General features: G+C 29.5%; 3 protein-coding genes across 5 annotated transcripts; 2 read left to right on the top strand and 1 right to left on the bottom strand.

Annotated features, from left to right (window-relative positions):
• Positions 1 to 9889: 9889 nt before the first annotated feature.
• On the bottom strand, positions 9890 to 12055 carry LOC136086986 (uncharacterized). Its single transcript, XM_065809488.1, has 5 exons — positions 11903 to 12055; positions 11705 to 11815; positions 11085 to 11400; positions 10453 to 11027; positions 9890 to 10276 (listed from the first exon to the last, which is right to left on the bottom strand). The coding sequence occupies exons 1-5, from the start codon at positions 12053 to 12055 to the stop codon at positions 9890 to 9892; spliced, it is 1542 nt and encodes a 513-aa protein (XP_065665560.1).
• Positions 12056 to 18325: 6270 nt separating this feature from the next.
• LOC100215933 (putative leucine-rich repeat-containing protein DDB_G0290503) lies at positions 18326 to 35834 on the top strand. Of its 2 annotated transcripts, none has more exons than XM_065810859.1 (12): positions 18326 to 18745; positions 19089 to 19259; positions 19424 to 19487; positions 20059 to 20129; positions 23713 to 23811; positions 27558 to 27774; positions 28208 to 28339; positions 28962 to 29415; positions 30375 to 30918; positions 31183 to 31321; positions 32166 to 32284; positions 35522 to 35834. In XM_065810859.1, the coding sequence occupies exons 1-12, from the start codon at positions 18584 to 18586 to the stop codon at positions 35657 to 35659; spliced, it is 2310 nt and encodes a 769-aa protein (XP_065666931.1). In that variant the 5' UTR covers positions 18326 to 18583; the 3' UTR covers positions 35660 to 35834. The 2 variants fall into 2 exon arrangements, with proteins under 2 accessions (XP_065666931.1, XP_065666930.1); XM_065810858.1 differs by having other exon boundaries at positions 18482 to 18745; positions 28208 to 28345.
• A 469-nt stretch (positions 35835 to 36303) lies between these two features.
• Positions 36304 to 55176, top strand: LOC101237604 (uncharacterized). Of its 2 annotated transcripts, none has more exons than XM_065810861.1 (6): positions 36304 to 36446; positions 36775 to 36826; positions 39993 to 40085; positions 47810 to 47894; positions 54458 to 54566; positions 54881 to 55176. In XM_065810861.1, the coding sequence occupies exons 1-6, from the start codon at positions 36365 to 36367 to the stop codon at positions 55012 to 55014; spliced, it is 555 nt and encodes a 184-aa protein (XP_065666933.1). In that variant the 5' UTR covers positions 36304 to 36364; the 3' UTR covers positions 55015 to 55176. The 2 variants fall into 2 exon arrangements, with proteins under 2 accessions (XP_065666933.1, XP_065666932.1); XM_065810860.1 differs by having other exon boundaries at positions 36703 to 36826.
• The last annotated feature ends 16913 nt before the right edge of the window (positions 55177 to 72089 follow it).

Here is a 72089-nt window from a genome sequence, read left to right as displayed (position 1 = left end):
GAACTAAAGTGCTATTTATTTTTTTAAAAAGTGCATTTGCAAAAGTTCTCTTTAATTTAGATTAAGGATGCCGTTATAAATAGATATAGATATTAAAAATAGGCACTTTTTTTTTAATTTCATTTAGGTGCCCCAAGATGTCCTTACGGTCCTGTCATAGAGCATCGCGAATTAGCATTTAATAAGTATTAGATATTTAAATTATTTAACATTGTGGTTTTTGAGAAATTTATTTGTAGAATAGAAATTTTGACGTTAATAATTGTTAAATTATTATTTAATTATTTATATGTATTTATATATAATTTATATTATATTGATTAATTTTGATTGTAACTTTTAAAATGAAATACTACTATTGAAAGTTTTTCTCAGGTTCATGCTTTGGTTTTGGTTTCAACACAACCTTGAATTTCAAATGTACCTACATTTAAGTCTTCCATTGCTATGCTAGAAAATTGGATAGATGTTTTTAAAGTCCCCTTGAAAAGCTGCCAGTTGAAATCATGGGTTTACTCCACAAAAATCCTTCTCTTTTGCCACAAAAAACACGAAAGTACAATGATCAGGGTCATTTGTGGTGATATACTTTCATACTTGTTTATAAAAAATATATAAAAATCCACAACTTTTTCATATATATATTATAACTATTATAATATAGTACAATTTGTCATAATAAAATATTATTTATTATCATAAATATTATATAATATATATTTAATTACTACTATAATGTAATATAGTTTGTTTTTATTTATTATAACTTTTGTTACTTCAATTATCATTTTATCAACATATGAGGAGTTCATCTGGAAAACACGTCAAAGTAATTTGAATTTAAGAAAACTAGTAAAAACTGAGCTACTCAGTTGTGCATCAACAGAAATTGTTATATTTTAGACTTAGCACGTTTTGCATATGGTCTATATGATTAAAATAGATTTTCTTAAATGTTTTGTAAGTGGCTAAAGTATTCAAAACTACTGAGCTTTTTTATGTTGTGTTTGATGTGTATTATATTATAGTTTTTAATCATTTCACAAGTACTTTCTTAATAGTCGAATTACATTTTTATAACAACATATAAGTTCTATTCATTTATTTTTGACTTTCGCGTAAACTCTGTAAAATGAGTTAAGTAACTGTCTATTTGCTGAATTAACGTAATTTTCCTTTAATTTGAACGGAAAAAATGAAATACGGAAACCGTCAATATTTACGGAGAGAGTGCTGTCACTTTGCTGCCGGACATTCTCTGTTGAATCAACGGCGAATTTTTTAACAGTGAAGGTTTGTTGATAAGAACGATGTTAACCCTATTTAATTTTGGCTATTCAATAAACCATAAGATTATTTTTTTATAAGATTCCTTCATAATAAAACTTCTATCGTTTGATAAATTATTCCTTTTTCTTTCTTTGGAAGCGTTAATCGGGACTACTTGTTTTAGTAGTCCCTGTCGTTAATATTTTTAATGTGTTTTATAAACATAATATAATTTTTTTTAACTACATATTATGTAAAGTGTGATAAAATACTTTCTACAACATATTAGTTTAACATAAAATGTAGAATTATGTATCAACTCTTCCATTATTCCACTGCAATTATGTATTAATTATTCCATTGTTCCACTGCGATTCCACTTTTTACTTTCTAAAAATTTTTAACAATCAGAAAGTCAAAATTTATAAAAGTAAAAATTTATAAAAGTTTTAAATTTTAAAGATGCTTTGATTTTAAGAAGATCAACAAAGTTATATTACGTGTTGAATATCTACTAAAACACAATCAGCGCAATGTTTTTGAATATGTTATTTGTTTTTTAATACTGAAATTTAAAATAATAAAAAGTAACTTACGCTTAAAAAACAATCTAACTATAGGTATACGTCATCATAATTGATATACATCATAGATAGATACACGTCAACATAAGAAAAAAAGACTCGACTTATATGACTCAAGATGTATTTAGGTTAGTTTTCACTCATCTTTTTTTCTACGGGAACGGGAAAGAAAAGGAAAAAAACAATCACATAAGCATGCGTAGTTTTGCTTCAGAACAATTAGAATTTATATTACACATGCTCACGTGATTATTTTTCCCTTCCCTCTCCTGTTCATGTAGAAAAAAGGATGAGTAGAAAGAGACCTTGTGGAAGATGTATTAGAAGTTATATATCTAGCAAAAATTCTATATCGGAGTCTCAGTGGACCTATCTAGGCATTTTGAACGGACCGTAATAGTTTTGCTCATCGGTTACTTAGTGGACCATTATAGGCACCCGCCAAAAGTGGCTAAAACCAATGGCTAGCCATTATTAATATGTTGGAAAGTTATCGGTTTGCCATTTATACATTCCTGGTTAAATGCTTTTCTATGGTGCTTTGTAATAATGGTCTTCTTGAAGTACCAAAATAGTTAAAATCTGGTTTAGTTAAAGTTGCTTTTTGACCAACACAACTTGGGTATTTTTTACAATAATGTTCAAATTTTATTTTAAATATTCTAGTTCTACTTATCAGATTTATGAATGTCAACAAAACGGGGATTACGACAGTTCTAGCCTAGACATGTAATTGCGAAAAGAATAAGCAACAAATTTATGCTATCACCAATGCTAAATCTAGAATATTGTGCAATGTATTTAAGTATCCTGTTTTATATGCCCAGGAAAAAAAGTTCTATAGAATTTTTATAAACTTTTGAAATATATGGCCTATAGAATTCTATAGAATTTCTATAGAATCTCTGTTAATTTCTATAGAAATTTTTATAGAACTTTTTTTCTACTTTTTTTCTATAGAAAAAATAGTTCTAAGGCAATTTCTATAGAGATTATTAGACATTCTATAGAAAAATCTTTAGAAATTTTAAAAAATTTCATAGACCATACGTTTTGAATGTTTATAGAAATTCTATAGAACCTTTTTTTCTGGCCCAGGACAAAAAGTTTTATAGAATTTCTATAAACTTTTGGAACATATGCTCTATAGAATTTTAATAGTATCTCTGTTAATTTCTATAGAAACTCCAATAGAACTTTTTTTTCTACTTTTTTTTCTATAGAAAAAATAGTTTTATAGTAATTTCTATATAAACTAATAGACATTCTATAGAAATTCTATAGAGATTCTATAGAATTTCAATAGGCCATATGATTCAAAAGTTTATAGAAATTCTATAGAACTTTTTTTCCTAGGGGGTTGCTCCCAAAAGTGTATTTCAAGAATACTATTTTAAAGACTAAAATATAAAATAATGATTCGATCAAAAATTCATCTGGCGTTTAAAAGTTATAACCATATAAACTACAACTAAAATTTATTTAAAAAAAGTAATTTTTAACTTTTTCGAAAAAGCTTTTTCAAAAAAGCTTTTTTTTGTAACAATGAATAACATCATGTTGTACTTCTAACAGCTGCAGCACAGTATAATCTATCAATATTTGGAAATTGACTGCTGCAGAGAAATCTGTTGCTGATTCACGGTTAGGCAAACACTTCTATATTGCCTCTCGTACATTATTGTATGTTGGATATAAATTGCAACTTTTTTTTTTTGCATTGGTTTTTAAGCATTGATATTCATTATCTAAAAAACGAGTTAACGCTTCTTCAGGTGTGGCTACTTCAGGTGTATCATTAGAATGACCTGGTTTAACATCTTTGTTACCAGTCAGTATTTTTGATATTTGAGCATATTTTTTTACACACATGTGTGCCACTAACATTCAACAGCTCACATGAAGTCAAAGCTAACAATGTTGAAATTTTTCTCTGTGTTATAGATGAATCTTCAAATGCTCATGTCTGCCAAGTTGTTTACTTTTTTTCTTCTCCGTTAATATGACAAACACTTCCTTTTTAATTATTTATTATTATTTTATATTTTATTTAGTTTTTTATTAATAATGCAAGTTTATATTTTATTATCAGTTTGTTATTACTAATGTCTACTTCAGATATATTCAAATTAACTAACTACTAGGGATGGACGAAAATGTAGAAACACCCACTGAGTTGTAGAAACATCCACTGGTGGTTTTGGCTTAACAGACAGTTTATTTATTTTATTTAAGTTTTAAGTTATTTAATTATCTAAGTTTTTCAGCTTTTTCTGTCTTTCTCTCCAAAAATCTTTTGAATGATTATGTTTATAATTATCACTTTTAATCTTTAATAGTTTTATAATTTTTTTTAATAATTTTGGAAAAAAAATTTATAGATTGTTGCTATAACTATTAATATTTTATCGAGATTTAATGAGAACAAAAGAGAACAAATCTTTTTTGGTCTTGCAGTAGTTTAGATTCATTCTTTAAAGCATCAAAGAAAGCAAAATTTCCTGAAACAACTAATTTTCTACTTCTTCTTTAAGATGAGTACCCCAGTTAGCACACATAGATTGGTTAAACGTTAGATCAATGTTGCTAGTTGCGTTGGCACAACGTTTGTCGTTAACGTTGTTTTTATAACTATTTTGGTTTCAAATGGGACGTTTCCATTAACACATAGAAACATTCTCTAAGACATTGCAACACATCCCAAGAAATTTCGTTCATCGGCAGAAAACTTTTTCTCATTCCAATAATGTACAAAACAAGTTTTTTCTCCAGGGGCATGGAGAGAAATTACGTATTTTAGGAGTGTGCCCAGACATTTTATTGTTTGAGGAAAGCAACTACAATGTGGCATACTCACACTATTATTATGTTTATACTGGTGTCAAATGAGGATTACTTGCAAACTTAGGTACTTTAAGCTAACTCGATCCCGTATCGACCACTTATTTTTCCTTTCGTAGAACTAAGTCTTCTAAGTTTATAAAATATTTTTTAATATAAGTTCTATCATAAACTAGTTCAAAATTTATTAGCAAATGTCAAATTTTACCAAAAATTCTCCATTTGTTTAAGATTTATAACGATATGAAATTTAAAATTCCTTTCAATTGACCTCTGAAATAACTTTGTATGGTTTTTAATTTTACAAGAGAAGTTTTTTTTTTATGAAATTTGACATCTATCAAATTTTGATTAAGTTTGATAAAATACACAAAAAAAAATCTTATTTAGGAACTATACCCTAGGGGAGGGGTATTAAAAGTCCAATTGGGTTGCTACAAGCACTTTAGGACCCAAAAAAACTTTTTTGGATAAAGCTTTCTATATTTTAGCAAACTGTTGCAACAGTTGCTTTCCAAACTATGCTGCTTTTGGTAAAGTATTCTACAGATAAAATTGGCAAACTGTGTTTTCAACCAACACCTGTCTATAATAAACATGTCTGTCAAACTCCTTGTTTTCAAGCAAAAAAATTTAAATGCAAAAGTAATAGTTTTATGAACACTTAAATCTTTGAAATTTTTGAACGAATACCCGTAACACTTGCTCAATTTATTAGGCATTTTATTATTTTCTAAATCTGGTTATAGGATGATCGATAGAGTAACTTCAAGGAACCTATGCCCTCCATCTATAGCTAATATAATATTGACATTTTTTATCTATATTTTTGAAATGAAGCATCATTGCTACAAGTTCTTACAATGTAATTGCAACACAACATAGATGTATCTTTTTCTACCAACTATAAATGCATAAAAAATCAAATGAATGATTCCAATTTTTTTTATTTTTTTAAATTGAAGGTAATAATTTACTTAACTCTTTATTTTCATTTGATGCCAATGAGATTGGGACTTTATCACCATTGAGTAGTTTTCCAATCAGCTAGTTGTTCTCTGTCAGTTTAGTTTTAAAATCAAATTTCTCACTTCTCAGCAATCTTGCAACTTCAATCATGTTGCAATTACTTAGATATCATAACAAAGTTATTTAAAAAAATATTTTTAGGTATATTAATATTTTTACCTGGTATAGTTTGTTCAATTTAACTAAAAAAAAGAAATGTTTTTTAACGTCAGTCTTTCCGAAAGAGACAAGGAGTTGCTTTGAACCAAATAACGTCGCTGTAACATAACATTGTATGACGTGCTCCGACGTCATACAACTGTTGTCGGAGCAACTTCAATTGCATGACGTCGGAACAACGCCAATTTAATGAAGTCAGAACGAAGACGGTTTAGTAATGTCTATATATATTATAGACATTACTAAACCGTCATATATATATATGATGATTTAAAAGGAGAAAAAGAATATCAATTTTTTTAAAAACTGAAGATTTGGATATTCAACAACTAAAAATAACTGAGAATGAATAAAAATAACCGGATTTAAAAACTCTAAATACAAATTTCTACAAGTAAAGACAACCAGTTTCTGCAAGTAAACATTTTCATCACTAACAAGTAAAAATAAAGATAAAAATGTAAACTATGTAAACTATATTATTGAAATATATTAAATAAAAACCTAATATATATATATATATATATATATATATATATATATATATATATATATATATATATATATATATATATATATATATATATATATATATATATATATATATATATATATATATATATATATATATATATATATATATATATATATATATATATATATATATAGAGGAGAGGGGGGCAAATTGATACAAAGCTAATAAAACAGCTCTTACACTAATTGCGCGAAAAAGATTTGGTACGGGAAATAGCTTTTTAGTTTCCTAACGTCCGATGTAAAAAGATTTCCGTTCATTTCAAAATTGATCAAGCTGAGAAGCATTTTGTAAATCGAGCAACTTTTGAAAAAAACTGACAACGTGTTTTGTAAGAGATTTTACAAAAAAGGTAAGTATATTTAGCTCATCAACCCTTCCATAAGTTTAAGAAAACATTGCTAAATGATTTTTTATATGTCATTTGTTTGTTCGTTGCTTCTGTTAAAGTTTAACTCGAATTTAATGTAACGTCTAAAGGGGCACGTTGATACAGACCACTTGGGGCAAACTAATACACTGTATCATCTTACCTATTTCGTAAAGCATTTGAATATGGCTGAAAATATTTTTGTTTATGTATTTGCATTAATGCAATTAAATTGTTTGGTGTAGACTAATATTTTTTTTTTTTCTCGCAGAGATAGTAAATCGGTAAATAGGCCTAATAAAACATTGTTAGGCCTACGGCCTAATTATTATTAATACCACTATTTAAAACTTTTGCAATTCAATCTTTTGGATTGCAATCCAACTAAGTTGTTCCATTCTTATATTTTACGTTTCTAAAAAAACGCGCCCAAAATATCAAAATCAACCAATGAAAATTATAGCAGAGTTTAAGTTGCCGTACCGCTGGTATCAATGTTTTCGTTTTGTTATTATATTGGTATTAAATATAAATTTAAATTACCAGAGAAAGTAAAAATTTTTAATTTTTTATAATTTCAAATGGTGCAAACGTATAAAATAAAAACTACTTTTTGGGCCTCAATGGAAGTCCTAAAATTTGCTGCTGAGGAAGTCAATTCAAAAAAGCAAAGTCTCAGAACTGTCGCCTTGACCCATGGCTTAAAAAAATGAAATTACTTCGTTTCTTTTTTAAAGCCTAGGAAGGAGTTTCCACATCTGGTTATTCCAAACACAAACTATTATTTACTGCTGCAGAGGAGCAAGTTCTTGTTAATTATCTGCTAGACGCAGCGAAAATGTTTTTTGGTCTTTTGCCAAAAGAAACAAGAAAGCTTGCATATCAGTATGCTAAGAGTCTACAAAAAATAATTCCTTGTTCTTGGCATGCCATTCAATCTGCAGGAGTAGACTGGTTTAAAGGGCTCATGAAAAGACATGAAAATATCCTGTCTATCAGAACGCCCCAGGCCACTTCTTTAAGTAGAATGACAAGTTTTAACAGGACAAATGTTGATTTGTTTTACAACAATTTAGAGAGCCTGTAAACTCGTTTCCATTTCAAACCACACAACATTTGGAATGAGGATGAGACTGGACTAACCACAGTTCAGAAACCATCAAAAATAGTAGCTATAAAAGGCGTCAAACAAGTAGGAGCTGTAACAAGTGCAGAGAGGGGTAAATTAGTAACCTTGTGCTGTGCAGTCAATGCCTTGGGACACCCATGTCCTCCAGTGTTCAAATTTCCTAGGGTCAGGTATAGTGAACGAATAGTAGATGGAGGTCCCCCTGGCTCTGTTAGAGCATGTCATATTTTTGGCTGGATAACAAGGGAGAATTTTTTTCTATTTTTGAAACATTTTGTGAAACATTGTAAACCAACAGTTGCACAACCTGTCTTGCTGCTGTTGGACAATCATGAATCTCATGTATCTCTTGAATCTATTCAATATGTTAAGGAAAATGGTATTCATATGCTTTCGTTCTCTCCACATTGTTCGCACAGACTGCAGCCTTTGGATCGTTCAGTGTTTTTTTCACTAAAGAGACATTATAATGTTCAGTGCGATGCATGGCTAAATAGCCATCCTGGACGGCCAATGCAGCCTCTTGACATTCCCGCTATATGTTGTAATGCATTCAAGCTTGCCATGTCATCTACTAACATACAGTCAGGCTTCGAATCTACAGGGATTTTTCCTTTCAATCGTTTTCGGATTGACGCTGTCCTGTTTCTGCATTCATCTGTTAGTGATAGGCCAAATCCTGCAGTTTCTGGAGGTGTCGATTCTGCTTTGAACGTGGAGGAAATTGATACTGCTGAAAAAATGGTCATCTTCAAGTAGACGTCGCTATGAACTTAGCTTCATTTGAATTTCGACCGTCGACGTCAGCTCTTTCAGAAACGTTAGCGATATGTAAGGAAAGTCCAATAGCTTCCACATCTGCTGGAACTATTTTTGTGCCAATAGTCAAGCTATAGCCTCGCCCTATGTGGTGCGGCCACTTCCTAAAGCCGGACCACGCAGCCTGAGTAAACGCGGGAGAAAACACGTATTTTGATCGATACACCAGAAAAACTGGCTATTGACCTGGAAGAACAAAAGAAAAAGAAAAAAGGAGAACCAAAGTCTAAATCGGTTGCAGCCATATCAAAAAATAAAACTGTAAAGACTTCATTTTCGAATTCAAATGTTTTCATTGATGATACTTTCTGTCTTGTGTGCGGCGATCAAGATCAAGGGAAACTTGGGTTCAGTGCGTAGACTGTAAATTGTAAGCCCATAAAGTATGTACAGATGGTACTTCTGCTTTTGTTTGTGAAAATTGTTTAGAGTGATTAAAAAAAAACGCATCTTTTTTTAGTTTGTTTACTTAATCTTTTGTATTTGTTTACTTAATCTTTTGTGTTTGATTACTTAATTAGTTTTTTAAAGCTTCGTTTTCAAGTCTTATTAAATGTATCAACTTGCCCGATGGTGTGTATCAACTTGCCCCAGCATGGGGCAGGTTGATACACAAATCTTTACCTTACTTTTTGTGCTGTATTTATTTTAATTATGTTCTATATATATATATATATATATATATATATATATATATATATATATATATATATATATATATATATATATATATATATATATATATATATATATATATATATATATATATATATATATATATATATATACAGGTCCGCCGCAATACTTAATGACGTCTGGGGTCAAAATTTAACTAGCGCCTTATCATATCGACCGAATCCAAAAAAGTTTGAGTACTGTCCAAATACTAATTTTTTTTTTACTAAATTTTGAGGGGTTGGGTCGAGGAAGCCTCTAATAATTTTTTAAATATATTAAAAAAGAAATGCACAAGTAGACATGTTACTGAACTTTATTTATATTGCAAGTTCCTGTAAGTTTTAAATGCAATAGATTTTTAATGCTTCAAGAGAAGTTGACTCTCCGGGCTTTATTCATAGCAATAATCGCAATGACCTTGTCGTAGCACAGACTTTTTGTAAGATCGTGTTCAATAGATATAACTAGAAGATTAGTTACCGGTCTCCACTCATTGTAGATCTTAATGTTGTTTTGACTAGACCAAGCTTACTGAAAGACTGCTCTCCTTCGGCGATAGAAACGGAAATCATGTTAAAAATACGTAACAAAATGCATATTGATCCAAAGAGAGACTCTAAACCTTTCTGATAAATTCCATTTAATTGCTTCATTGAGGTGAGATATTCCTTTGGACCGAAAAGATTGGCGCGCTTCAGAGTATCCAGATGACGGACCTCTAAAATAAGTTTGTCTTCATCTACATCGCTCACATAGATTTGCGCCAAAGTTTTACATTTCTCCTCTACGTTAGGTGGTTCAACTTCTTTTTCTTCGCTCGACCTACTATTTGATTCTGAGAGCCATAGAAACGAGAGACTGTTCTGATTGAAATGACACGTTTATTACTTGAAGTGCTTTGAACCAGAAGGTTGTCATGATAATAAACTCAAATGACTGAATCCATTTCTCCAAAGATTTTACGTCATTCAAAAGATCCAGTTAAATCAAGATCCCAAAGTTTTTGCTAAAAAAGAAGAATTTCTCTGGGTTGTTTAACCAACAGCTTTACAGCCTCAACGCGTGCACTCCATCGGGTTTGCGAGGTTTGATGAAGAGACAAACCAGTCGTCTCGGTCAAGATTTTCCATCGTATAGGGCTTCCACTAAAATGATTGTAGAGTAACTGAATCCGGCCAAAATAGTTCTTCATTTCTACAGAAGATTCAAGGGAGTGAACACCAGCTAGGTTAAGTTTATGAGCGCTGCATGGCATGTAGAAAACTTGAGAATTTCTCTGAAGAATGATCGCTTGTACTCCTTTGTACACACCAGACATGTTGGAACCATTGTTGTATCCTCGACTTCGGCAGTTCTTCAGATCGATGTCGTTTTGCTCCAAGACATCCAAAATTAGCTTGGCAATATCTGCATCTTTCTTTTTTTCGAGATTTTCGAACCTAAGAAAGCGCTTCTTAACTACCCATCTTTTATCAACATCATAGTAGGCAAAGCGGAGAACAAAGGCAATTTGCTCAGTATGAGAGATGTCTGGCGTTCCATCGACAAGAATGGAATAGTAAATTGCCACATGAGCCTCTTTAATAATGGCACCGCGGACATTTCTTCCACACTCTTTGATAATTTTATTTTGAGAACTCCAACATTAATAATGAGCAACAATTTGTTTACCTTCTTGTTGGCTGCGAGAAACTTCTTCTAGGTGTAACAGAAGGATCTTGTTGTGCTTTGCGAGTAGCTCTAGAGTTGCAAGAAAGTCAATCCCACACTGATTTTCCATGCTTTCCAGCGCTGTTTTCCACTTAATGTAATAGTCTCGATGGTGAGGATTGTTTTGGTGGCTTTTTACTTTGTCAGCTAGCTTTCTCCAGTTTCCATTGATGTCACCATTCCAACATAGAAGATGCGATTGATTACCAGCCCCGCAAGCTTGCTCACTTCCAAAAAGTGAGCACGAAAAGCAAAGAAATATTTTAGAAGTTTCACTCTAAACAAGCCAATCTATGTTTATTTTTTCCGAATTGCGAGTTATTTCGTGGAAAACTGATTTAGGAACCTTATTCTTATTCGAGTCTCTCGGAAAAGATGAAGGATTTTTAGGAGGCCTCTGAAGAACAACGAAATCACGTTCTACTTTAGATATATTTCAGCCCACAAAGCAGGATCGCTTGTAGTAATTGCCTCAACCATTTAATCTTTGTACTAATACTTTAATTATATATTTAAATAAGTATATTACTTACACAAGCTCGAAATGATTATTAAAAAAATCTTCGCAAAGCAAAATTTACCAATAAATTGTTTCCATTTTCAATTCTTGTTGCCGATATTGTGCTACTTGAAGGAAGCAGTGCTTCTTCTGAGCTCAAAAAATTTTCATAAGACTCATTTGCAAAGCCATCCTATAGAAAATGAAGTAAAAGAGTTAGCAATGGTATAATAGGAGAGATATATGAAAAAAAAGGTTATGTTTAGATTAATGAACGTACTGTTTCATAAGCTTGACGTGTCTGGGAAGAATTTGTAACAATTAATCTGGAAATTGCAGGCTTTTCCCCATCTCCTTTTTTTAATACCTCGTATACCACAATCTTCGAGTGTACGTTTGTTTTTTTGCTCATTTGCAGTCCTATTTGTTGCATTTTTTCTGTTTTGACAGCAAGAATTTTTTTTTCTTGAAACTGAACATGTTTTGTTTTTACAAAACAGAATAATTCAAGTATTAAAGCTATTTTTTTGTTACTTAGCGAATCTGAATGAAGTCTTGGAATCTCAGTTATGCAATGTACTTTAACTTTTGTTTATATATATATATATATATATATATATATATATATATATATATATATATATATATATATATATATATATATATATATATATATATATATATATATATACATATATATATATATATATATATATATATATATATATATTTATATATATATATATATATATATATATATATACATATATATATATATATATATATATATATATATATATATATATATATATATATATATATATATATATATATATATATATATATATATATATATATATAAATTATATATATATATTTATGTATATATACACAACCTTCGGAATTAGGGTCGGCATTAGGCAATGCCGACCTAACTGCCGACCTAAAAGTGTTTGAGGTCGGTAAAAAATCCCGACCTAATTTTTATGTGTTGTGGTAAGGGGCCATTCATAAAGGACGTCATGCAAATAAAAAGGTGGGGGGGGGTCCAGATTAAACGGACAAAAAAGGACAAGGGGAGGGGGTCAACATAAAAGGAAGTCACTTTATATAATTTTTTTTATGTAAACATGTGTTTTAATATATGAAAGAAATTCGTGCTGATATTTATTTAAATTTTATTTTTGTATATATAAATATATTGAATATATTACATTCAACGGGTGATGCAGAAGTTATCGGACAAAATAAAAACGTCAATAACTTATTTATAAATAAAAAAACAAACTACTATTATATTTTTTTTAAATAAAGCATTTATCATTTAATAAAAATATATTATTTTTTATATGAAAAAACACCACCATCTGCAATTGATCTCAATTTTGCTCTGACGCCTTTCATATGCGACTGTAAAAAGTTTAAATCAATTTCTTGTAGTTTTAGTTTAATGAGAACTTGCTAAATCTGGCCAAAATAAATAGTTAAAGTCTTCATGATACTTGTGATGAATGGAAGAAGTTGTTTTTCTAAACATTCATTAATATAGATTGATGAATTGATTGCTACAGCCTTGGAAGTGCGAAACAATGACTCGGACATACCACGGTCAGATATGGCTATCTACATTAATAATTTTTTTGAAAATTCCTCTTTTCCTATAAAACGAACAGTTTCTGGGCATGTCTTTTTGTTTTTATGTAGTATCCAGAATTTCCAGGCATGTTGTCCCCTGCAAAACAAAAGTATTTTTCGTCATCGATGACTAGAAGCGATTTTGTGTTATAGAGTTGGTTAACTAGTTTCCTGCTTCTTTTCTTTGCCTTTATTTGTTGTTCTATAGCGTATTTTGGAGTCTTTTTACGTTTTCTATATTTAATATTCATTTTTTTTAACTGACGACCAATTGTCGATTGATTTACACCGAATTTAATACCTATTTTTCTCTGACTGACCCCTTTTCAATTGTTGACAAGTCTCGTTAATTCGGCTTTCTTTTCTCTAGTCCAGGATGTCGAACGACCAGGGTGCTTTCTATCGATTGAACAGTTTCAAGTATATTTAGGTTATCATATATTGTACTTCAAGCAAACCCTTCCTTTTCAAAATGATTTACGATTTTTTAACCTCATTTTAAATAATTGTGTTTCAAATAATAAAGTTTATATTTTATAGAACGTTTATGCCTACGCATAAAACCACAAAAACTAATTATTATGCTCAAATAATGAAATTAGGATTTGTCCGATAACTTCCGCATCACCCGTTAATTATATATTGCTCAACCCTTGGTAGTTTCTCGGTCATATATATCATTAGTTGATTGCTACGGGTTTTCATGCTAATTCTTTTTGCGAAATTCGTCCCCAAGAACATAGTGTTGATATCATTTATGATTTTTAAATAGAGTTTTACAAATATTTGTCCGAAGGGAATTGCTTGTGTAGTAATTATTAATGATTTTCTAAAGCGAATATTCCAAATGATTGTCTAAAGGGAATTGGTTGTGCAGCAATCATTACATAAAGCATATTTTTTATTTATTTTTTCAATGCGTGGCAAAATTGTCAAAGATCATTGTTGTCTGTATATTAAAATATGGATAAAAATAGTTTTCTAAATTCGCTTTTAAAATCTTACAATAATGCTCATCCGTCTGAGAAAAAAGCCGATATTCAAAAAAAGTCCATAAAATATGGAATGAGATCAAGGAAAAGCAAGATTTTAGTGCGGCCATGGCGCAGTGGTTAGAGCGCTTGCTTTATAAGCAGGAGATCCAGGTTCAAAACGTGCTCTGGACATATTTTCGCGTCACGGTAAGGAAGGAGGCGTAAACTTCGTGGTTAAATAAATGCACTTCCGCGGTGCTCTGTGACAAGACCGTTAGGACTTCTTGGGGCACCTAAAAAAAAAATTAGATTTTGAGGTTCAATTAAAGACTTTAATCCAAAAGTATACCTCAATGGTCTTGAAACAAAAAGGTTCTTTAATGTCATTTTGGGCCCATCAAACAAACAAGCAATCTATCCCTTCCCATGCCAGTTCATCCTCTTTAGAGTTCCAGCTTTTTTCAGATCAATTTATTGAGCCAATAGATGTCGTTGATACCACGTCAGATGCCTCTCAAATTGTCAAATCAAAGTTCAAATTGAGACGAAGAAGGCCAAGACTCATGCTCAACACACAATCAAAGCAGAGATTGTTGTTTGAATCAAGAAATAGTTGCTATGAAGAGCAGAAAAAGAAGTGGCCTATAGACCAATGCCGAAGAAGAAACCATTAAAAAGAAAAAGGCCAATGTCCAGGAGCTCACGAGTATTTAAAAAAAGTTGATTGGCAATATAAAGTCAAAACAAAAATTAAGGGCTGAAACAAAAACTGTCATGAATCAGGTAATATTTATCGCATCATATAATAATAATTTACAACAATAATATTGTAGAAAACGAACATTAACTAATTCGTATAGTTCTTTCGGTACTGTAGGTGTTCGCTGACCATCCGAAAGTGAAAAAACTCTTAAAGTACGTGACGGAATTGGTCGCCCTACTATTGAGGTAGAACAATCTAAGATATCGCGTGTCATCATTCAACTTGCTGAACATGGATTTGCTGTCCACGAGAAAAGACAATCAGAAGCGTATAGGGTTTTTTAATTACTTTTAAAGAGCCTTAAATTGTTAGATGAGCTTGGTGCTGAGCTCTACAATCTTAGCAGAAGCACTTTATATACTAGTTTGCTGCCAAAACGGAGCGATCCAGTCAAGTTGATACGGGCTCAAAATGACCTCCATTCAAGTCACGTGGATGGCCCATTTTGTACAACAACTATAAAGAATGTGAAAGAAGTTTGCTCTTTTTTGGGCCCCAAAGATGTGTGCTTTTTAAGTCAAGACGATCAAGCTCGGATCTCTATTGGAATCACCGCTGCCAACAAACAAGCTCCTATATTGATGCATTTGGAATATCGAATTTCTCTTTCTGGTCATGATTGGGTTATCTCTGCAAAGCACAAACTCATCCCATCCGTCTACGCAGGTATTGCAATCAAACCAGATGGGCTTGGAAAATCTGACGCAGTTTCCTATTCCGGTCCCACTTTTGTTGCTATTCCATCTGGAAAGCATTCATCATCGACAGCGTATGCTCACGGATTGGACTTTGAGCGACTTTTGACTCTGCCACAAAAGTTTTGATTCTATCACAAAAGATTCTTTGACCAAGTTGGTCAAGACAGTGGTTGTCTTTAGTGTCGATGGTAGACCAGATGAAAATCCACGATACGCTAAAGTCATCAAAACTTCTTTTTCAAATTTTTTATTGCAATCTATCATTATAGTTATGTTTCTTCTAATTTAAATATTTATTTTGTTTACAGCAATTCATCATTTTCTTACATACGATTTGGATACCATATTCATCATGACGAATGCGCCAGAACGGAGTGCTTTCAATCGAGCCGAGAGAAGGATGGCTCCACTTAGTAAAGAGTAGGCGGGATTAATCCTACCTCATGATCATTATGGACCTCATCTAGACTCTAAAGGTGTTCAAATTCATTTTTAATATCAACTGTTTATCAAAATACAATATATATATATATACAAGGCTTAATTTGCTTAAGGAGTCAATTATCTGGATTGCGACTTATATTTAAAGAAGGACAGTGGATCTTCTTTTGGAGAAACAGAACTTTGAATTTGCTGGAAAGAGCTGTGCCTTGGTCTTTTCAGGTCTTATGATTGACCCGTTTACAAAGGTGGTCGAGTACATCGATCCAGACAAAAAGACGGAGCTCGATGTCTATCATCTATTATCAAAGGATCAGGACTGGTTTGCCTCTCATGTGCGCACCAGTCAATATTTCACGCAAATTGTCAAATGTGAAGATACAGGATGTTGTGCTTGAAAAGGAGCTCTTACTTCCATGTTATTCCTGGTCGATTTCTGCCTCCACCTATTCAAATCAGCCAGTCAGAAGATTTTATGACATACTTTTTAAGAAGGGGGTATAGGAAAAAAGAACAATCGGTGACAAAAGAGGAGGGAGGCAAGGGGTCGAAAAATGCCTAATAAATGGTGAAGCTCTTTATGAACGGACCCTAAGGTCTTTGTGTCAAATTTTTTTTGCCGACCTGATGCCGACCTCCAACAATTGGAGGTCGGCATCATTGGCAAGTGTATTGTTACAATAAACTTATATTATAAAATTAGGACTTTTTCTTTGAAACCCTGTGTATCTATTTTATTAAAATAAAAAAAATTATTGTCAAGTGTGCGCCCCTTCTGATCCTGCACCCCTTCTTTATATTACTTGCTTTTACTTTAGTTTTACTGGAAATTTGTTAAATTTTAATTGCTGTTTTTAATTGGTTTTTGTTAGAATAGTAAATAAAAGTTTTTAAATTGATTTTGTATTTTATTGAGAACAAGAGTTTTTGTAATTTTAAACTGATGATGACAAGTATATAGTCGAAACATGTATTTTACAAAATGAAAAAGTTTGTTTTCATTTTTTAAAATAATTATTCATTTTGTACTTAAGAGAGATTTTGGTAATATATAAATATATACTCTACCTTCATGACACGGTTATAAAGTGATGTAAGAGTCAGTCCTAGCTAGCTATTTTTTAGCTTGTTAGGACTGACTCTTACATCACTTATAAAGCAAAGAAAAGTTTCTTTTTTTTTAATGTTAATTCAACTACTCAAAGCCGAGAAAGCCACTACAAACAAGGAGGCTACTTATTTGTGATTATAAACCCTCTCTCAACTCTATAACCTTGGCAAACAAGGACGCTTCGCGGAGAAACAAGTTGATTGAATTTGTTAACGGGTTATTAACTGAATATAGTTCATAGAACATAGTTTTAGTAAATTTGGAGTAGTTTTTTTTTTTTTTCTTTTAGTTTTTTCATCATTATTTACTGGTCAAAAATCTTTGTCACTCCTGAAGTGATGCATTTGCCACAAAACTTTTTAACAAAATCAACATGTTCTTTTGCATGATAAAGCATATTTAGTGAATGCTTTAAATAAAAACTTCTGATATGCATTTATAATATTGTATATCGGTACGATTAATTAAATTTAAATGTAACGACCAAAATCATGTTTTTAGTTCATAATTACAACTTGAAAATAGTTTAGTACAACTTGAAAATAATTTAGAAAATATTTTTGCATCTTAAATTTATCATATACTTTTTAAGATATTTTGAATAATTCAAAGGTAATTCTGTCTATATATTGTACTTAGCTAATTGTTATTTTGGTCTCTAGTTTAATGATCACACCAATACGCCATGCTACAGGATTGACAATCAAATTCGCCATGCTACAGAATTGACTATCAATTCGCCATGCTAGAGGATTGACTATCAATTCGCCATGCTAGAGGATTGACTATCAAATACGCCATGCTACAGGATTGACTATCAAATAAGCAGAGGTTTATGAATACCTCTGTAAACATTTAAATTGTTTATAATTTGCTTCACATTATTTCATAGTGCAATTTTTCATGATCATTACATCTATTTTGATATAATATTGCCCGTCCCTCTAATATTAAATAAGTTCTTTTTTTTTTACATAACACATTTTTTTTACATATTTTTCTTACATTTTTTACATTACTATACATTTATTTTCATTTTTTTTTTTTGTTCAAATTTATTTTTACTGAAAATTTCAGTTTCATTTTTTTCAAGCCAAAATAGATAAAAAAAAAAAAATTGATGACAAAACAAATGTAATTAAAAAAATATGAAAACATCAATAAATTTATTGTTTCAAATTCTTGAAGTTTTACTCTTTTAAAAAAAATTCTCCTATTCTTTGTCAACATTATTCTCGGAACTTTTTAGCGATCAGAAACTGTTGCAACGAGGTATTTTGTTATTGGATCGTTTTGCAGAAAAACAATCCGTTTTACAAAAAAAAAATAAGCTAAAAAAATGGCACGTAATATGAAAAAGTATACGTTTTTCAGGTGTGGAATACTATGGCTTTCTATGTTGATCTCAAATTTAAAATCCCAATCATTCCTAGATATGGAGGAAATTTCAAGGATGAAATATGGAGTAATAATATCAAATAATCCCGTATTGTTTAATGAGGTGTATTATTTATTTGTTATATATTGTTTAACAAGTTGTTATATATTGTAAATGCTTGTGATTCTATTTTGAGATACAATCGCAAGCATTAGAAATAAGTTAAAAAATTAAGATTTTATATCTTATTTATAATATTTTGAGGGTTTTTTATTATATATTATTGTCGAATGAATGTTTCAATTTAATAGTTTTACCATTTTAAAAGAAAATAAATTAAAAGATAAAAAGTAATTTAGATATACAAATCTATTTTTAACTATTTTTTTTAAATCTGATAAACTATTTGATTTTTAAAACTGAGTTTTTTTATTACTAACTTAAAAATAATAACTCAAATATTTAGAAAATTGGTGAAAATGAGTTGATTATATCCTCTAAACATGGGCAGCAATACGTATGCACTTTACCAGAAATTCAGGTTGATTTAAATGTGGAGCAAAAGAATTCAAACTTTCACTACAGTTTGGTGACAAAGATTTTAGATGAAGCTTTTAATAGATCTTGTCTTACTTATGTATGTTGATATGTATGTTTGTGTTGTTATCCTAGCAAATTTAGAATAGTTTGAAAGCGATATGAATAAAATATGTTAAACCTTAATAAGCCACTTACCTTATATAACTTATGTATAACCTGTATAAGTTAATATATAAGTCGTAAGAATAAATTTTTTTTTAGCACAAAGGGTGGTGGTCATATAATGTGTGCCATAAAGACAAGATAGAACAGTTTCATGTTGAAAGTAAGTCTCATTCTTCAATTTTTTTATGTGCTTACAAATTTACTTTTGACCTGATTTTTTAAAACAGTTTATAGCTCCAAAACTATGTCTTGAAATTTTTTTTGTAATTTTCTTTAATAATTTTTTTCAACAATTTCTTTTTTGTTTAAATATTCAAACAAAATCATACTATTTCTCTGATTAAACAAAAGTTTAGTCTAGAAGTTTGGCGTAACAAGTTGCATAACTTTTTTTGGTGCGCACTGTCAATTAATTTTTAGCTTCTGTGTCTGGTTTTCTCATAGCTTACGAAAATAAGTTTAAAATTAGTTTTAATTAACTTCTGCACCCTCTATATGATTATTTTTCAGATTTTCTGCTTTAGTCAATTTCGAAATACATCACTTTTCTTAAAATCCTGTTCAAATTGAATGGTCTAATCCTATTTTTTACTATAAGTTTTTTCCTCAACAAAGTTCTCTATAAGCTGCATTAACTTCTGATATAAATATAAAATATAATATTTTATCATAAATATTTTATTATAAATAGGAAATTAAAAGTATTGATCAAGTTTATGTTTTTTTTATAGATGATGCAAAAATAAGTTCTGTAACATTGCTTGGTTTTTATGAGTCTGAAGATTATTCAAATGTTTCAGTGGTAAGTATTGTTATGTTTTTTACTAGAATTATGGCAGTTTTAAACAGCTTTATAAATTGTAAAATATTTTTTGATTGATATATAATTTCTTATAGCTGAATGTTTGTAATTTCAATTTGAAAAAGTTCTTTGATTGATTTTACTTGGTGTCTACCAAATCTTGGAAAACAGGAAAAACGGAAAAATCAGGAAGTTCAGATAACTGCAAAAAAAAATTAAAAAAAAAAAAAAATTAAAAAATAAATAAATTAGGGAGCAATCAGGGGAACAGGGTCCTTTTTTTTTCTTTATTTTTGTGTCATTTTTTATGTCACAATAAAAATAGAAACTTGTTATAATTAATTTCATAGGTTTTATGTGATATTTATTTATTTATTTATTATAGTTACAATTAAAATAAATAATAACAAAAAGACAAGAGTTTTTTTTATAGTTTACTTAATAGTCTTCAAAGAAATTGACAAGTTGTATTGGTTACCAGTTAAAAAAAGCTTTCAAAGTATCAGCAGCCACTCCTGTAAAACCACTCCCGAAAGTAAATGTAAATTTCTGAAGCCACTAATAAAAGTTGAAGTAAATATCAGGCAAACAGAATAAAAAGTATATCAACATACAGCCATAAGACATAATGGATAAAAAAGCAAACAATAAAACCACTCAAAAGCCAAAGAAATATATATGACCATATGAAAGCTCATAACTTAAACACAATATATCTAGTTATCTCTAAGGAAATGATGAAGAAAATGATGATTCTGTAAAAAAGCACATAGTTGAAAAAAGATAGAAATTGCAGATCAAAGTAGCACTTCTTGTTAAAGTTGCTAAAGATTTATTCTGGAAAGGAATAAAAAGAAGAAAGAAGAGCTTCAAAAGCTGAGTTGATACAACTGGTTTGTTGTTTAAGAAAAGTAAAGAGCTTAAAAATTTTATAGATTATTGTTTGATGTTTTGATTTTGCTATCTTTTAATTGTTGTTCAACAATCTTTCAGTATTTAAAAATTTGTTGAAATTTTTTATCGACTTGAAAGATGTCTTTAATGTCTATTTTATTTATTTATACATTGCTCATGTTCATAATTTAGTTTTTTTTTTTATTATTTAATATCATGGTTACAGTTAATATAATAAATGTAACAACAGGGCTTTATTTTTAATTGCACATGATTTGTTCATGTACTACACTCTAATCCTCACTAAGGTTAGAATGGCTCATAAAAACAAAAATGAATAACAGATTTTGGATCAGGAAAAGTCAGGAAAGTCCACCTTTATGGGAAGATACCCTGGTTGATAAATTTAATAATTGGTATTTATAAATTTATAAATTGGTATTATATTTAACTTTAACACAGAATCAAATAAAGAAAAAACATTAGAAATGATTTGGTTTAATTAAGTTTGACAATTTATACTTAAATATCATCTAATTTATTAAAAATATATTAAACTAATATTTTGTTCTATTCAGACAGATCAATTGTTTATTTATTTGACATCTACTGTTTATATATTGTTCAGAGTAAACTATAGTATACTCTGACCAATATAGCTTTTTTTTTTATTTCGTCTTTTTTTTTTGTATAACTTTAAAATACAAACCTCAAATTACTTAAAAATCAACATAGTACTACCAAAAATATGATAAGTTTCAATTTCTTTCTAATGAATAGTACTATTTTTTTAACAAATAGTACTGTTCGCTTAACAAATAGTACTATAATAAATAGTAAAATATATTTGCTATATTTTACTATTTATAATATATGTAAAATATTTTTTGAATAGTACTATTATAAATAGTAAAATATATTTGCTATTTGCTTAATAAAAAAAGTGTTTGCTGGCGCATAGTTTAGACAATACTATGATCTTACTGAAAACATTTCATACTTTTAATAAAAAAAGTTTAACTTATTATCCTATTTCTTACGTTAAGAATGAGACTTCATTTGAAATTTTCTTCATAAATGCCTTTGAGCTAATGTTTTTCATCTCTGCTAAAAATAGCCCTTTCTATGAAATCCAGGAGATTCAGGCAGACACAAGTTTTCATTCCTTTATGTTGATTCAATTCTGTTTTACTCTACACTACAGCATTTTCCCTGTTGTTCAAATTGTAATAATTCTGTTGTTAAAGTTATTTTTCATCTAAACTTTTCTACTTGCGGTTCAAGCATTTTGTGGTCACTTGTGTTCCAAGTAAGTCATTTTTTAGTCTTGCAAAAGTTCCAAACAAGTTTAACATACATATTTCTTTATTGATTAATAACAACATTCTTACTGAGTTTTCTACTCTGTCTTCTTGGATTCTCTTTCACTATTCTCTTTCACTACTATGTCTTCTTGGATTCTCTTTCACTATTGACTTTTTAAGGAAACCATATATTTAATCCATTTCAAGGTTAGCATCTATGTTTTCTCTCTATCACCACTATTTTCTTACTTCTGATTCTATTTTTTTAGGTTCATTATTCTCTTGGTCTCTTTTCTCTCTTAATCTAGGTCTAAAAAATGCAGTGTAAATGAAGTTGGCTCCTTTCTAACTGCCATGCTTGAACCTCTTGCATTGATGCAAAGTTTCATCTCTGTAGTAAGGTCTTTATTTTTGCTGTAATTTTTTATCTACAATTATTACCATGGTTATTGATTAAGTGAGGTATTATCTCTTGTTTCACCTTTTGAAAATCAAAGTCATATTTATTTACTATAGCCGTCAATAAAACCTTTTTCTTTAATAAAAAATGTGTTATCTTTTAATTAAAAATTTATTTAGCTTTTCCCCTTAAACATCAGTGTTATTAAGTCATACAAGTTACAGTCTTCTGTTAATACCTTGTTTTGCTTTTTAATTCTTATATCTAATTGCTTATAACTTCTGAATTAAATAATGGCATCTGTTGTTGTAAAATAGTCACTTCCTTGTTGATAAATTTGTTAAAATGTAAAACATTGACTTATATTTGTTTTATTTTTATTTCTAAATAATTTTATGTAATTAGAGAGATTTCAAGTTATTTTAGTTTTTTAAAAATTTCAATAAAATGTTCATCTCCATAAGGTTGATGGGGCTGTTGAAGACCTTAACTAGGCTGCTTATTTAAAATTTATAATTTCAAAACATAAACCTATATTTTTAAAACATGAAATTAAATGGCAGCTACATGTAGCTGGATAGAGATTTAAGTTAAGTGCAGCACTACCAGGTATGTAGTGGTAAAACTCTTTACCACTTGCTTAGGAAGTGATAACTGTACTATTACTGTTTATAAAATAATACCAACAATATTATGTTAAGTTTTATTTTCATTCTTTACAATATTCTTATTTTGGTTGTAATTCTTTGTTAAAAAGTTAGAAAATAACTTAAAACTTGTTTTTAATGTTTTTTATGATATGGATAAACCACTATTGGATCACTTTAAAAGTTGTTTTTTAACTTTTAGTACTTTTGAAGGCTTAAATCAAAAACAAGCTAAAATATAGATTTGCTTAGCTGTAAAACAAATATAATATTTGATATAAGTAATATTTTATATAAATTGCACCACGCTTTTATACTTTAAAAATAAAACTTTTTAGAGTGAATCAGAAATGTTAAATGGACCAGTGCATAATCAAAAGTATACAAATGGAGCAATTTGTGATCTTACATCAAAACCACGAAGTAGTGTAGTGAAGGTTTTAGTTTGTTTTTTAGCTTATAGTTTTTATGTATGTATATTATATATATTCTAACTGCCCAAACCCTTAAAATATGGGTCTTGGTATGTCTATTTGACACCAACCATTTCTATACTGATTCCTTAGTTATCTCAAAGTTTTTTAGTAAACTGTAGAAAAATAATTGATTTAAAAATTGCTTTAAGAGCAAACAAATTAAGATACACACTTTTCCTGGATATGCTATGCAATAAAGTTGCGCTTATATAGCTTCAAAAGTTTTGATTAATTACAATTGGTATAAAAGATTTATAAAATGGTTTGTTGTTCAATTATACCTATAACTTCCATAGCGTGGGTTCAAATCCATCTTTAAGCAAAAAACATTTTTCAATCTTGGCGCTATTTTAAATACAAAGCAAAACAGTTTAAGCAAAAAAGACTTAAAATTTTTAGAAATTTTTTTAAAAGATTTCTGTTATACACGATCGTCTAATTTACCACTGGCTAACTCAACTCATGCTAAACATGTATACACTTACAGAAGTTAGTACGTAGCGCTATAAAAATGGAATTTTATCATTTGTGTAATTTTAAATGACATTTTGGTATTACATATCTGTATATACAATTCTTATACTTATAAAAAAGTGCTGAGACACTTGCTTTTACCTTGGGTTTAAGTATAAATACAAGTTTAGATAAGCAGCGTGACATAATACTGAAATAGTCTGCATTGATGCATCATGTTTTATGCAATGCTTTGATAATGTCATATAGAATAGGGAGCTGCAGGGCTTCAGCACATACATTGACTGAGGTTTTGGGCAGGTATTATCTAGATATTAAAGGATTTTTGTTACAATAAAATGTGTAATTACACACAAGTTTAACAAAGTGTGTAAATAAACAGCAGAATTCATAATCAAAAAACAGTTGTTTGAATTTATTTAAAGCAACTATAATTTGAGTTTAAATGTTTGTAAACATGTGAGTTTTATCCATCCTATTGTGTTTGGTTTTTGTTTAATATAACAGGGTTTACATTCTGCACATTAAAGTTTATACACAACAATTGATTTATAATATATAGGAAAGAAAAAATCTTTTCCCAAATAGTTATTGCTATACTTACCAAATTATATTACCTATGTTCAAATCAGTGTAATAAATGTATAATAGGATTTGTAAATCAATTCTAAAAAAAAAATATGAAGTCATAAATTTGTTTAGACAAATCCAAAATATATATAGTGATACCTCTGAAGAAATCACTTCCTGGTTGAATGACTGTCTATTCACGTATTTTCTGAATAGATATTGATATTCTACTTTAAATATAAGGGAAATTGAGTTAAAATGGGGTACTTAAGGAATTAGACTTTCTAGAGTAACAAAAAATTATAAAAATCAATACGAATTTACTTGAAAATAAAATAATATAAGATTGGCAACATTGTAACAAAGCAAGAACATCATATAAAGTTATTTAACTTATTGAACATTAAAGAAAAAGGTAAAATAGGATTTGGCATGGCGAAAAATGAACGCGGAATTTTGTGTAACAATAAAATTCACTATTTATGAAAAACTCACGTAAAAGTTGGGATTTTTTTTTTTTTCCTCAATCCCAAAACAGGAACATTGAGTTATCTATGGCACTCGCTGTAACAAAAGTATTTTTTTTTCAATTAAATTTATATTGATTTTTATAATTTTTTTTTTTTAAATTTTTTTATTATTCTGATTCACTCCCAACAAGGCTGCAATTAACCACTATAAAGTTGGGAGTTACTAAAAAAAAAGAATAGAGTTATAGAGCAAGGAAACAGTTGACAGAAGAAATGAAAAGTAAACAGATACAGTAAAAGAATGAGACTTTGCTGAATATTAAGTCAAGCAAGATTAAGTTTTAGTTGATGGAACTAGAGATGATAGCTCCTTTGAGCAGCAACCATGATAGTTTTGTAGAAAAGAGAAAGAGATGCAACTTTACCATGATGGGAAAGAGGCTCAAGCTTAGCAGATAGAGCGGATCCAACTATGTTTACAATGCATTTTTGGACCTTGTTGAGAAGAGAAAGAGCATCATTAGGAGATTCAGCCCAAATACAGTATTCCATTCAGGAATAAATAATAGATTTGTAGAGGTAGAGAATGGAATCAGGAGAAAGAAAATGGCGAGCATGATAAAGAGAAGCAACCTTAGCAGATGCTAATTTAGCAGTTGATTGTATGTGTGGTTTCTATGAAAGGTCAGTAGTAAATGATAATCCATAAATAAGAGGACTCAGTGAGAGGGTTGCCATTCATTAATAGAGGAATGCTCACAGTATTGTGGTAGTTGTTTGCAGTAAATAACTGAGTTTTGTTGGAGTTGAAATTCTGTTACAGAAGTGAGATCAGATTCAAGATCGGCTGCCTGTTCTAAGCGATTGAAAAGAGAAGACTTTTTGTCAAGACAGGAGTATAAAGTTGAGTCATCAGCAAAAAGAACTACTTTAGATGTAAGGTTGTCGGAAAATCATTAATGTAGATGAGGAACAAAACAGGACCAAGGATACAACCTTAAGGTACCCCAGAAGTTACTGGAATTCAATAAAAGTGTTGGCCTTTGAGGATGACTTTAATAAAGCGGTTAGAAAGAAACAATTTGATAATCTCAAAAACTTTCCCAGAAATAATCTCAAAAACTTTCACCATATGAAATGAGCTTTTGGAGAAGACCAGCATGCCAAACTTTGTCAAAAGCCTTAGATATTATTCTAGAATGGCTTTTTATCTTAAGTATCCCATTTTACCTCAGTGTCCCCTATTTTCAGGACTCAAGGATTAGAGCGCCTCTCAACAAAGGCATGCTGTGTCTTCATTTGTTGATTTTTTTTTTCTTCGAAGATTTACGCTATTTGGCTTTTTTGGGCTTAAGATATATATATTTTTTCTCTTTATCCTCCAGTTATGCCTTTTTGTAAAATGACGATGTTAAAATGCTGTTTTGACTCGACACGCACTTCAACACACTTTTTATTGGTGTCTGTTTTGGGACTGGCATCAAATCATTTGGAGAAACAGTAAAACACCCTGACCCAATATCTACACCAGGTACATTTTTATAATGGCTTGTCGAAGGCTTGTTTAGAGCCAGCTGCTCAAATTCAGAAATTGAAGGCTTTTTTTAATTTTTTTTATTGGCAAGTGTTTTTTTTCCCTAAAAAATGCCTTTATTTGGCAATCTTTCCATCAATGTGTCATTACAACATGCATTGCCATGGGGGGTACTGTTGCCTAAATTATTTTCCTAGAAGAGCCCCTAACTATAGTATTATAGGTCTGTTTGTCCTTGTCCATTTATTGATTTTTTTTGAAGGTTTATGCCATTATTTATATGCAAGCTTAAGTTCTAAGCTTTAATTTTAAGTACCAGTTTCTTAAGTTGTAAGTTAAAAAAAATTAGATTAAGGTGATGTGGAAATTTGTATTTACTTTTTAACAATAATTACACTTGTGTTAACCTCATTAATGCATGATGTCAAGGTTAGGTACATCAAAGATAATCCTAGATGTCAAAGTTCTATAAAGTCTTCAATATCTGAAAGCTCCAATAAAATTCACAATTGAAAATTAAGTTGTTATTGTAGTTAAAGTCAAATTATTATTGTATTTAAATAATGAATTGTAATTTGTATTATACCATTTTTTTAATTGTAAATATTCTTTTTTATAGCATTGTAATCTCTGTTATAACCTTGTTTATTACATCATAGTACATATGTGGTGAAAATAATGCAGTTTTGCAAGTTGATGAACCTGAATCATGTCAATATGTTGTTACAATTAGTAGCATAAAACTTTGTTCTCATCCATTATTCAAAAAGCAAGAAGAAAATGAACATTTCAACATGGTATGCTCACCCAGTCTTTCTCAGGACGCATACAGTAAATATTTGAAGTTGAAGAAAAATAAACAAGCTAACAGTAAAGGTAGAGGTTTTTTTCTTTTGGTAACTCATTTGCAGGGATGCGGAGTCCCAAAAGGACTCCGGCTTTATATCTCCGTTTTTTTAAGGTCTGTAGTGTCTAGAAGCTCTTTAATGACTTGGAACTTATTGTTTTTAAGCCCAGAGTCCTGGATTCCCAGAGTCCTTGCTGCCATTATACCTAAAGACTCCAGGTTAAAAAAATAGTTGTTCCTCTTACCTAAAAGTCTTATTTTTTTCCCTATTAGTAGCCCATAAACTTTTTTATATTTTTAGAGCTCGTTGATACCAAAAACTAGGAAAAAGTAATTTTTTTGTGACTTTAAAATCCGGAGTCCTTCTTGGGACTCCACATCCCTGCTCATTTGTATTTGTTTTAATTTTGATGTAGAAATTTAAAAAAGAAGTCTTAAAAATGTTTATTTTTTAAAACTCAGAGTTAAAAGGCAAAAATAAAGAAAAGGAGGCTGCAGCAAATAAGAAACCAGATATCAAAAATATTTTTCAAGACCTTAAAGATACTGCTACTGGTTTGGGCATGTTGTTTGGAAGTTTCTTCGGAGAGTTAGGTGAAAGTATGCTATTATTTGTTTATTGGGCTTTAACAGGATAACATAAATTAACAAGAAAATTATGTTTACATAGTGTTTGGTTTTTATGAAATAATATTAGATATGAAATAATATTAGTTAAGTTAACTAAATAGTATATTTAAACTAAGTTATTAATATACTGCAGGGGATTTAAATGCAAATAATATTTTATGATAAACTGTTTGTATACTCAATTAGTATTTAATTATAATTAAAATAGTTATTCACTATATGAATAGATCTTCTAAAAAGTAATTAGAAACCATTAAAGGGTAGATATATTTCTATAGTACCCTATATAAAGAATGCTAGGGGTTTGATATAAACTTGGGGTGTTTTGAAAAAAAATTTGATCTGATATTATAAATATGCATTATAAGTACTCGCTTTTATCATTTTTAGCACCTTATTTAGGCTTAATATTATATACACATACATGTATATTTAATATGCTATATATATAATGGTATGTATATTTAGAATTGCTTACCTAACCATATTTCACTTAACTAGAATGGTAAAACTTTATTTAATTAGAAAATTTTAAATTAGAAATTCATTGACAAAATTCAACATTGTAATACTTTTTTGTTTATAGGTATGCAAAAAATAGCAGCTCCAATTAAAAGTGAAGCTGAAGAAAAACAAATTATAAGCTCTAAGAATGTTTCTCCCATAGTAACAGAAGATATTCCACCGTCTGAAGGGAAACAAGATCATAGTAAAAGGGAAAAAATTTCAGCAGAAATTTTTGAAGATAATCAAAAGACTGAATTAAATAAGTTACCTCTTGAAGGAAATACCAAAAGCAGTAAGATTTCACCATTAGAAACTGATGTAGCAGATAAATTTTATTCTCAAAAAGGTCAGCTTTCTATAGAATATAGTCAATTAAAAGAAAGTGCTAAAGATGAAATTCAAATGTCCAAAAAAATGCTAGAAAAAATGCAGAAAAAGGTTGATGAGTCTGAAACACCTGCAGAAAAAATAGAATGGGAAAAGCTTGTTAAACTATTGAAAGAAGACATTAAAAAATTTGAGGACCAAATGAGGTTTGATGTTTTAATATAATTAGTTTACGAATTTATATGAGAATGTTCCTATTGTTTATTTTTTAAAATATCTTCAAAAGTGAATAATAGAAACTAAATACGTTTTTTTTAAATCATTTTTCTATACTACTTATGTGCTTTTGTGTAAAAAATATACCTGTATTTAATGAACAAAATAAATTAGGGTTTCCATTGCCTGGCAGAATAAAGTTACTTGGGTAATGGTTAATTTTTTATTTTACCTGGGTATTACCTGGATAATTTTATCAATTACTTTTTGTCAATATTAGCAACCAAGATAAAGGTGTGAATTTAGGCATTTCAGATTAAAAAATAACAAGTTTTTAACAGAATAAAATAAAAAAGTTTCATAACTTTTTTTAAACTTTATTTCTCTATTAAGTTTTTTTTGTAGAACTGAATTTTGTTTTAAAATTTGTAAAAATGTTTATAAAATTTTACAAAAAATACATAAATACTTGATCACGAATACTTTAGTGAGTTTTTTGTAAGTGACTGCGTTTATGATAATAACAAACCCTTATGTTCTTACTTTATTAATTGACTAGTTACTATTTAAAAAATTTAAAATTGCCTAAAATTATCTGGGTAATTTTTCAAAATTACCCAGGTAACAGTTAAGAAGAAATTTGCAAATTCCTGGGTAATGGGTAAGGTAATACCTGGGTAAGAAACACTAAAACAAATAAACTTAATAAGTGCAGAAGCATATTTTAAAAACAGTCTAGAATAGGATGCTTTTTTTATTTACAAATTTATTCCACCACTTGTAATAAAAGCAAAAGCTATACAGACTCTGAATTGTTTTTTTTTTATTTTTAAAAATTTTGTTTTATAATTAATCAATGAGTAATGACTTATTGTCATATATTTTGCAATTATATTATACAGTTCATGAATATAATTTTTTCAATATATTCTTTATCACATAAATTTAGTGTGTTGGATCAACAAATGACTGAAATAGAAAAAGTAGAGAATGAAGCAGAGAGAAATTTGCATATTGTTAATGATGAAATAACAAGTGAAAGAAAATTGAAAAAAATTGCAAGTGCATTAAAATCCACAAACAAATTTGAAAAGTCGTTGATTGACCATACCACAGAAAAATTGTCTAACTCAAAGCTAAAAAATGCTGAGGCAAGTGAGAGCAGTTTATCTGCTTCACTTAAGCAATTAGATAAAATTTACAAGATCTTTCAGAAAGGCATACGTGATATACAAATGAAAGATAATGATGCTAAACCAAAAGACTCTCAAGATGAAATTATTAAAAAAAACAGTGTTAATCAAAATTCCAAAAGTTCCAAGTTAAGCAAGCATGTTAGTTCTATTAATGACAAAGATCAGAATGGCATGAGTATTCCTAATGAGGAAATTAATGACAAAAAAAATACTGATGACAAAATGACAAAACATTCAAAAACATTGGAAAATGACAAGGAATCAAATGAAAATGATGAAAATATGTTGGAGGTTAAGGTAAATGTTTTTTTTTAGTATAACAGCTGAGTTCTGACAACACATTCTTTTATTGAGGATACAACATGTTCAGAGAATCTGACACTGCATTCTTTCGTTGTGTATATAACAGATTCAGAAAAAACTCTTTACTATTTCCTCATTTGATTTTTTCTGACAATGAGGTTTTGTAATAACAGAACAGTCCCAGAGGGGGGAGCAGTTAAATAAGGAATAGTTTCCTTTAAACATATAAATGTTTTTGTATTAACATGTTTGTTTTAGTTTGGCGTCCAGTCTTTTGATGATTTAGCAAATGAAATTGATATGGATGATGGTGATGAAAATCTTGTTGACAAAAATGCAAAAGATATTGAAGTAGCAGTAAAAAAACAGTTGCAAGAAGCTGGATTTAAAATGAATGGTATTATTAGCTATTGTTGAAACTTTTATTTCTTTTTAAACTGAAATATTTTTTGAGCAAAATGTTAAAGTATGATAAGTTTTCCATTATTTTAGATTTTTCTCCTTTATTTTTTCTATTTTATTTTTATATACTTTTTCATATAATGTCTTTTTATTTATCTTTGTTATGTATATCTATTATTATCCTGGTCATGGCGTTAAACTGATCTTATAAAGGGACAGATGAGGCTGTTTAGCCATAGAGAAAGAAAAGCCTTAGTTTCCTACAAAAAGGCTTTATTTTAAAATACCCAATTTAATTGTACATAAGGGAAGCAGGAGCTCATAAACCTTGCATGGTATTCTTCCAAGCAATATAACAAAGAAAAAAAAAGCTTAGTCTTTTAAATAACAACAATGACAAAAAATATTAACAATCATATACTCATTATCACTAAGCTTAGTTCTTTAATTTTTATCAGTCAATAATTTTTATAATCCTAATCGAATCTTAGTTCTTTAATCTACCATTATCAGAAATATTGTATCTACATCAACTTTATTGTTGGTGTATTTTTTGAAACAGGATATTATTTTTTTGTTCTGCAAAATACCGTTCTGAAAGTTCATATACTACTAAAATCCTTATAAAGTTATAAAACTTTAAGAAAGAAGATAATAATATAAATAAAAAGTTATAAAACTTAAAGAAAGAAAAGTATAATGAAAGATACAGTTAAAGAAGAAACTAATCAAACTACAAAACCACAAAAAAATAGTTTGTGTGCAATCTTTTTTTTAAGGATTTTTTTTTATATGGGGTATATTATTAAGATGATTATTAGTAACATTTTTCTTTTTAGATAATATCAAAATAAAAATTATAACTTCTAAAGAAAAATTTGATAAATATAATGCAAATTCAAAACTTTTATCTACAAGTGGTTCATTCGATTTTAAAGATTTACTTATGGGTTTATTGGTAAGATTTTTATTTAAAAACTGCTTGTTATTTTGTTAAAAATATCTTCATTACAAATGACTAATAAATGTGTGTGTATATATATATATATATATATATATATATATATATATATATATATATATATATATATATATATATATATATATATATATATATATATATATAAATATATATATATATATAATTACATATTTATACATATAAACACACACATATCAGGCGAATGCATGGGAGAGGGGGTAATGTGAGTACCCCCAATAGACAATATATATATATATATATATATATATATATATATATATATATATATATATATATATATATATATATATATATATATATATATATATATATGTATATATATTGAAAAACTATACATATTGTTACCTTTTAAAGTAATAAAAAACAAAAGTTTATAATATAAATAACTTTGAAAACACTTCTGTAGCCATTGTGCTAACTATTTATCAGTGGTTCAGATACTTCTAAATAATATTTCTGTATATATATATACAGTATTGGACAAAACATTTGCAACCAACATCGAACAATGCTAAAAAGTGTTTCTAATTTTACATGTCTTAAAAACGAAACGAACTATACTACCACAGCAAACAGTTCAGGAGTCTGGAGTCATAGCATGCCATGACATGAGCAATCAGCTGACAGGTGACAGCACACAGGCAGAGTTTCGTTGACAAGTGCCATTTTGCAGCGGACAAAACAACTGCAGTTTTTTTAGTTTGTTTCATTTTCTTAAGTCTGGTCCGTGTCAACAGCATGGAAGTTTTTTAAAAATTAAAAGAAGTATCCAGAAGTTTCCAGAAGCATGCAGAAGCTTCCAGAAGTTTCCAGAAGAAGCATCTGGAAGCATTCAGTAGCATCCAGAAATATCCAGAAACATTCAGAAGCATCCAGACGCATCCAGAAGCATCCAGAAGCATCAAAAAGAAGCATCTAGAATCTTCCAGAACAGGTTCACACAAGTTCATTTTACTATATAAGAGACATGTAAATCAACATGTAATTCAGTCAGTATATGGAAGTCAATCAGTCAGTATTATCAAGACAGTTTATCGAAGTGAGTTTTATCAAAGTGTCTTATCGAAGAACATCAATACAAGAAATGAAATACAACAAGTGTTTCATTACATCAATACAGTCCACATCCAACCAAGATGTTGTGTTCCACAGAGCATTATTGTATCATCACAAGGTAAATGTAACACGGTAAGCCTTGAGAAGCGTGATTATTTATTTTTATTATTTTTATGACTTCAAGTGCAAAAATAACTCCCAATAGTCTTGGATTGGAACTAAGAAAAAAAATTATTGGCGATTACGTAAGTGGAATGTCACAAAAAAGTATTTGTGATAAATATCGCGTGAAAAAACGGACCGTATCAAGACTATGTTCCAAATATCGTTCTACGGGGAAGTTGGCAGCAGATAACAAAGATGGAAGACTGCGTTCCACCACTTCTAAAGAGGATTCTATGATCGTCAGATCCGTCAAGAAGGATCCCTGAATATCATCAGTCGAGATACAAAAGCAATTAGAGCTGCCTGTATCAGACCGAACAATCAGACGACGTGCTGTTGAAGCCGAATTGTTTTCTTGACACCCTGCAAAGAAACCGCTGATTTCACTAAAAATCCAGAAGAAAAGACTCCTGTTTGCTACATCTTATATTGACTGGAATGTGCAGAAATGGCGAACTGTCCTGTTCAGTGATGAATCGAAGTTCAACATCATTGGGAGCGATGGCATTTGCCGTGTACATCGACCGGCCAGAAAACGCCTCGATTTACGTTACTGCCATAAGACCGTGAAGCATGGTTGAGGCAATGTAATGGTCTGGGGGTGTTTTTCTGCTAACGGTCTCGGTCCAATACATCGAAACGATGGAATAATGGACCGTTTCATGTATAAAAATATCCTGAAAGATGTTATTTTACCTCATGCTGAATGGAATAAAATCGGTTTTTCAGCAATAAAATCGGTTTTTCAGCAAGACAACGATCCGAAACACACTGCAAAAGTAGTCAAGCAGTGGTTTCAAGACAACTACCTATCGGTGACGGATTGGCCGCCTCAATCTCCGGATCTCAACCTTATCGAGAACCTGTTGGAGATCGTCAACTGCAGAATTAATCGTGAAGGTGTTCGTAATAAGGATCACCTGATCGAATCTATGCCTCGAAGATCGACAACAAAGTATTCGCCACGAAATATTGATAGCGAAATACAGCTTGGTCAACATTTTGTCGAGTTGCACTTGTTTTGTCCAGAAGTAAATCAACTTTTTTTAATACTTTTGATTAATTTATTAATTTTTGTGTACAAATAATGAACTTTGTGATGAATAAAACTTGAAGAACTTTGTCTCTAAACAGTTACATAGTTATTTCTCTAAATTGAAAAAATGCAGCACTTTTATATAAAGAAACTAAATTAGCATTATTTTGTTGCACTCGTTTTGTTCGATACTGTATATATATATATATATATATATATATATATATATATATATATATATATATATATATATATATATATATATATATATATGTATATATATATATATATATATATATATATATATATATATATATATATATATATATATATATATATATATATATATATATATATATATATATGTATATATATATATATATTTGTTATTATTAATATTATTGTTGGGTCAAATCATTATATTTCAACCAATGGCCTGTGGCTCACCATCTCTGATTTTCCTAATTTTTACATATTGTTATGTGCATCATGTAGATAGGTTATATTTGAAATTTCAGACTTCCAAGTACAATGGTTCGGAAATTATAGCCTTACAAACATGACACAGTGGCCCTTCTCAATTTACTCATGGTCGAAACAGACTACTTTAAAGCTGTATAACTTTTTTCTCACTTTCAACAAGTGTCTCATTTTTTCTAGAACTATTTTCTGGATAATTCTCTCTTTAAAATAGTGGTTTTTATTAACTTGTGTTAAATTAGAAAAAAATTATGACCTCCTTAACTTACTATTATTATTACTATTATCATTATTATTGCTGTTTTTCTAGTTACCATTATTCCTATTATTGCTATTATTATTATTGTTGTTATTATTGTTATTGTTAACAAACTAATAAAGGCAAAATGATATTTTTAATTATTTGTTTTTTTTTAGCACTTACATTCCGTAGTAAATAATTTTATCTTTCACAGGGAAATAGTAAAGAAAAAGAAACAGAAGAAAATCGATACAATGCTCTTCAGAGTAACTATGATACAGTTTATGATGAAAATGAAGCTGAAGAAGAAAACAAACTTGAAGAGGGAGATTGGAATGATGAAGTTGTTTAAAAAAAATTTTCAAACATTTATTAACATTTGTTTTTAAACTTGCTGAATTTTTTTATATTTATGTAACAAGCAAGTATAGTTGATTTTTACATATATATGTAGCAAACAAGGATAATTGCTTCATCACATAAAGGTAGCAAGCAAACAAGAATAATCATTCATATTTATGTAGCAAGCAAGAGATATTGAAAAAATTTGTGAATAGAATTATATAAAAAAATTTATTTATTAGTTTAAAAAAAAAAGAAAAAAAGAGTTTTTTTTGTCTTCATTGTCTTTAACAATTTGTTTATTTGTTCTTGCATATTGAATTTCTTTTTAATTTGTGTGGAAAGTGCAAATTGAGTATAGTTTAGAGAGTTGTAACCAATACACTGTTTTACTGCTAATTTTCAATATCCAGTTATGTTAGTTAGCATTTACATAAAAGCACATAACGTGTCATTTAGGAAGAAAAAACTTCATTTTTTCAGTTAGATTTTTTATAATAAAATATTCTTTGAAACAGTTTGATGGTTAGAATTTTCTGAAATACCAGTAAACTAAATGTTTATCAATATTTGAAATAAAAACTAGACATTAGTATTCAAAAAAAGTTTACATAATTCTTTTTCTGTAAATTGCTGTTTTGTTTAACTCTTATAGTTTGTATTAATAGACTAACTTAACTAGTTATATTAATTTTATAATCAATTTTTCAAAAGCATGACTACACCAGTAATTATAAATAAGTCACTGGAAAAAAGTGTGATAGATATCATGTTAAGAAAGTTGTTCAAAGTAAGAGGTATGATAAAAGCTTTTTAAAGTTTAAGGTATGTAACATTTTAGAAGTAAGAGGTATGTAGCATTTAGACTTCAAAATAAGTATGTAGTAGATATGCAGAGTTTTTAAAAAGGATATGTTTTAGGGAGGTATGTTTTATGCGGATGTGTTTTAGCCAGATTGTGTTGTTATATAGTTACAGTTAAGTTTTTTGTGTTTTTTTTTATTATTTTATTTATTTAAGTTTTTTAAAATTTCTACCTTATTTTAAACATAGTTGCAGAGGGAACAGTTAAGAATTCTGTTATTTTCCCCAAAAACTCTGTAGCTTTTTTAATTCAATCTATAGAAGAACTGTACCCAAGCTTAAAGAACTCTTTCGATGTATCTGTTATTGAAAGGTAATTTTTTAAATGTTTACTTTTATGTGTTTATATATTTATTTATGGTCTTTGAAGTAACTTTTCATCCAAAGAATCTTACTTCATGCAAAATTTTACAAACCTATTTGCTCTTTGTAAGACTAATAGGTTGTTTCATCTATGGATCCTAGTGTTGATGGCGTGAATACTTTAATAGTCTTGTAATCATCTAAGCCTAAACTTAGGTATAAGTTCAGCTAATTGTAATGTTTATCATTGCTTCAGTCTGTCACCTTTTTCTTTGTATTTTTTTGATATTTTTTCTTTATTCTACTGTTTATATTGTTGTGTTTAATATGTTTAATGCTTATATACCAAATGGTTTACATTAAATAATAAATTCATTTAATAGTTTTTTAAACAACTCAAATCAGTTACTTTTGCTTTTAAATTGTGCTCAGTTTCTCCTAATTTTCCTTTAGATGATATAGACTATTATGATCATACTAAAACTTTTATTTTTAATCCCAGAAAAACAGGTTAATCCATTATGAGACATCAAAACACTCAGGCATCTGTCATTTAAGTTGTTACTCACTTAAACTCTTAAATCCTGTCACAGTATTTGGCCTGGCTTTAGTACCTCTGACCAAGCTGGCTTTAATATCATAAATTTTTGTTCTTAATCTTTTACCCAGATAAGAAACTTTGTGATTCATTTTTCAGACAATATACGGGGTGCGGTGAAAATTCTGTCCCACTTCTAAAAAATCATTGAATGTGTGTATTTCTCAGAGAATTTCATTTGTTTTTACTTTATCTTACTGGTTTTAATTGCTATTTACAAAATTTCTTACAATTTAAACTTTATCTTACAATTTTAATTACTATGTATTTCAAAAATAAAATTTTCTATTTTTAGGAAAATGGACGCGAGAAAGAGACGGATCACAATCATTGAATTGTTGAAAGCTGGAAAAATCAGTCTGCAAATTGTTTCTATGACAGGTTATCTGAAGCGAATGGCTAACAGGGCCATAAAACAATACAAAGAGTTAGGAAATGAGATGGACCGCCCTTGGAGGGGCTGCCGGCCAACTGTAGTCACTCCACTCAACATCAACAAGGTCCGTTGCAAGATCCGCCAAAACCCTTTGCGCTTGATGAGAAAGATGGCCGGAGACTTGGGAATTGATGAAAAAAGTGTGTGAACAATTGTCCAAAAAAGCTTGGGTTGCGTAGTTATCGAATCGATTGGGCCCACTTCTTGAGTCATCAATCAAAAGCAAACAGAAAGCTACATGCCAACAAGATGTTGCATCCGATTGCTGGTGGTCGATTGAAGTGTAATTCATGGATGAGAAGATTTTTATGATTCAACCTATCCACAACTCCCAGAATCTTTGTCAACTTCTCAAGCGTGGTTTGAAGAGCACTTTCGCAGCTAAATTGATGGTCAAAAGGCATTTCCCTAAGTCAGTGATGGTATGAGCAGATGTATGTGCTACCGGAAAGACCCCGCTCATATTCATTGATCAAAACGTGAAAGTTAATGCCCAAGTTTATCAACAAAGCATTCTGAGAGATGTGGTGGAGCTGTGAGGCTCAAATTACTTTGGTCAGGCTGGATTTACACTACAACAGGACTGGGCCCCAGCCCATGGAGCCGCGTCAACAATCACTCTCTGTAATCAACTCTTTTTGGGATTCTGGGGCAAGGATGTTTGACCAAGTAATTCACCAGACTTGAACCCCCTCGACTTCTCAATCTGATCAATCTTGGAACACAAGATATCAGGTAAAAGATACACAACAGTGGATGCCTTGAAGTCGGTTCTGAAGAAAGCTTGGGATGAAGTTACTGTCCAAGAGCTTGAGACCATCATTGAGAGCTTCTGAAAGCATTTGAAGAAGTGCATCGATGCTGATGGTGGAAACTTTGAACATTTATTATAATTTTTTGGTTCTTTCAACTTGAATAAAAATGTTGTTACATTTTAATCTTTCTTGCAATAGATTTTACTATCAATTGGTTACCTTAAAAAGTGGGACAAAACTTTCTCCGGCACCCTGTATATCACTTATCTGATATTGCTTTTTGCTGATTTGTGTTTTGTTTCTGTCAGTTTTTTCTTGTTCTTCTTTATGTGGTTTAGACTATGAATCGTTTTATTATAATTGCAGTATTAAAGTTGGTCTTGATAGGCAACATACTCTTTCATTTCTAGTAACCTTTCGAGTACTGCTAAGTTCTATTTTTGGTCCTGTGTTGTTGTTAATTATCCTCCTGATAAACTTTCTACTAGAGTGGCTCTATTTACTTTGATAGTTGTGTTAAAGTCAGCATTTGACAATGAACCATCACTTTTTGATTCCTCAGAATAGCTGATCTTAATTATGATTTCTCCTCTGTGTCAGCCTTAAAGTTGCAGTGATGAGTTATAGTTTACTGCTAATATTTTTTTAAATGTTGCTTTCTATCTTGATGAGTGGTAGTTGTCTGAGTCTGAGACTCAATTGACTGAGTCCTATGTTCTATCATAATAAGAATGCATCTCTTTTGGATTGGATTTTTTCACTGTGTCTGTTCCTTCAATGTCAAAAAATTGTATTTATCTAGTTTTTTCCTTGAATATTAATGTTTTTCTTTCTTGTCTTCGTGTTTTCTAGACTCATACAGTTTACAGTTTTATAATTGTTTTCTTCCTCATAAACTCTCTTTTTCGCTTTTTTGTAACTCTTAATTTTAATAGTGTTCGCTTTCAGCTTTGTTGAATTTAAATTTATTTAAAAAAAAAGATTTATCATCAATGTTCCCCCTCATGCTTGTAGCAAATGTTTTATTTAAAAAAGTTTTATCATCAATGTTTCCCCTCATGCTTGCAGCAAATGTTTTAAAAAGTTTTATTATCAATGCTCCCCCTCATGCTTGCAGCAAATGTTTTAGGAATTGCAGTGAATTGTATTAATAATAAAATATTTTTTGGTTTCGTTTTTAGTAGTTGGTTGTTTTAAAAACTAAGTATGATAATTAGTGGGCACAAGACGTGTTTGATATGTTTAAAACATATTACAACATGTTAATACGTATTTTAGACACCTAAAGCACAAATTGTGCTCACTAGGTATGAGATTACCAATTTAAATATTGTTTTTAGATATGATACATATTTAGGCTTTGTAAATCTTTGATTTAAACTTTTAGAGTGCAAAAGTTTATGAGATTGCATCGCAATGCTTATATATTTCTTATATCAGATGTTGGCTTCCAGAATATTCTTCTTGAGATACAAAAAATGTGAGTTGAAAAAAAGTTTATATAAGACACCTCTAAGAACTCAAAAGAAAAAAAGAATAAAAATTTAATTTTTTTTTTTTAATTAATTTATATAATTTTATTTTTATTTAATCAACAAAAAAAATCAAAAAGTACATATTTTATGTAGTTTTTAATTTTTGAAATTTTTATAAAATTTCATTAATATGCTAATATAATGATCATTACTATGCTAATATAAATAATGTCTACCTATCTATTAAATAAAATATTAGTTGCTAAATTATCTTTTTTAGGCATATTGGTTTTGTATTACATTTCTGTGCCATATTGAGCCTGCTATTAAACATTGGTTATATCATTTAGTAGAAGTTCTTTTGCATTAGCTTTTTTAGATACTATTCAGTTTAATTAGTATTTGACACAAGCTTTAAGGATAATGTTACTAATAATAAACTCATATATTCAAAAAAGTAAATATGCTATGAGTGCAACTGACTACTCAAATATTGATCGGTATTTAAAAATAGTATTTTAAATAATAATAAATGATTAGTTTTTATAAATATTATTATTAATTGGTTACAAAAAAATATGTAAACATTACAAACATCAAATTATTTAAAAAGTTAAATACCACAAGGTAACATCAAAGTTCATTCATGCAGTGATTCAAAATTTTATGAAAATCTTTTCAGACATGAAAAATAAAATGCAATTATATAGAAAATTATTGTAAATGACAGTTTTTAATCATTTCTATTCAAAGTCCTTTCAATTAATTCAAAATTCTTTTAAAGTTGATACCTTTGAAAAGACAATAATGAAGTATGCTAAGTCAAAAATATTTTGCAACATTTAAAATTAAATGATTTATTTTTGTGTTCAAGCTAAAAACAGATATATTTGGGTCAAAGCTATATATCTAAAATTAAGTAAATATTAACAGACATGTTGAGTTTTCATTTTTAATCTTGATAAAATAGTTAGCATACCTGATTAAACTTTGATAATCTAAATAATGTTTTAATGTTTGCTTATGACTTTGTCATAGTATTATGCATCAAGTTATGAAAAAAAAAAAAAAATGTCATTAAGTAAGATATGTATTATATTTTTATAGTTTTTAATGTATCAAAAATTATAAAGGTTTTTTGTTTTACTTTCATTTATCTTCTCTTATCTCTGAAAACTATATATGAACATGTCTAAAAACTATATATCTTTGGGGATAATGTGAAACCGCATAACTAGGATTGGCTACTATAATTGGATTTTAATATAATTTTATAATTTTAACACCAAATATCTATTGTTGACATTACAAAAAACATGAATAATACTCTTTAGACATTTAATTCTTACCCAATTTAATATGAACAAAATTTGTAACCTAATGTATAGGGTTATAGATAATATATAGGTCATTTCAAGAAAGAAAATTCAATTAAAAATTAGAGACTAAAAAACACAGACCAACCAGAAGATGTTTATATTACTCAACTAAAAAACACAGACCAACCAAAAGATGTTTATATTACTCAACTAAAAAACACAGACCAACCAAAAGATGTTTATATTACTCAACTAAAAAACACAGACCAACCAAAAGATGTTTATATTACTCAACTAAAAAACACAAACCAAAAGATGTTTATATTACTCAACTAAAAAACACAGACCAACCAAAAGATGTTTATATTACTCAACTAAAAAATACAGACCAACCAAAAGATGTTTATATTACTCAACTAAAAAATACAGACCAACCAAAAGATTTTATATTACTCAACTTGATGGCAAATAACTAGAACATTTTGTGTAGAATAATTTTTAAAAATATTATGGTTATATGTAAGTAATGGAAAAAAACATTCTGATTTTATTGCGTTTTTTTTTATGGCAGTGAGAGCTTGTGGACAGATTATAGTTGTATTGATATGAATATCTTACAGAATACATTAGAACTTAGTAAAACACACTTATAACAGACACTATAAAGATAAGAAAAACTATAAGCATATGCTTATCTAAACACGCTATAGTTAAATCTGTATATATATATCAGCCCTCGGAATTAGGAAAAATGAGATTGGCTATAAATTGCCTTACACTAACTGTTAGAGGTCGGCAAAAAAAAATTTGACATAAAGGGGTTACCATAAAACATAGAAAGAAGGTTGGCAATTTTTTACCGACCTCAAACACTTCAAGAGCAGCAGTTAAATCGGCATTGCCGGAAGCCGACCCTAATTCTGAGGGCTATATATATATATATATAACCCTCAGAATTAGGGTCAGCTTCCGGGCTATCTGAGGCTATATATATATATATATATATATATATATATATATATATATATATATATATATATATATATATATATATATATATATATATATATATATACATATATATATATACATATATACATATATATATATATACATATATATATACATATATATATATATATATATATATATACATATATATATATATATATATATATACATATATATATATACATATATATATATATATATATATATATATATATATATATATATATATATATATATATATATATATATATATATATATATATATATATATATATATATATATATATATATATATACCGTCAAAGGGGGTTACTTTGGCCAAAAAACTTGCACCTTAACACTTTAGTAATGTTATATTTAATATGAATTGTAGTAAGTTTGTAAAAACATTTTTAAACTATTAAATAAAAGATTCCCTATCCATCCATACCACTTTTTTAAATATTTAAAAATAATATATTTATTTGTGGTTATTTTAAAAATTTGGCCAAATTTACCCAAGGGTTTGGGTTACTTTGACCACTTGTTGTTTTCTCATATAAAATGCATTGTAAAAATATTCTAGTACAAAGATTGAGTAACTATGAGTACCCATTGAGTAACTATGGCCCAAAGGAAAGTAATAGACAAATTTAAAATTTCAAAATCTTATTTATTTATAAAGCATTAAAAGCAAAACACGACATTGAACTTAATTGAAAAATTGGTTACACATGTAAAACTGAAACCTGTCAAGTAAATTCTAAACTAAAAGATTTTAGTTGCAAACTAAAACACTTAAAAAGGAAAAAAAACATCCAGTTCAGGAACTTTAAAATGTCCTCTTTTGTTCAATAGTTTTGGAGGCTCAATTTTGGAAATGACATCCTTCCAACTGTAAATTAACTTGTCTTTCTTCTGGGGCCAAATCCAGCACTTGCTTTTCTTCTCCATGCAATCAATTGTTGGCCCTTCTTCATTTACATCAGGCATCTTGTCAATGAGTCCTACATATTAGTTTTTTTGTCATACAACACCACTACAAAATCGCCTTCCTTCAAACACTTCTTTTCGTCCAAGCTCATTGTAGGAAAATCCTGTCTTTCAAGTCCAGTATTATCTTCACTTTCTGAAAAGTTCAAATTATCTGACATGTCGTGGAGTGACATAATTGAGTCATCATCACTAATGCTATCAGGACATTGATAGCGCATTCAATTTCTTTCGCTTCCTCTTCTCTTTTGTGTTACTTTTACACTCATCTCTTTTGTTAGAAATGTGTTCAATAAAGGTTTCACTGACAATGCTGGAGTCCACTTCTTTCTGTGGAAGTCTTTTAAGAACATTTTCTTTGCAGAGTGGATAAATACCAGTTTTTCTAAATCCCGAAACAATATTGTTTCCTTTTTCTGCATAAAGTCCATCAATCAGCTCTTTTAGCAGTCTAGGGAATATATCTTTTGGAATATTTGCCAGATTTCTTCCATGTTCTGATTCTTTCCAAGTGGCCAAAGTTACCCCATTTAGGCTGGAATAGGTTATGCCATAACATTCTTAGCAATAAACAAAAAAAATTGATTACATATTATTGTAATAATTTAGATAATGTCTAACAACTATATATATAAGTAATTAGAGTACTTACTTGCTTTGTAAATTCGTATTTAGTTAGGTGTACATGGAAAAGTTTGGAAGGTAAATATTGATGTAACCATAACAACAAAACTTTTACTGCCAGTAGTGCCAACCTAAAAAAAGCTGAAAAATTAAATGCCCACATAATAATTAAAGTTAAAGTGTAATCTATGATTTGCATGTATGAAAGTGGGAAAAAATATATATTTAATGGAGTTATAAGCTAAATAATCTTTTTACCGAAGTGTGGCCAAAGTTACTCACACTGGCCAAAGTAACCCCCTTTGATGGTATATATATATATACATGTATATATATATATATATATATATATATATATATATATATATATATATATATATATATATATATATATATATATATATATATATATATATATATATATATATATATATATATGAATATATATATATATGTACATATATATTTGTCAATCAAGGTGTTCCCATAGATGCTCAATAGAATTAAGGTCAGGATTTTGCGAAGGTCATTCCATTAATCAAATTTTTTTGGTTTTGAAAAAGTCTTTCACAAGGATCGAAGTGTGCTTTAGGTTATTGTCCTGCTGAAATACCCATCCTCGAGGCATTTTGTCTTTAGCATGTGGTAGCATAACATCCTTAATGATATCTTTGTACATATTTTTGTCCATTATGACATCAATCAAATGGATAGAACCGACACAAACTCTATTGAAGCAACCCCAGACCATAGCGTTTCCACCTCCGTGCTTTACTGTTGGTAGCTGGTATTTAGGATTGTTTCTATGGCCTTTTGGTCGACGAACATATCTAATACCATCAGATCCAAATAAGATAAACTTAGATTCATTACTAAAAAGTACTTTCAACCATTGTTCTCTTGACCAATCGAAAGTTCATTAGCAAATCTCAAGTGTGCTTTTTGATTCTTTATAGAAATAGGAGGTTTCTTTGCGGGACGTCTTCCAAATAGATTTTTAGGCCTCAAACAACGCTTGGTTGTGTCAACACTATATTTTACATTATAAAATTCTTTTATTTCAGCATTAAACAAGTATTTTTGTGTGGATCATTTTTTGCGGCACGAATTTAAATTTTATCTTGTCTTTCAGATGTAATTCGAGGCCTTCCTAACTTTAGAGAGATTCTATTGTTATTCTTTTCCTTATATCATTTATGTATATCCGCTACTGCTGATTTTCCTTAATCAAACTGATCCGGTATGTCTCTTGTAGTTCTGCCTTGTTCAATGGCACACAATACCGCTTCTTTTATACCTGATTTGGAAAATTTTGAAAATGACCTATTACATTTAATTAAAATAATAAAGTTTTGCCCTATAAAAAACGAATTTCAAACAGAATTAAAGTTAGATGTTAAAAAAATTAAATCAAACCCTAATATTTTGGTTTTTGTTGATAGAACAAATAACATTTACTAACTCACAACAGAAAACTATGAAAAAATTTTACGCAACGATATTATAAGTTCTTATGAGAAAGTGCCTAAAAATTTGGAAAACGCAATTAATTTAGAAGCGCAAAGTATTGCTAAAAAAATAAAACTTGGTAACAGAATCGAATCAACTGTCCCTGCTTAAGCCTTCGTAACACTAAAAGACCATAAACCAAACTTTCAAAACAAACTTCCTTGTAGGTTATTGGTTCCCTCAAAAAGTGAGATTGGACATGTAAGCAAAATTAAATTGGACAAAATTAATAATATTCTTAGAAATAAATTAAATTTGCAACAATGGAAAAATACCACTGATGTTATAAATTGGTTCTCCATAATCGAAAATAAAAATGACTGTACATTTATTCAATTTGATATTAATGATTTTTACCCTTCAATAACTGCAGGTATTTTAGATAAAACAATTGAATTTATGAAAAGCCACACAGTTGTTCCTGAAGAAACAATCCGTATAATAAAACATTTTAGAAAAACCTTACTTTATTTTAATAAGGAAACTTGGAAACAGAAAAACATACATGACTGCTTTTATGTAACAACGGGCAGTTATGACAGAGCAGAGACTTGTATGGACTATACATTATAGATTTATTAAGTAAAATAATTAAAATAAAAAATGATTTAGGCCTTCATTGCGACGATGGTTTAATAGTAATGTGTCAAAAATCTGGTCCACAGCCTGATAAAATTAGAAAAGATATAATAATTTTTAAAAATTTTGGCTTTTAAATCAAAATAAACATAAATTTAAAAGTTGTGAACTTTCTTGATGTCACATTTAACCTCTTTGAATTCATATGAGCCTTTCAAAAAACCGAATGATGAATTATTGTATATTAATATTAACTCAAATCATCCACCCCAAATTCTAAAACAAATCTCGATTTCAATTAATAACAGGCTAAACCAAAACTCTTCTAATAAAAATGTATTCAATTCCTCTAAACGAATATTTGAAGATGCCCTTAAAAAAAGGTTTTGAACTAAAATTTGACCCTGAAAAAAAGAATAAAAAAAAGCGAAATAGAACTAGATATTTAATTTGGTTCAACCATATAGCAAAAAATGTTTCCACTAGCATAGGAAAAGTGCTTTTAAAATTGGTCGATAAGCATTTCCCGCCCTCTAATAAATTATATAAAATTTTTAAATAAAATTTTAATAATACAATTTTTTAGTTAGTTACAGTTGCACAAAAGTTTTTAGTTAGTTACAGTTGCACAAAGTTAGTTACAGTTGCACAAAAAATATGGAAAGAATTATAAAAGGTCACAATAATGCTTTGTTAAACAAAAAAGAAATCCTAAATAAAAAAACTACAGAAAATTGTAATTGTAAACAAAAAACAATTGTCCAATGAGTGAAAGTTGTTTATCCAAAAATGTGGTATATAAATGTGTTGTTTCCTCTAAGAATGTACCTGATAAACAATATATTGGCATAATAGAGGGTGAATGGAAAAAACGTTTTGCCAATCATACGCAATCTTTTAAAAATAAAAAGTATTCAAATGACACCATGCTGTCAAAATATATATGGGAATTGAAAGATAAAAATATTGATGATTTTATACTGAATTGGTCCATCCTTAAAATAGCGCCTGCATATAACAATATTTCAAAAAAATGTGTACTATGCCTACAAGAAAAATTTGAAATAATTACACATGCAAATCAAGAATGTTTATTAAAAAAAAAATTGGAATTAATTTCTATATGCAGACACAAAAATAAGTTTCTCCTAAAAAACAATAAAAATAAATGAGCTCAAATAATAGTTACATTAAGTCTCCCTTTTAAAAAATATTTTTCTGAAAAAGCATAACTAATCATTTCCGAAGAATTCTTTTTATAGTAATGTCAGCAAATTCCACAAATGTGTGAAAATTTACAATAGTTAAGACATTAGTGACTTCCTGTAATTTAATATTTGGTATAAATTGAAGTTTTATTAATTTGATCATTCATTTCTGATGAGTCTTAATTGATGAAACACAGTTAAATAAGAAAAATTTTCGTTTAGTGATTTCCTACTAATTTATATATATATATGTATATATATATATATATATATATATATATATATATATATATATATATATATATATATATATATAAACTTATATATATATATAAATATATATATATAAACTTATATATATATATATATATATATATATATATATATATATATATATATATATATATATATATATATATATATATATATATATATATATATGTATATATATATATATATGTATATATATATGTATGAGTGTGTATTTATGGAAATTTTTTTTTTCAGGTTTTTAAATGAAGATGTAACATTTTTACCCTGTACAGGAGTTGTTCAGTGCTTTAATATGATCAATGAGATTATACTTTCCAAGGTCAGTATTTGCAGTAGAAGAATTTAAAATAGAGTAAATGATTTGCCATTATTGATTTTTTAATCTGCAAAATATTTCTAATTAATAGATTTTTTACTCTATTAAACATAAGTATGTTTAATAGAGTTAAAAACTGTACATAAGTATGTTTAATAGAGTTAAAAACTGTACATAAGTATGTTTAATAGAGTTAAAAACTGTACATAAGTATGTTTAATAGAGTTAAAAACTGTACATAAGTATGTTTAATAGAGTTAAAAACTGTACATAAGTATGTTTAATAGAGTTAAAAACTGTACATAAGTATGTCTAAATGGTTTGCATCTTTTTCTTTTTATACACATTTCTGAATGATGTTTTTTGTATATATGTACACAAAAAATAATTTAAACTGATTTTAATAATACTTTGAAAGAATGGTTCTGAATTCAATTTAAAATTCATGGAAAAACTTCACAAATTGACATAGATTCCAAAGATATTATTAGTTTTATCATAGTTTATTGCCTACTTCTATAATGTATACTTATATTCTTCAATAATATATCATTTCATTACTTCTTTTGTGGCTGGGCTTCCCTTTTTTTAACTTGATTGATCCATGTTTATGTCAAGTCATTGAATTAATAATAACTATAGTACCAAAACATATAAAGCATAAAAAACAACTTTTATCAATTTTTTTAATCTTTCAACAATATTTGTGGTTTCAATGCAGTTTTTATTCACATAAATTTCACTTCTTACATAAAATGTCAAAATTGGCATCAAAAAAGTTTTTTTGCATTTTAAATAACATCAATAATGTAATAATTGTAAATTATTGCATTATTGATGTTATTTAAAAAAATATTAAAACATATAACATCTTTTGAAGTTAAAAAAGCCTAAACTTGCGTTTGACTCAAACTCAAATAAATTGTCAAATTAGTTTGAAAAATCAAACAAACAAAAATTGTCTGCAATAAATGTAGTTTTGAAAAATGAAATTAGTCAGAAATATTATACTTAATAATTTACAGTTGTAGGCAAAAAAATAGAAGTCTTTAGCAAAATAATTATTTATAATGAATAAAATCTTGTTTAATCTTAAATATAAATTAATGATTTTTTACATAAGTGGTTGTCCATAAATTATGTCACACAATTTTTGACAATTTTTGACCCCTCACCCCACCTACCCCTTCCTTGTCACAACACAACAAAACCACTAATCCTTTCCTCCTCTTGAGCGTGACATAATTTATGAAAAACCCCTTATTGTGATACAAATGTTAAATAGGAAAATTATAATATTGATTGGTAGCATTGGGAGTTATAACATTGGTAGCAATGTTAAAGTTCAAGTGTGGGAATCCCTGAATTTTATATTTTAATCTGTTTTTAAAAAAAACAGTTGCTTGCTGTTCTTTTTTCTTTCTTTTTTTTGCATAAGCTATTTGTTTATTGGACTTTATTGACATTTATCAAAGGTAAAAATATTATTAGTGTTAATTTAATGAAATATCCTTATAAAATAAGAAATTTGTTTAATTTTAACAAAAATAATGGCCATGGGGAGCATTGTAGTAAAGAAAAGAGAAAACTAATGGTAAAATTAAAATAGCATGCTGCTAAACATGTTATTTTTATTTTAAACACACAAAAAAAAAATTTAGGGTTTTTCCTATTACAGCGCAAGGCGTATCTATAAGATTGATTGAATTATGGGCCAACATATTTATCAGGAAATTTTACAAAACAATATGTTGCCCCAGAAGAAGATAAAAACATAGCAGTTTTAAGGTAAAAAATTGGTTTGTGGACAAGGGGATTGTAGTTATGTCTACGCAGTCACCAGATCTTAATTCCATCCCAAAAAACTTTGGGCCGATGTCAAAGAAAGCAGTTTCTAAAGAAGTACCAAGAAATCAGTATGAATTATGGAAGATTGTTCAGGATGCTTGGAAAAACATTTCTTTACAATATTGTCAAGAACTTCATGCCAAATTTTTTTTTATGTAATTTGATAATACATGTAAATAATAAAACCTTAATTAAGTTCTTTGATAAAATATTTTATGGTACCAAGTATCTGAATTTTTTTTGTAATATTTTTCTTGTTTAAAATGATTTTTTTGCAATTTTTGTATGTTTTTAACAATATAGAGTAAATAATTATTAGAAGAGTTAATTAAATAATTATCTTTCAGTATTTTAACATAGATTATAAATATATATTATAAATAATAAAACAACAAACGATAGAAAATTTAACTATGTATTATATTATTTTTAAAATTATATTAAGTATGTATAATGTACAGAATGTTTCATAAAATCTTTTTGGTTCAAAGCTTTTTTAATTTTTTACCATGATCAGGATGACAAATATCTCTTTTGTTACATACACCCATTTTTTTAAATTTAGCATGAATTAAAAAAAAAATTTCTGATTCACACCCAACAAGGCTGCAAACAACCACTATTAAGTTAGGAGTTACTAGAAAATAAAGGATATAGTTGAAGAGCAAGAAAACAGTTGACAAAAAACTTAAAAAGTTGTAGGTTGAATGAGTCAGGAAAATATAAAGATAAGAGAGAGTTTTAAAGGGTTGAAGTGCGGGGGAAATAACAAGAAAAATAAAAGTTGATAGAGCATGCAGTAACAGATACAGTAAAAGAATGAGTCAAGAAAATGAGTTTTGGTTGAAGGAGCTAGAGATGATAGCTCTTTTAGTTGAAGGAGTTAGAGATGATAACAACTATGATAGTATTTTTAGAAAAGAGAATGCAACTTTATGAAAATGGGAAAGAGGCTCAAGCTTGGCAGGTAAAGCAGGTCCAGCTGTGTTTACAATACGTTTTTGGACCTTGTCTAGAAGAGAATCATCAGAAGAACCAGCTCAAATATGACAACAGTATTCCATAGAAGAACAAATAAAAGATTTTTAGAGAATGGAATGGAAGTAGAGTAAGAAAATAGTGAACACAGTAAAGAGAAGCAACCTTAGCAGATGCTAATTTAGCAACTGATTGTATATATGGTTTCCATGAAAAGTAAGTAGTAAACAATAGTCCAAGAAGGTATAAAAAAGAGGACTCTGTGAGAGGGTTGCGATTCATCAATATAGAAATGTCGACAGCATTGCGATAGTTGTTTGCAGTAAATAACTAAGTTTTGTTGGAGTTGAAATTCACAAGTCACTGTGAACTCTAATCTGTTACAAAAGTGAGATTAGATTCAAAATCAGCTGCCTGTTCTAAGGGATCAAAAAGAGAAGACTTTTTATCATTTTTATCAATAAGATAAAGTTGAGTCATCAGCAAATAGAGCCACATTAGATGTAAGGTTGTCAGGAAGATTATTAATATAGACAAGAAACAAAATAAGACTAAGGATAGAACCTTGAGTTAACCCAGAAACTACTGGAAATGAAGAAGAGTGTTGGTCTTTGAGAATGACTTAAAAGCAGTTAAAAAGAAATGATTTGATAATCATAAAAACTTTCCCAGATACACCATAAAAAGTAATCTATTGGAGAAGGCCAACATGCCACAGTTTGTTAAGAGCTTTAGATATGTCTAGAGCAATAGCCCTAGCCTTGCTGCCACCATCTGCAGATAATGTCTCTACCGCTACACCACTACCGCATTATACGCGGTAGTATAGTAGAATAGAGTGCTTGATTGATAAGCAAAAGGTTTCAAGTTAGATTCCTACCGTGTCCCTCGTAATACCCTGCTCAACTTGTTTCTCCACGCAGCGGCCTTGTTTGTTAAGAGTCATATTTTAGAGTTATCGACTTAAGAGAGTTGTAACCACAATTAAGTAGCCTCCTTGTCTGTAGTGGCCTTCTTGGTCTTGGGGAGGTGAATTAACATTAAAAAAAAAAAAGTCTAATGGACGATATAATCTTTCAGTCACAGTAGTTAGCAAGTCAGCCGTAGAGCAAGAGAATCAAAAACTGTATTGGTTGTCTGACAGTAAGTTATTTGATCCAAGATGGTATGTTAGAAATGTGTTGATCAAAGACTCAAAAACCTTGCTAATAACAGATAGAAGACTGATCAGGCGATAGTTGGAGGAAACTCTCCATAATTTTTATAAATTGGAACCACAAATGCCATTTTCCAGCAGGCAGGAAAACAAAATTCAGTCAAGTACTTATTAAATAGTTTAGAAAGATTTAAAGAGAGTTCTCGAGAGCACTTTTGTAAGACAGACAGGAATTTTTTCTGGACAACAAGAGTTTAATTGAGATATGATTTAGCAACGAAAGAGTTTTTTTTGAAAAAAAGGGATTACAATTAGATATAGCAGCTGCACAAGAAGATGAAAATCATGGAGTAGAATGAGATTAGACTTGACATGGAACACAAAATTGGTTTTCAAGACAAACTAAGTATTAAAATGAGCAAGGCATTAGAGTCAACTTATATATATTTACTTTTAATATTTACGCTAACCAGTCACAAATTTAACTATCTGAGAAGGAGGTTGAGAAATGCAGAAGTTATGGGCTTTTGTGCCAACAGAGTCAATGGTGTTTGAGCCAAGCCATTTAGCCTGATGAGCATTAAAGCCATGAATAATAAAATTTTTGGCAGAGGGGTAAAGAGAAAGGGCATAGTCAATTTGATTAGAAATTACATCTAAAAGAGTGCAGTCTCAAAAAGGAGAACGATAAAAAACAAAAAGAAAGATAATAAAATGTAGAGGATGATGCCAAGCAGAAGCAAGTAAAAGATTAGTCAAAGGATTGAAACCTGATTTCTTGACAAATAAATGAATTGATGTGAAAGTATACCCCCAAGCCAAGCATGCGAATCAAAGAATAGTACTCATCAATATTAAGATTTGAAGAAGAAACAATATTAAGATTTGAAGAAGGAACAGCCAAATTTATATTAGTCTCACAAAAGCAAGCAAGTCTGGTGAATTTTGAAAGAGGTAAGATTCAACTGATGGAAGGTTACATTAAAGACCATGAATATCTGTAAAAGATATACTGAAACAGTTAGGTAAAAGGGATGGTTTTTTATGTTTAATAGTTTGGGTTACTTTGAGTATGGTTTAAGTCTAAGTTTAAAGAAAACTTGACTCATTCATAGATTGGCATCCCAAGTTTTAGTCTTAGTCGTTTTAATCCTTAATTCTTATTGTAGGGGCCCTTATTAAAGGGCTAAGATATTATTCCTTTAAAGTCTTAGTCCTTTTAGTTAATCCAATGTTGTATTGAAGGGCTCCTTATGTAGCCCCAACAATGCACACCAGAAGCATTAACAGGGACACTATCCATACATAACATGGGGTTGTCAATACTCTGATAATTTACGGCTGTTGATGTTACTGTTGATGGAATCAGCCTCTTAGAGCCGGCCTTAAAACCATTAAACTGAGTTTTAGAGCTGTACTCTCATTAGGTGATAACAGAAAGAGTTGCGTAGCCACTATCAAGGAGGCACAATCAAAAATCTATGAGTAGAGTCAAGCTCCTTTAAGCAGCAACCATGCATCATCCTAAGTTGGAAACAGTGTAACTCAAGTTTACATCTACCCCAGCTTAAGAGATGAAGAAGGGGTTTGAGGCTGGTCATCAGAATTATTCTGCTTACCCCTAAAGTCTTTGCCTAGAAGGTCTTCTACAAGACAAAATCTGGATGGATTTAACATCTACCCAAGACAAGACACCATATCTTGCCTTTACTCAACCAAGAGTTCCAAGGCAAGGGAATTTTAGCTGGACGCAGTTAACATCTGCCCAAGATGAGTATTTTTATTGAGACACCATCTCTAGCCTTTATTCAACTAAGAGCCCCAAGGCAGGAAATTTTCAAATCGGCAGCTGGGCATGAGGCAGGTAGGACTGGGTCACATGTTACCAGTAGCAGGGTGATCATAATGATCCTGAACCTGTCCTGACCTGGAGTAGTTAAAAGAAGTTACTTCCTGTAAACAGTACTTTAAAACATTGATGGGAATATTTTGGAAATAGGGAAAAACATTCTAACACAATACTAGAGATTACTTTGAGCGTAAGTTTTACAGTTGAAGTTTTTACTAGTTTTTACTGAACTCACGCTGCATCAGCAGTGGTAGGTCAAACTGCTTTGACCTACATATCCTAGCTTAAAACAAAGTAATTTGATTCTATTATCACTTTGATCATTTTCAACTTGTAACTGCAGAAGAGCTTCAAGGATACAGTTGCTATGGTTCTGCGAAGAATTTGTATACACCAACTTGAATATAAGATTAATAGGATTGTTTGTTAACATTCCAAAATTTGTACTAATCTGATAAAGTACTAACTAAATGCAAGTTAAAATAAAACATTAAATTCCTCGTTAAAAAAATTAAAATTTTAGAAAATCTTCTCAAAAATTAATAATGCATATTTTAAACACTTTTTTGAATATCTTTTTACAACTTTTTAGTATATTCTTTTTAGTATATTCTCAGGGAGCAAAAAATTTGAAATTTGTTTTTAGCTGAATTTATATAATATTTCTACCGCTTTTGCAAAAGTGATAATAACTCTACATTGAGTGAAGCTTTTTAAACACTTCGCTTTTCATAGGAACCAATTAATGATAAAATGGCAGATGCGAAGAAACTTTCAGAGGGCATATTTTCTGAAAATATTATATGTGACATTATTGAGAACAATGTTAGAATTTCACAACATGGTATGAGTTTATTTTAACCACCTGATTATTTCTCCTTATATTTCAATTTTATTAAATTATTTATGTTTTTATTTGCTTTTTTTGATTATCGCCTTTTCCTTTAACAACAAAAAATTAATACACATTTAGACTATTTACTTTATTTTATAGAGAAAAACATGCTCATATATAAATTAAGTTTGTTTTTAACATTGCTTTTGATTTTTTGTAGATTTTTGTTTTATGTTGAATTTATTCTATTTTTTTTTTAATTTAAAAATGCGATTTTTATGTATTCCAAAAATATAATCAGTTTATATTTGGTAATTTTTTAGATGCTATGGTGGCCCAAGATGGTTGTCAGACAGTAGCAAACTTATCGCGTGCTTCCATAGAGCAGTTAATGGAGTTCAGTTTATCGGTGGAGACTGCTAATAAAGTTCGAAATTTTTTCCTAGCAAAACATTAGTCAAATGGATTAGTGGTTGTTAGTCAGATTTGGTCTGACAAAAGAGGTCGACCCACTTTGACTGATATAAGTTTAGGCGTGATGTGATGTAATGTTGTTTAAATAAGTGTAAATTTATAAAATAATGTTCATTTAGATCTTGACAAAAAAAGACGTTAAGAATTTTATTTTTTTGTTTTTCGGAATTTTTATATTAATAATTTGCAAGATTTTTATGAGCGAAGCAATTTTACACCTATGCATCGGTGTAAAATTGCTTCGCTTATAAAAATCAAAAGACTTAGTTAACTTGTTAGACGTTATAAAACGACCACGAGGTATCGTTACAAGTTATCGTGAAAATCGCTTCACATTCTTTTTACATTTTCAATTTTTTAAAACACTAAATTTTCATTAGAAAAGTAAAAAGAAAAACTTTCCGCGTGCAGCATTTAATAATAAAACTGCTATTTAAAAAATATTTTCTTGTATTATATGGAAAATTTCTTACCGTGCCCTGGACAGGGCCGTCCCGAAGAGATCTTAATAGGAGAGGATGACGTATCTATTTTTTGCCGAATATGGCCTCGAAAATTTTTTTTTCCCAACCAAAGTGTAAAAAAATAATAATAAATAAATTCCTCATTGGCTGACATTTGCCGACTGTAGATCCGACTGTTGCAATATTTTACGGCAAAACAAGTTTTTTTTTAAAATACTCTCTAACCAAATATTTTATAATCAATAACAAATGTTTGCACAATTAATGACCAGTTTACTTCGACTTTCGTCTCATTTTATTAGAAGAGAGTCTTTGGGTGCGCCGCTAACGTTTGTTGTAATGTTATAAATAATTTTAATTTTTGATACTAGATTTGTTTTTTCTATTAAAGATAAAAATATTATAAAAATGAATCATTTTTGATAAAACTGTGTGTAAAACTAGCACCCCCTTCCCCCACCCCTCACATCCGCTCCTAGTCAATGATTTTCCGTATTTGGCGATGGTGTGATTTTTATCTTTTTTTATTATAAACAATTTCAGTTTAAAAAAAAAAAAACACTTTAAAATTCACATTGTATCTCCTTATGACACAGGAGATGCACGGTGCACAGTAGGCCAGAATTCACTTTTACTGGACAAAATTCATAACTAATTTAAAATAAGGGCTATATTGACTAAAATTAGGATGAGTAATAACATGATGTCTGCGCTCCTTATTAAGGTGTTATTTTTTGAATTTGTTGCTATAGATACCAAATTTTGGATAGCAAAGATCTAGTTTTGGTATTTGCAGATAATTTTGCGGGTGCTATGTTCACCAAATTTTACATAAGTACGAATATTTTTTTTTATTTAGGCAGAGATAAAACAATCAAGGTCGATGTGTTTCGAAGTCGAAGCTTTAATGTCGCTAAACGTCGTGTGTGAACTTGTTTCGAAATCGTTAAAAGTTATATAAAATTTAATTGAACGGTTTTCAAAATCGTATTAATTCAAATAAAGTATATTTACGCGGTTTTCAAAATTATAAAAAGTTGTGTAAATTCAAAAATGGCGTGTTTTAAAATTGTTTAAAGTTTCTAAAGGCTTTCAAATTTGTATGTGGCTGTACTAGCACTACTATGCTCTTCCCTTTTATTCTCCTAGACTCCTACTCTATCCCTTAGATTTGGAAAAAATCACAACCGATGAGAAGCTACTTATGTTCATGTTCACAGACACCGATATAAAGTAAAGTGAAGTGATAACTGGTTTGGTATATGCTAGTAATCTCTTTTAAGTTATCATTTCTTAATAATAAAAATTTGAAGTATACACTTCAGTAACATTACAGAAATACAGAATATACAAAAGATGTGCTAAAACCCTTTGCATTTATTTAATAATCATTCTAGATTTCAAAAATTCAATTCCTTAAACATGTGAAAAAACTATTTGCATATTATCGATTATCTAATCTAAAATAATCCTAGATTGCTACCCTAGTAAAGAATATTTAGTTGTCCGCTTCCAGTCTTTCATTCCTATTTTTTTGTGCTTGTTCCTGGCCTTGGGAGCCCAAACAATGTCTGTCTCGCCTTTCCAGTTCAACAATACTGGAGATTTCATTTTTAATATGGCGGTATCATCATCATTATCATCATCATCATCATCATCATCATCATCATCATCATCATCATCATCATCATCATCATCATCATCATCATCATCATCATCATCATCATCATCATCATCATCATCATCATCATCATCATCATCATCATCATCATCACCATCATCATCCTAGTCTGAGTCATCATCATTATTATTTTGATCTCTGTCTAGAGCAGATCTAGCTGCCATTTGCTCTTCCATGGAGCGGTATTCCCAAACTGGTACAAAGGAGTTTAACAGATTGAAGTTCTCGTTGATGAAGACCAACTTCTCAGTAGTTTTTGGAGACAACCTGCATCTTTATTCGTGGACCACCTGTCTAGCTTCACTAAAGACCCGCTCACTTAAGACTGGCACGCAATAATACTCCCATGTTAGTCCTGCCAAGATGCGCATCTCTCTGCGATGCGTCCTCCACCAATCAAGGACATCAACCTTCGAATCTATCACTGTTATTTCTCTAAATTTTGCCTACTCAACGGTAATTGGAGGACCCCCAGCTGTAGCATTTGTCTGCCTGAATTGACTGGACACAGTATAAAAGAAAGGAAGAAAGTTAAACGTTTAGTAAGCTTCGTATAACTTCACTTACTTTAATGTAAAATTGTTTAAACTCAAATAGTTTTTAAAAAGCTCGTTAAGGTGGTACATCTCTAAATAATTTTCATATTTTCGATTTTTCACAAACATACTTTTTAAATAGTTTAAATATCAAAGAATTCAAAAAAGAGATTTGTTTTTGTAAAAAAAAGTTATTAATACCTAAAATGACACTTTATTTTAAGGTAGTAAAATTTCAGCGCCTAGCAACGCTCATAGCAACCATGTAAGACTCTTAGATAGGTGAATTACTCTTAGATTAGGTGAATATTTTCTAGATAAGGACACAGTGGATGTTTATAAAAACTGCTATCCCCTTTGTTTTTGCTCTAAAATCCATAACTTTAAACATTTTTGAATTTAGTAGAGCGGAAAGCATTTTAATGATCAAGATAAGTGTGTGTTTTTTTTGGTGAATTTTTCTAAGTATTTATTTATATTACAACTTTAATATGGAATCATCTGATAGAATAAAAAAGTCGAGAGCAAAGAGACGTCCAGTTAACTTAATTACAGTACAAACTTCTAGTGAAAGCAAATATACAGATATAGATAAAGTCACAACATCCACTTCTCAAAACAAATCAGCTTCTGCGAAAAAAATTAAAATGGACTCTAGCTTTCCATAATACAATTAAAAATGACTCTGAATGCTATGTTTTTACGAATACTGATATACTTAGAGATATTATCGATTTTATTGGGACTTGTTCATGTTGTCAATGCAAAAAATTACAAGTAAAGCATAACATTTCTGCAAAGAAAGGATTAGCTCATTTGTTTTTTATTTACTGTCGATACCCAAACACTGTCTGAAAACTGTAAAGGTTGCAAATACTGGGAGTTAAAAAAAGAACTATCTGCCTATATTATATGGCATGCTTCACATAACTGTACCATTAACCATAAAGGAAGTGCTGGAGCAATGGAGTCAGCTGGTGCCCTTTTAATGTTTAAACGTTCTGTCCGAATAAACAGTTTACGATATACAAAATACAAAGGTGATGGTGATAGTAAATCATTTAAAGATATATTTGATGCAGACCCATATCCGGGATATAAAATTGTAAAAAGTGAATGTGTTGGGCATGTTTAGAAAAGGGTTGGATCACAATTAAGAGCTTTGAAAATTAGTTACAAGGACAAACTATTCATTGATGGTAAGCGACTGACTGGCAAGGGAAGAATGGCCGATAAAGTTATTAATACGCTTCAAAATTATTATGGCATGGCCATACGTCAAAATAAAGGTGATATATATGGCATGAAAAAAAGTATTGCTGCACTCATACATCATTGTTCAGCAAACGATAATCCTGAAGACCGTCATAAAATTTGCCCTCGACCTATTGAATCTATTGAAAAAGAACCCCCTTTATGGGTAAAATATTTATGATATGAAATTTTTGAAATTGCCAGAACGTGCAACTCAATTTCAACATTTCATGTAACAATTTTGAGCTTTTAAATGTTATTTGTTCAATAGTTATTTTTGACAGAAGATTACCCCCTTTTTTACCAAAAAAGGGCTAATTATGCAAATAACTTATTTTTTTATTATTTAAAAAAAATAAAGCTTTTTCTTTTTCAATACTACACCAGAAAAATATAAATTTAAATCAGTTTATTGAAATTTATTTATTTAGAGATGTACCACCTTAAGCTTTAAACCACCACCCTTCCTCTCCCCTGTATGACCGTATCCTCAAAATAAAATTTTTTATGACTTTGTTTGTTCGATTACATTAAGGTTATTAGAAGTATATTTAACTAGTTTTAAAGAAATTTATTTTATTTTACACTTAATAGCTATTACCTTTGCTGCTGCCTTCAAGAATTCAGTCTCACCATCATCTTCAAGAAGCTCATGGGTGATCTAATCTGAGACATTGATTGTACCTTGCTGGTTTGACATCCAGTCTGCTGTTGTAGGATTACTGGCTTTCAAATTTTCAAAAATCTCATCCCTTATACCATAAGCGTGCAGTTGTTGGCCTTTCAAGAAGGGGTGTAGCAGGCAATCTACAGCATAAGACATGATGTCGCCTCCCTTGGAAATTGTTTCTCAATTCTACAATGAGCTCAACCATGAAACTCCAGTGGCACTGTTTTTTCTAATTTTTTTGACCCTCAGAGAAGCACCAATCCAAAAAATGAACAATGGCTGTCAGAGCTCTACCCATTGTAACTTTCTAATCACTTGACATTGACTCAGAGATGATTCGGCAGGTGGTAAGGAGTGGCAGAATGGTTGCAACCAGCTCAAATTGTTCATCCGTAGGAATCGGTGTGGTCTATTCCTTTTAATCAGCCCGGAGAGCACACAGCACTCTTTGGAGGTGGTTGATGTCTAGGAGTATTATCTGGACAGAGTTCCATCTGGTAGCACAAGGAGCAGTGATCTTTCTGTAAGCAAGGATCTTTCTGTAGGGCACTGAAGCAAAAACTAAAATAAAAATTTGTAAAAAACAACAAATGAAACTGTAAACTCTTAAAAAACTTTGTTTAAAACTAAAAAATATTTGTAAAGATTTGACATTAAGTTGTAAAGCTTCGTATTCGTATCTACTTACGTTAAAAATCTAGTTACGTTAAAAATATTACCATTCATCTCGAGGCACTTCTTTTTCAACACCCTTCAGCAAGAGGAAAGTGATGGACTTGGGCGGAGATTGTCCTGCATGCATTGATAGCAGCCTTGATATCAGGCTGTTTGTTAAAAGTCTTTTCCAGGGCCACGTTTAGCTTGTGGTCAATGCACGTGATTGAACCAGATTCAAAATCAGCAATAATCTCTGGCTTCCTCAGTGCAGCTTTTATATTTGAAGCTTGATCACACACAACAACACGCTTCTCGACCATTTTGAGTAACTCAAAACTTTTAACCAAGTTGTCCAACTGAGTAGGAATTAGGGTTTTTCGGTTCCGGGTACCCGGACTCGGACTCGGCGAGTCTGTGGGTAAATACCCGGACCCGATACCCGGTTTAAGGCTCGGCGAGTCTCATGGTTTGAATATTTTGCCTTATTTCGTAGGCAGCGGTGCGTTGTCGAGCTGGATCTCTACCTTTTCTAGAAAAATATAGTAGTAGAGTTTGTGAATCTAACTTGAAGTTGAACTTGGCCACGGCTTTTTAGATGTTTTGAGAACATTCAAGTTTATATATGCTTCCATATATGTCCGAATACACTAAAAGAATTGACTTCATAACTTAAATATTTTCTAATCGAATGTTTTTATATATAAACGAATGCTTTGAAAGGATTTGCTAATATAATATGTTTCTATATTAGAAAATGTTTTAAAAGCATTTGTAAATATAAAAACTTTTGATTAGAAAGATTGAAGTTAATAAGTTAATTCTTTTTGCGCGTATTTAAAAAACTTAAAAAAAAGCACTTTTCATTTATTAACTCTCTATTTTAGTAAAAAAGCGAAATATCATAATTTTACAAGAACATTTTTTACAGCCCCATTAGGTCGAAGCACTCCAAAGTATGGCAGTATTTCACCCAATGTACCGATTTGAAAAGTGGAAAATGCAATAAGTGTTCAACGAAAATATCAAACAAAGATGGAAATACTTCATCAATGATTAAACATTTAAAAGTTAAACATGGAATTTCTTTACAAACACGGGAAGAAATAGGAGAAAATTCTGGCACCAAACGATTTAAGACCATCGACACTTTCGTTTCCGTCGCAAGAAAGCCTTTAGAAGAAATCGTCTCCAAAATGGCCGCTCTTGATGGTATATCAGTTAGGGCGATTACAAAGTCTAGTTTTATTCGTGAAAGTTTAGTAAAATCAAGTTATAATCTTCCTAAAGCCGAAAGAGATGTTATGAATTTAATTCATAAGTTTTATGAAAAAAAGAAGTTGGAAATATTAGAATTGTTACAAGAAAAAATTAAAGAAGGCCGACGATTCAGCATTACACTTGATGAATGGACGAGTATGAAAATTCGGAAATATCTCAATATCAATTTGCATGGAATTGACTCTGAAGTTTATAATCTGGGTTTAGTGAGAATTTTTAACTCGTGCACAGCTGTACAGTTAGTTGAAAAAGTAGAACAAAATTTAAACACATATAATATTAGTTTTAAAAAACATATAGCTGGTTCAACCGGCGACGGTGCAAGTGTAATGATAAAATTTGGACGAGAATCTCCTAGTCTCTATAATTTGTGTGTGAATCACACTATACACTTAGCTGATTGTGATGTACTATATAAAAAGAAAAGTATTACCGTCTTGCAAGATGAAGATGACGTTGATGGAGATAGAAATGACCATGGTCAAGATGATATTAATGATGATCAAGATGAAAACTATTGTTCTGACGAGAGCGACGGTGACGTCGAAGAGTACGGACAAGTTGAATTAACAAGTTTAGACAATATAGAAGAAAATATAAAAAGTGTTCGTATAATTGTTAAATTTTTTAAAAGTTCCTCTGTGAGAAATAATATTTTGCAAGAAAAGATCAAAATAGTTTTAGGTAATGAACTTCAGCTAGTGTTAGACGTAAGAACTCGCTGGAACTCAATGATCGAAATGATATCTAGATTTTTAAAATTATTTTATATCATTAAAGAAGCTCTACAAGATATTGGAAGTGTACATTTAATAGAAAATATTAATGTTGAATTATTAAATGAATTGGAAAATACTCTAAAGCCTATTAAATTAACTGTTGAAGCTCTTAGCAGAGACGATGCAAATCTTGCAACAGCCCGATTAGCAATTGATTTTATGTTAAAAAAATTAAAAGAATCCAATGGTAATTTAAGTAGAGAGCTATTAATGACGATGAAAACTCGAATGAATAGCCGTAAAAACCAAGAAATAGAAGAGCTATTAGATTCTCTTGTAAACGGTACTATGCCTTCAAAGAAAATACAATTATTTACAACAGATTTACTAAAGAGATTATTTGGTGAGGATGAAGAACAGCAAAACACACATGAACAGAGGTATTCAGCTGAAAATAACGAAAATACTTCAGGAAACACACTACCATTAACACTGGAGGAAGAACTACATAAGATATTAGAAAGTGCGAAATGTCCAATTTTGCCAAGTTGCGGAGATAAATTAGCTGATATTAAAAAAGAATTTTTATTATTTTCAAAAACTAAAAAAAGAACTGTATATTTAGAAAAATCAAGCGTTAATGACGATAAAACCAACATCAACAAATTCCGAACGAACATTTTCTGTAGCATCCAACTTCTGTACAAAAATTCGCTCTAGATTATCGGATAATTCATTAAGTGCGTTAGTTTTTTTAAAGTTTTATTTTTTAAGTAAAGATAATTGCTCTGTTTTGTATTAAACACTTGCAAGTATTTTAATTGAGTTGAGTTTATTTTTGCTAGTATATTTACACGCATTTTATAAAATGCAATATTTTTAAAAAGGTAATGTCAAGTTTATTTAGTAGTTTAAAATTATAATAAAAGTATAGAATAATATATTTACCTTAGACGTTGAACTGGCTAAAAGCTGTTTTATTTACCTTAACGTATACAAAATCCATTTTTAAAAATCGGCGTGAGAACAAAAAATCCTTTCATGCTATAGCTAAAATTGCAAGTTAAAAGGACGTATTGGACCCGAACCCGGACCCGATAAATATTCTTAGACTCGACTCGGACTCGTCGGGTCTAAAAACGCCGGGTTTTCCCAAACCCTACTAGGAATGTTCTGACCAATGTGCTTTCCTGGGAATGGAATAACTCCAACAGTTACCTTTCGTAGAACAAATTCCTTAGTGATATAATGAAGATTCACCGTCATGATTGGATTTGCGTGAGGTCCAGATGTCAGTGCTGATTGCAACTCGGTTACAATGAGGAAGCTCCTTGTCAAACATGCTCTTCATGGCCATCTGCAGATTCCTATAGAGGAGAGGTAACTTGAAGCAAGCCATGCAGACACCACTTTAAACCTTAAACCTTGAGTCAAAGTGGGCAAGAAGTCTTTGAAACGGGTTAGAGATTATTGTATACATTTGTTAACATTAACTTCGGATACTTCGGATATAAAAGAAATTCTTTAATGGTGCTGGGGTAATGATATAAACTGTCCATGTACATATCACAAAAAAAATTTACATCTGGGTCTGCGTTTTCATCTCATATAATGTAATTTTCGTAAAAATTATAGGTTAGCGATTGAAAGTCATTCATTTTCGTAATTATTTTTTCATGTGCACAGTTTTCAAGTGCCATTTTACAGCGGACAAAACAAGTGCAACTTTTTTGGTTTGTTTCATTTTCTTAAGTCTGGTCTGTGTCAACGTCACGGAAGTTTTTTAATAATTAAAGGAAGTATCCAGAAGTTTTCAGAAGTTTCCAGAAGCATACAGAAGCTTCCAAAAGTTTCCAGAAGAAGCATCTGGAAGCATCCGGTAGCATCCAGAAATATCCAGAAACATTCAGAAGCATCCAGACGCATCCAGAAACTTTCAGAAGCATCGAAAAAAAGCATCTAGAATCTTTCAGAACAGGTTTACACAGGTTCATTTTACTATATAAGAGACATGTAAATTGACATGTAATTCAGTCAGTATATGGAAGTCAATCAGTCAGTATTATCAAGAAAGTTTATCGAAGTGAGTTTTATCAAAGTGTTTTATCGAAGATTATCAATAGAAGAAGTGAAATACAACAAGTGTTTCATTACATCAATACAGTCCTCATCCAACCAAGATGTTGTGTTCCACAGAGCATTATTGTATCATCACAAGGTAAATGTAACACGGTAAGTTTTGAGAAGCGTGATTATTTGTTTTTATTATTTTTATGAGTTCATGTGCAAAAACGGCTCCCAACAGTCTTGGATTGGAATTTAGAAAGAAAATTATTGGCGATTACGTAAGTGGAATGTCACAAAAAAGTATTTGTGATAAATATCGCGTGAAAAAATGGACCGTATCAAGACTATGTTCCAAGTATAGTTCCAAATATATATATATATATATATATATATATATATAAATATATATATATATATATATATATATATATATATATATATATATATATATATATATTATATATATATATATATATATATATATATATATATAAATATATTGTCATCTGAGCTTCCAATTAGTGATCTTCCAACTTATAGGCAAGTGGTTCAATATTCCTACTTTGTTTTAAAAAATATAAACAGTGTCAGAAATATTAATTCTCCAAAGAATGTTTCAAAAGTTGCCAGTGACCTTATCGATCTGTGGAGTAGAGTAAATTCTAATCTGTCGCTGATACACGAGAACAGTAACCAAAAGATGTTTTAGACTTTTCATCAAAGTATTGTCTGCAGAAAGCAAATTCAAAAATGCAAATAAAAACAGTATCTTAATTGTAATTTTGAGCGTTTTTTTTATTTATTGCCATGTAATTGTGGACTTTCAGTAGTAGCTTGCAATGATAGGTAAGAAAAACCTTTTTTTATTTCAATACATTTTAAAATAATTATTATTATAAAATCACAATAAATATTATAAAATAATTTCAGGATTTGCAGTAATACTTTTCATTTAAATTTTTTAGGGGGATAAATAAATTATGTTTTAAACATTTTTATAGATCTGTGAAGTGTAGGAACCCACCAAATTGCAAGACAAGACATTTTGCAAGTCTCTGTAAAGTTAACTAAAAGGTAAATAAGTTAAAATTATAAAAGTTAATTTAATTTTAATCTATAGTTTTTTAAACATCGAGTATTTAGAACCAAAAGCATGTCAGAAAAAGAATATAACTACTTTTCTTTGACTTTGAAAACAAATCATTTTGTTATATTATATAATATTATTAGGAAACACATAATTGTAATATAACACAATAATATATTATATATGTATTTTTTACTTGACTTTTGCATGTCTTCGTAATATATAATATATTTAATTTTAATTTACTTGGTGTACAGTAATTGCAAAAGTTGTCACGTGTCACTTTTCTTTTCTTAAACATATATTATAACTTTTATGTTTTACAATTAAAAAAAGTTTTTAATTCTTTAGGTACCACTTTCAGATACAAAATATTTGAAAGATCAAATATTGAAAATTGGAACTATTGGAAGATTTCAAATTGGTACAATTGATAAAAAAGCAGTTGCCAAAGAAAAAAGAAAGCAAGACTGTGAAGTTATGAGCAGATAAGATCTGCTAACTCACTTGCTCCTGAAATTCAATGTGATCATTATATGGATAGTGTTTAGATAATAAAAATGACTCAGTAACAGATCTTGACTTTTCCATAACCGCACTAGCTAAAAGAAATCAAACTTATTTAACAAACTTGGCAAAAGCCGCTATTAGGTTAGAAATAAGCAATGTTGCAACAGTTGCATTGGTAAAAGCTGTATAATTGACTATGGAATTGTTAAAGAAAGTAATGAAGCACAAATAATAACAGAAAGAAATTTTTTGGGTGAAAAAAAAATAATCAGCAGCATCATAAGCTCTAATCATTTAGCTGACGTTAAAGAACTAGAGGTTATTGAAGTTGATGGAAAAAAGTCTACATTACACATTCTATTAGTTATAACATTAATGGAGATCCAGCCATAATCCAGCCAGCCATGTTGCTGCAATCAAAGAAGGATATCATTTAACATTTACAACAGAAAGTGGACCCACATCACAAAGCTATTGACTCATCTAGTAATTCCTAATGGAATTAGTGCAGCCATGGCAAATGCTACTGCTAATGTTTTATTAGAACATAACAGTGTTCAGAGTTTAATAGCGGTTGTTTTAGATAATACAAGTTCAAATGCGATAGTGCGATAGTGGTTTGTTTGTCAAACTTGAAAAAATTATAAACAAAAATTTACACCTTTTAGGATGTTGGCTGCATCAGAATGAACTGCCACTGCGACACATCATATCAGAACTAGATGAAAAAACAGTTAGTCCTAATTCTTTCAAGCGGTCAATCGAGGAAGCTGCACCTAATTTAACTCTTCATGAACAGCCATTGTTTTAATTTGTACCCATAAAGTCAGAGATAGAGTTGCTGGTTAACAGAGAGATTATAAGTGATCTTAGTACAGACCAGCGCAAACTCTATGAGTATTGCGTTGGTTTTCTATTACATTTGAACTCTTTTACCTAACAAAAACAGATTTTTTGTTAGGTAAAAGAGTTCAAATGTAAAAGAAAACCAAAGTGGCGCCTAGTGGCAGCCAGATTTATGAAATTATTAAAGCAAACATATATAATATACTTTGATAAAAGATCTGAGTATAAAAGCAAGATGTAGCAAGAAAAAAAATATTTTGTCAATTAAAAGTAAAAGTTAGACAATATATTGTCTGTTATATTTTATAAATATAACATATTAAGCATATTTAAAATTGCTATAAATATATTAATTGCCAATTTTAGTTTAACAACTTTTGAAATATATGGAGTTATAATAAATATTTTAAAAAGCGTTATATTTTATATAAATGTTATCTATTTCCATCGATTTTTTAAACAAGAATTTTTCTCTTAAAAATTTTTTTTTTCTAATTTACATTCGCGTCTACTACAACCAGATCATTAGTTAAAACTAATTCATTCATTAAAACTTTAAGTGTATATAAACGGTTTTAAACTGTTTTATAGTATCTATATAATGGTTTGAAACCATTAAGACATCAAAATTCTGACTTTTGTTCAGTCACTGGCCCACTGTGCGGTATTCTTTCACCTTATCTTTTGATCAAAGAGAGGGAGGGGGTCAAAATTATAAATTTTCGTTTAACCAGTTTTTTGAGATTATTTAGTAAGGTCACAATATATTTTAAAATTTTTTAAGACAAATAAAGATTTAAGACAAAAAAACTAAGAAAAAAATTCTTTGCAGGGTATACGCAACTTTATGTTTAAATTTTGAACTAAAATGAAAAATTAAAATAGTAGCGTAAAAAGTTGCATAACTTTGCAAAACTTTTTACTTTGCTTTTAGTTTTGGTAACTAAGGTTTTTAATACGTCTTTTAAACGTATTAAACGTTTTTCATGCGTATAAAAAACGTCTTTTTTAGTTTTTATTAAAACTACAATTTGATTATTGCTTCTCATATATTTCAAGACAACTCCAAATATCCAAAAGCGCAATAGATTAACAGCTGCCTGAGTTACAAGAGATGCGTTACAAGAGTATAAAGAGGTTAAGAGAGTTCAGCGCATTTGTTTAAATAGTATAAATTTGCGGGCATGTGCAAGAAACTAAACTGGCTGTTGCGTAAGCGAATTAATGCAACACTGCGCCCGGCACTGTTTGTCAAGGAAATGTTTCTTTCATCTACAAATGTAATGTCAATTGTTTTCTAAAAATTTTCCAGAAGGTATAATTTATCTAATGTTCTTTTAAAAATTAACAGTCACCAGATATAATTCAAACTTCTGCTGCTCTTACTTTTGCATCACTTGATCGTATCAGACTTTGAGCTACTCCCATTTCCAGATTGAACGAGGACTTTTTGAGTCGTCAATGAACACATTGCCAATATTTGCAATAAAACTAGAGTTTTGATGTGTGATATTTTTATGAAATTCGCGTAGTTAAATATTCTGTCCACCAAACATCCCAAAAATGATTTTAAATTAATTTTTGTGTCTCAAATCTTACTTTTTCGTCATTTTTAATTAATAAATTCTTTGAATCTACAGGTTCAAGGCGAATTTTTCTTCCATATAATAAGTGATTTGGAGTAAGTTTATAAGTGAATAAGTGGTTCGTCTCCAGGCTCTTTATATGTAACGTGATCGGACGGTTATTAGTTATTGATCTCGGCTAGTGATGTTAGCATTTCTTCGTAAGTAAGTCTTAATGTACCGAGTGATTTCGGTAAGTCTTGATGTACCTATGGTTTTTCTTAAGAGTTCTTTTGGTAATTCGAATTAACCTTTCGAGTACCCTTCCCCACCGAGGAGTTACAGGAATATTGAAACTAAATGAATTTGTTGCAACCTGCAAACTTTTGAGTTTCTTCCGCAGTAAAAATTGAACCATTGTTATTGATAAATTGAATAGGTGCGCCAAAGCGACCAATAAATCAACGAAAACCACGAATACAACCGTCGGCTGTACTATCGGGAACCAAATCTAAATTACGAAAACGCGTACTACAACATGTGGCAACAATTATCCACGCCTTTTACATTCCACTACTTTTATATATATTTTTTAACATTATTGGACCACAAAGATCTACTCCTACGTATTTAATGGTATACTCCTACGTATTTAATGGTATATTCATTGTTGAGCCTAGATAAAAATAGAGGTGGAACATTAGGATAAGCAAAAGGTTTACTATCATACAGGCGTAACAATCCCTAATTACTTTTTTAATTCGATTACGAGGTTTAGATAAAAAAATTTTAGACCTTAATTCATTTTATGTTTCTCTGAAAACACAATTTTTACTTAGTGAATGTTAATGTAAAATTATTTAATTTGTAACAGGAGAATTTTTTGTTAAATGCATTGGGAATTTTACAAAACAAGGTAATGGTGCATTACCAAGTCGATCATGACAACAAATAATTCCGTCGCATGAAAAAAAACATAAGTCTTTTTATTAATTGGTTCTAAAAATTGATATATTTAACATTGCTTTGAATAAACTTAGTTCATAATGTCTCTTCATGATCTAATTCAGAGGCTGTAGGAGTAGATAAATTATAATTACATGTTTTCTTAATAATATTGACAAAACGTAAAACAAAGGCTGTAACTTTAAGAAGACAATCATATGTTTTAAAGTTATTAATATTTATAAAATTTAAACTAAAGTGATCTGAATTTAATAAGGTAGCTGCTTCAGAAAAAGAATCTCCTTGACTATTTAAATTAAATGAAGGTTATAAAACAAATTTATTATATAAAAAACTTGGGCCTTTAAACCAAAGACCATTATTTTGAAAAGTAATAAACTAAGAACCACTCGATATAAAATCCGCGGGATTTCCACAGATATTCACGGGATTTCTTTCACTTTCAATAAAATTCCAAAGTTTAAAATCATACAAAGGACAAATTTTTTCTGAGCGTTTCTGAATAAACGCTTCGTATTTTTTATTTACATTGTTTACCCAATTTAGGCAAATAATAGAATCAGAAAAGGTTTGACGCAAGAAATGTGTAAGACATATGACAACTCTTTATAGAAACTGAAAAAAAAATTAGTTAACAATAAAATTGCTCTTAATTCTAGCTTAAGAATTGTATTTTTAACTAAAGGTAAAACTCTTGATTTGGAAAAAAATAAACAAGAATTCGCAAACACTTCATTGCTACTTTTTAAATAAATGCAATACCAGTACGCCTTTAAATTTGCACCGCAAAAGCCATATAATTCAAGTTTAGTAATTTGAGTGTTGTCTACGGACTTACCGTACCATCTATGTATACTAAAAAAGCATTCCGAACTCAAGTCATCAATTATTTTATCCCATTCATTTAAAATATCATTTTCTATAGGTAAACACCATCCCAATTTAAATATGCAAACTGAATGGAATAAAATTTTACATCTCACAATAACAGGAGTCAATAACAGGGATCGTGAAAGCTAGCAATAAATTTAAGAATGTTACGTTTCGTAGGTTTGTCTATTAAATATATCCATAAATGAAAAGATAAAAGTATCATCAATTTTATTCCACATGATACTAAGAACTTTAGCAATGTCTTTTGATGTAGAATTACGTTTTTTAATTAAACTGCACATTTTCTTAGATTCAAATTTTCGAAGATAGAAGTTTTTCTTTATACATAGTTTTGCTCTATTATAAAGTCGAAGTTCTTCAGAAACGAAGTCAAAGCTTACATTTAAATCATCAACATGAAGTGATTGAAGTAAATTCTAAAATTAAAATCGTTAGAAGCATAACCATTTTTAAAGTTAATTTATCTTTTTGAATTATCGGACGGTGAGATAAATAATGAGGGACACCAAATGACGGACCGTTAACAACCGTTAACCTTAATAATTGAATTTTCCATAAATTTTCAATAAAAAATTAGCGCCTATTAATATATCAACTGATAAATTTTCTTCAAAACTATTACTATTGGCCAATTTTAAACCTCTTAGGTGTTTATAATTATTACAAGCTAAATTAATATGTTGTCTGCTTAAAGGAGAACATATATCTTTCACAAAACATTCAATATTAATAAAATAACCGTAGATTTTTTTATTTTTTTTCATAGAAATTTTTACGTTATCGAAGATCTCAGAAATGCCACCGTATCCAAAAGTTTTAATGTTTATTTCCTTACTTTCAATAAGTTTCAGATTAAGTTTAGCACATTTTAATTTTTTCATTTTTATTTTTTTGGTGCCTAAGGGTTTTTCTTATCACAGAGCACCACGGAAGAGGATTTAATAGGAAATTCGCGTCTCCTTTCCAACCGATGTCTCATTACTTGCCCAGAGGTGGAGTTTGAATTACGGATCTTACGTTTCTGAGACAAGTGCGCTACCACTGCGCCACAGCTGCTCATATATCACAAATTAATGAAAACGATTACATTTAAAACATTTTAATTTTGAGGTACACTTGCTATTTATATGTACACTACGAAGACAACGAAAACAACATTTTTTTATTAATTAATCTTTTTTCTAGCCATTATATTTGTTCAATTTTGCACTAATACGATTTATGATCATTCCTGCAAAACACTCACAAAGTAAATAAGAATTATCTCGTGCATAACTATTAATTTTCTTATAACATTTATTTGAATTTTTACTGAAATGGAACGTACTAGCAGTAAAGGATAAAGTAATCAAGTAAGAAAAGTTAGCGTGCTCACGTGCACTTAACTCACGTTTTAATACATTAAATACATCTTTAATATCCTATGTCCCATTTCAAAGCGGCAACAAGTTTTTTAGCGACTAAATTTATACTTAAAAAGTATTACAAAAGGGTATCGCAAATCTTGTCTAATTTAAATTTAAATTCTTTTAACTTAATCTCTCTTAACTTAAGATCTCTTAACTTAAGATCTCTAAATTTGTAATATCTTAAGTTATGATATCTTAACTTAAAATCCCTTGACTTATTATATAACATAAACTCTTAAATAAATCTTTTAAAAATATCTCAAAAATAAATCAAATAACAAACAACAGCTGTTAATCCTGGTTATCCTGATTATGCGTAAATAACTAAAAAGGAAGCATGTGTATTCTCTTTGCCTGATTGAAGACTAAATTGTGCAAGCTAAAAAAAGGAGATGTAATAACTAACGAACTTACCATTTAAAATAGGTTGGGACTCAAAACTGCTCCTTCTAGTT

Source organism: Hydra vulgaris, chromosome 11, assembly GCF_038396675.1.
Source record: "Hydra vulgaris chromosome 11, alternate assembly HydraT2T_AEP".
NCBI lineage: Eukaryota > Metazoa > Cnidaria > Hydrozoa > Anthoathecata > Hydridae > Hydra > Hydra vulgaris.
This window is presented reverse-complemented; position numbering and strand designations above follow the sequence as displayed.

Coding starts and splice junctions, on each gene's coding strand:
- LOC136086986 (XM_065809488.1), bottom strand. CDS start 12,055: ATGCAACAAATAGGACTGCAAATGAGCAAAAAAACAAACGTACACTCG. Junction 11,816..11,902: donor CACGTCAAGCTTATGAAACA/GTACGTTCATTA, acceptor CATTTTCTATAG/GATGGCTTTGCAAATGAGTC. Junction 10,277..10,452: donor TTGAGGCTGTAAAGCTGTTG/GTTAAACAACCC, acceptor CATTTCAATCAG/AACAGTCTCTCGTTTCTATG.
- LOC100215933 (XM_065810858.1), top strand. CDS start 18,584: ATGGCACGTAATATGAAAAAGTATACGTTTTTCAGGTGTGGAATACTA. Junction 19,488..20,058: donor AGAACAGTTTCATGTTGAAA/GTAAGTCTCATT, acceptor TTTTTTTTATAG/ATGATGCAAAAATAAGTTCT. Junction 23,812..27,557: donor CACGAAGTAGTGTAGTGAAG/GTTTTAGTTTGT, acceptor ATTACATCATAG/TACATATGTGGTGAAAATAA.
- LOC101237604 (XM_065810860.1), top strand. CDS start 36,365: ATGACTACACCAGTAATTATAAATAAGTCACTGGAAAAAAGTGTGATA. Junction 40,086..47,809: donor CTTCTTGAGATACAAAAAAT/GTGAGTTGAAAA, acceptor TTTTTTTTTCAG/GTTTTTAAATGAAGATGTAA. Junction 47,895..54,457: donor ATGAGATTATACTTTCCAAG/GTCAGTATTTGC, acceptor CGCTTTTCATAG/GAACCAATTAATGATAAAAT.